General features: G+C 47.5%; 1 protein-coding gene across 1 annotated transcript; it reads left to right on the plus strand.

Annotated features, from left to right (window-relative positions):
* Positions 1 to 27,828: 27,828 nt before the first annotated feature.
* Positions 27,829 to 49,664, plus strand: LOC135388948 (adipokinetic hormone/corazonin-related peptide receptor variant I-like). The gene is made up of 3 exons (XM_064618833.1): positions 27,829 to 28,725; positions 33,788 to 33,995; positions 47,939 to 49,664. Exons 1-3 carry the CDS (start codon positions 28,177 to 28,179, stop codon positions 48,583 to 48,585), a joined length of 1,404 nt encoding a protein of 467 aa, XP_064474903.1. The 5' UTR covers positions 27,829 to 28,176; the 3' UTR covers positions 48,586 to 49,664.
* Positions 49,665 to 72,089: the final 22,425 nt, after the last annotated feature.

Raw genomic sequence — 72,089 nt, forward strand, 5'->3', positions numbered from 1 at the left:
TAAGCGACCTGCATGCAGGCTTTATTCCTGTTTTTACGGACGGCTCATCCACTGAAACCAGCTCCGCATGCGCCTATGTTATTCCCTACGAAGACGTAACTGGTATCACCCGTCTCTCGCATCCGACGTCGCTAACCTGTGCTGAGCTGCATGCTTTGCTCTCTGCAGATTGGTAAGATTCTGGAGTGTTCGGTACGACAATGGGTCTTCTATCATATCTCAGATATCATAGACTCAGAGGCTGCTCACCAATGCTTCGCAACAATAGGCATTCGCGGTCTTATAGTGTTCATTGTTGCTGCCGTGCTTGAATCATACAAGGAACTGTTGGACCTGGGCCACTGCATACAATTACAGCGGGTACCTGGTAGTGTAGGCATAGTCGGCAATGAAGAGGCTGACCAGGCTGCCTGCGGGGTCATCAGATACCTTCAGCCCAGTCTATCATCTTGGCCAAAGGTGACCGTCGGGACATTGTGCATGCCATCTCTGCAGACAAGACGAGATTACAGCGGCTGCATGTCATGACACTCTACTCTCTGCTCCACGCAGTGGATCCGTCTCTCCCTGTCGCTTCCTCATCGCCTTCCGCGACACTACGCATCTCTATTTCGCTGCATGCGGCTTAATGTTCCATTTACCCAAGTTATGAGGCAGCGCCTTGGCCGTGCGCCGTCGGACCTTTGTGCATCATGCAATCTGCGCGCTGACCTGCACCATCTCGTTATGGACTGCCCTGTTTACGAGCGGGAATGCGAGATCTTGCAGCACGCAATGCATGCAATCGGCCACCGCCCCTTTACCATAGGCAAGGTGCTGGGTCCCTGGCCCAGTAGCGTTCATATGCACCAATGTCTCTGTCACCTTTGGGATTCCTTGTTATCAACAGGCCTCTCCACCGTGCTTTGATCACCTGAATCCTCATCTCCATCATCATCTCTCACTATCTATAAGTGGCACTTGGGCAGCGTACAGCCTGCTGGCCGGCATTAGCCCCATCTCATCATCGTGTCTGTATGTGCATGTGAGAGTGTGCGTACTCTTAAATCCCGGTAAAACAAAAACTATGTAATTCAGCTGGAAGTGCGGTGCACTTACGCACGATTACTAACTTGGGGATGTTTTACTTCAACGTTACACTTCTGTGAGATTCCTTGTCCGACACATCTTTAAACTTTCCTGCCCGCGTTTCTCCTATTGTTAGTAATTGTCTGTGTGTCCTCGGGCCGATTCCTAGGATTACTGGAGACTTTATAGAAATAAATCCAATGTTTGACCACCTCTACCTTGCACTTGTTCGGCCTAGAGCAGAATATGCGTGTACAGTATGGAACTATACCTCGTTGGCTAGGTCTAATGATATAGGGAGCATTCAAAAGACGTTCGCGAGGATCTTTTACGACAGATATGGCGGGAAGACGGCTATACAATTCCTATGTCGGGTACACTGAATCATTTGTGCATGCCTATACTTTAGTCATACAAAAATGTCGCTCGCGGATATTCTGTTGACGTCCAAATTAGCGAACGGTAGGACTTGCTGTAGGTAGGACCACCTTTTTGAATTTCCCGCCACTCGTTAGCTTGTAACGACCGTAACGACGATGAAGCGATTAAGCCCCCGATAAGTTTACGCTGTGCCTCGCGCTCTAGCAGAGCACGGTTTTTCCTGGGTTTTCCTCAGACGCTTTCAGACATATGTCGGCACAGTTCCCTTAGAAGTCGGCCCAGGACGCACATTGCCCCAGGGCGTCAGTCGTGACGTTGCCCACCTACGTGAGGCCGACAACGGCAAGCCCTTTCACCACCCACCACCACCACCACCAGAGCACAGTTTGTATAGCCATCTGTAGGACGGGACAAGCTCAATACTTGCCCACATCACATTTCAAAAATTGTCCTGCCCTCGCCCTAAGAACGAAGATCAGGCTCTCACTACTTTGTCCCCCTCCCCGGCGAACTTTATAGAATGCGGATATGAAGGGAGACCGCAACAGAAACAGCAGTTGCAGTTACTGTTTTATTGATCCCCAGTGAACCCCATGACGCCTACTTGTCGCATGCAGATGATGTACAACGATATTGTGTGTCCAGAGCCTGAAATATTTACTCACGTTAAGCATTTAAAAAAAAGGGGGAGGCACAGTATTTTGTGCTAACCCCATGTTGGTAATTTTAAATCCTATGGTCTATTGTAAATACGTCTGTCTCATGTTTGCTTCACTTATTTACATGAGATACCACCATCTCCAACTTCTTTCTGTCCGGGACAGATGTAGCTGTTATTGGAACGACAGTCAACAGAGTGTTGAGTGAGGTACATAACTGGTTCCTTGCTAATTCTCTGGAAATAAATTGTACTAAAACAAATGCTGTTCTGTTTCGACCTAAACAGGTAGTTTGCGCTGAGCTAGGTGCCTTGCGCCTAAATAATGAGGAGATTGCTATCACGACAGAGGTAAAAACACTAGGAATGTTTTCAATGAACACATGCTATGGGATAGTCATACTGATTATTTACGAACAAAACTAAGTAAGGTTTTGGGTTTGTTGAGGAAATGTTATTTTTTTGCCAGCTCCACAAAAGCTGGCACTTTATAATAGCCTTTGAGTCACACTTGAGGTATTCTCACTTAATCTGGAGTATACTTTGTGGGAAACCTTCCGGTTAACCCACCACCTGGACCACGCACGTTCATCCGACCCGCTCAAGGAACGCAGACACAAGTTCGAGCAATTAACAAAGGGTTTATTTCGTACCTTCAAACTACGCAAGCCAAGGCTTTCCCCCGAGGAGAAGAGCGACCGTCTCCGGTCCGCCAACACAGCTTAAATATTAGAGAGTTTTAGTGTATCGTACGCTATCGCCTTTGCGTACGCAGGGGATAGCGTAGTGGTTCTGCGCAGTGCGCGAAGCTCTCTTTATATTTTGCGCGTGCGCATAACCACCAACGCTATTCCTTACGTACGCAAAGGCGATAGCGTACGATCCACTAAAACTCACTAATAAGTTCTTCGGGTATCCGCCCCCTAATCTACCGGCAAGCGACACGCGCCAACAATCTATCGCGACACCTGTCGACCACAGCACAAAACAAGTCCCACAACTTGCACAACTTGCATCAAAAATTCTAATAGAAACCAACAAGTATTGTAAAAAATGCTTCTCTCTCAAAAAATTCTCATACTTCCGTATTGTTCAAGAAATTAAATGTTATCAAGTACACTTGCTATTGCTGTTGTACAAATACGAAATCAATGGGAACGGGACAAGGCTGAGTAAAGGCGCAAGACTGCAGGCCAACCCTTCGCTCCGATCAACACGCCATACTGAACACTGGTTTGCCCCCACACCTTGATCGAATTAAGGGCTTCGGGTGCTGCAATATACACTTCCAAGCGCACTCAATAAGTTCAAACTCATCACAGAACAGTTACACCTACTACCCAAAAAAGACGTTACGTGATATGGTAAAGTAAACCATCTATGTATGTATGGCCATATGTCGATGTGGATATGCGCGTGTATGCATATATGTATGTGCGTGCACTCTTAAAAATGAACTTCACCGCATAGCACGCTCATAGCCAACCATAATCTCGAATGATATCGTTATCTGCCCTGATTTGTTGAAACCGGGAGGCGTACGCCTTTTCTGCGACAATTATGAAAGTGTCACAAAAAAGGCGTACGCCTCCCGTTTTCAGCAAATCAGACCAGATAACGATATCATTCGAGATTATGGTTGGCTATGAGCGTGCTATGCGGAGAAGTTCATTTTTAAGAGTGTGTGTTTATATATACATAATGTGCGTGTGTCTAATAATATATATAAACAGTTGTTTCTGGTAGTTACAGTTAAGTTAGTTTACTTGTGCATTTTTCTGGTGCATCAATTACAGTTTGCTGATCTCTCTATGTCATGTAAGTTGCATGCTGCTGATGCTGCCAACAGTTGTGGAGAGAATGAGGCTTGTCAAGCTGTTCTGCGCAACGTTTACCCCACCCTCCTCACGTCTAGCGCAATGTAAATACATGTACTTAAAACGGGAACTCGAATTGGAATAAATGAATTGAAATGACACGTACGTTTCCTTGCGTTATTGTTTTACTACAGATTTTTTCTTCGCTCTGTATAAGTGCACTGACCTTTAGGCTACTGATATAGCTGTTGTCGCGCACCAGATCAAATAAAATAACCAAAATGATCAAAATGAGCGGCTTCCTGACCATATCACAGAAGGTCCTCTTTTGCCAGGACAGCGTAAAATGCCACAGGACAGTGTCTTTCATATCATTTGGTTGAAGGGATGGCATTGACCATCTGACCTCTATGTGCAGTTTCTGAAGACTTGTGGTATATTAAGAGGAGACGTGGAATTGATTTAGTGGCATTGATCTCGTTCGTTGATTTGATGCACTGCTACGTGTTGAAAATCGCATCACATCAACTTATTTATGCTATATGCATACCGCATGCTCAAGAGTATACCATATACACATTTAACAAAATGACAAATAAAGTCAAACTGGTGCAGAATCTCGATAGTGAAAACGTCTGAGCGTGGACACACACACACACACACAAACGACACAACAGAGTCGGCAAAACAGTTTGTGTTGTGTCGTTTTTTCGTGTGCTGAGGATCAGGCCTTTTCAGCAGGGAATTGAAGACAGTCGATGATGATGATGATGGATAGGAGAAGAAAAATGCAGATTTAAGACAAAAGCTAGAGTTTGTTTGTTTTGTTTGTTTTATGGCACAAGGGCAACTATAAAGACTAGAGTTGGAGAACCGCCGACTGGAAAACCAAATCCGTACCCAACTTCACGTTTCTCAAAATTATTCGAGCATACATAGATAGATGTAGAAGGAAAGAAAAAACGTATACGGGCGCGCGTAATTCGCTCTGGATCTGAACGCTATTTTGCATTGTCCATGCCAGTAGCACCGCATTCACTGAGCTCTAATGCGTGAGGCAATCCATTGTCAATGTCATGGCAGATCTTCCCAGTTGCGACGGTAAGACGTATAAAAGTCCGAATGCGATTATGCTGGCTGCCGTGTTCCAGTACACAGCGTAATATTCTGATTTGCACAGGGCTCACAGATGGGTGTGCGTTGTTACGTGGGATGTAGCACGCTATTGTGGAGGAGCCTGATTGAATAACAGCAATCTCGTACATGCAATCGGTGTTGTGAAACGCTATGGCAACATAATTCGGAATGTTATCAGATTTAGAGTTCCAGGAAAGAGTGCGCTTATATCACAGGTGTATTTACATTTGGGGGGAGTAAAAAAAGGTGTGCTTGTGCCCATACGACTGATTGAATCCAAATGCGAAGCATAGTAGTGGCGTAAAGCGATTGAGAAGCGAATAGTCCTCTAAAAGCGTACGATCGACAACAACTCTATTATGATGATTATGATTCGATACAACCCAAGCGTCCCGAATTAGGCACCGATACTAGAGCCGATGTGATTACAAATTTGTTACTTGTCAATGTGAATGATAATTAAAAAAATATTGTTTCAGTTGCTGCAGAGTTACTACGCACAACGATCAAGGCTCAGCGATGAACGCGGACATAGTGGCCAGATTCGTGAATAACACAATTTCGCGCAGGTTGCGAAAAAAGATTTACTTCGCATGCCACTTGTGTGTTTATGCAGCTCAGCAGTATCAGACAAATAATAATTTGGAACACAACCCAAGCGAGAATCGCGACACTGTCGGCAGCCATACGCTGACGAAGGGCGGTCTTCAGCGAGCATGCCTGCCAGATTAATGAACGCGAATCTCAAATGGCCGATCATTTGTGGGATTTTACAGGATAATATTTGTTGTTGTTGTTGTACTTGTGGGTAACGGCAAATTTCTTCACTGGTCGTCTTCAACGGTATTATTCGATTGAGAAGGGTTTTATGAATCAATAACATGTCACCAAAGTGTACATGTTTTTCTGCAGATATGACGTTTAATTAGCCATGTAGCGACGTGAAATTTTCGGTACGTTTCACAGGGATCATAGTGCCGATAGCGATATTTTGGGACTAGTCCAGTGGAACACGCCCTCGGAGTCATGCAGGCTCGTGGAATGTTTGTCTCTCGCTTATGAAACTGAAGAATGTTTCACAGCGTCAGCTGTATATAGTGGAGACTTTGCCGCGATCGCGTCGTCGTCTTCGGCATTGGATGTCCACACAAAAACCATGACAAGGGGAAGTGACTATCGCAGGAGCGGCGTGAACGAAAACGACGAAGACAGCGTGGAAAGAAGCGAGTATGCTAGCCCGCCATAACGCCAGTTATCTTATCGGTACAGTTCCAATGGAGACTTTCCCGAGATCAAGTCGGCGTCGTCGGCATTCGCATGTCCGCGCAAAATTCTTATCGCATGTGCGCTCAGCGCTGGCAGTAAGGAGGATAATCCCTCCAGTTTACAACCGCTATCGATGAAAAGTGAGATAGCGGAGTGAGCTGGCAATGACTTCAACTTCTATCACGGAAAGGCGAATATCGACAGAACTTCGCCGGATGAATTTCATGGACTGCAAAAGCACCGGCTACGCACCATCACTACGCAGTGCGAGGAACCACGTGACAAGCCCCCCTCGTTGACACTCGCAGCCCTAAATGTATGCTCCGTACCGCTCCACGCAGAAGACGTTGCACACGACTATGTGCTGCGTAAGACATCACTTCTGTGTCTTTCCGAGACGTGGATGAAGACGGAGAGACCGATACAAGTCGACGGCTTCAAGTGCTGCTGCGGGGCTCGTCGCAGTGGCAGGGGCAACCGAGCGACGGAGTTCCCATTTACCTGCGTGCCGAAGTACTGGCCACCAAGTTACCCTTCCTGGAGACGACGTCGGAGAAATTTGTGCCGTGCAGCTACTCACAGGGCTCGTGGTGGTTGTGTGCTACTTCTCGCCTCGCGCCGCGCCGGAACGCGTCCACGCCTTTATCGTGCATGTACTCGCGCCTCTCCGCACGCACAAGCTTCTCGTCGTCGGATACTTCAACGTGGACGTTTCACTGGCCAAGAACACCACTTTCCTAAGTAAAATATCTGAACAACAGGACCTTCCGCTGTGCACCGACATCCGCCAACCCACAACTATGGCTCATGCGTAGACCTGATGTTCCAGAACCGCCCCCTCGTTCAGGACATCACTCACCTCGCCAGCCATTTCAGCGACCACAAATCAATACTCATCATGCTTAAATAAATTTGTCTACACACTTTCATCCGACCTCATTTCACCACACGCACAGCTGACGCTGAATTTCGCGTTAAGAGTCGTAACCGTCCTGTATTTTTTGCTTATTCATATTATTATTATTATTATTATTATTGTTAATTATTATTATTATTATTATTATTATTATTATTATTATTATTATTATTATTAACATGTTGCATCTGCGACATACTGCACCTGTGTCAGGGAGTGAAAGCTCATGTTCTTGGGAACCCTGAGGCTTGTGTTGTGTTCGTCTGTTTTTGAATTTCAGCCTTGGAACAGTTATTTTCATCATATTCACAGGAACATTCTATGAAAGGTTGCCGCTAAGTTACGCTAATCGAAGGAAGAAGCAGTTGAAACGCATGGCAGTAAGTGTCGGCATCTGCCGAAGTATAATTTCGACCACATGTGGTTCTTCAAACCTCGCCAGGGGTCTCCCACACAAGATGCTCGGAGCCCCCTTTTTCTGCGCCTTTGCGGAATAGCAAGCCGGCGTCTCGTTTGGCTGACCGTTCCCCCCTCGTTTTGCTTTGTTTTAATAAATATATCCCCCCCCCAAATAATATTAGCCGTTTTGCGTTGCTTAGGCCCAGTTTTACTACGCTGGCTAATTTTGAAGAGAGATCAACGGTAGCTGAATTCTTTAAATTCTGTGTTAGCGCCGCGAAACAACTGTGGCTATAAGTGGCGTACAGACGTGGACAAATGGAGAGAGGACAGTAGCAAGGAGTGGGGGACACCGGGTGGGGGTAGCTGGAAATAGTTAACAATCGATTCTTTTTTAGCAGCGTGAGTTAACCGAGTAGTGAAGATCGATGATAGATGAGGATTTTGAATGGATTAATTAAATTTTTGAATGGCTAAACCAATTTCAGTACAAAATGGTTCTAATGCAAAATGATCTGCATGTTTTGATTATATATCCAGTGAAGATGACTCAATATATTGGGGGTTCTGGTTCATTTGCGTGCACCAGCTGGAACCTGAAGTGAAAGGTACGTGCATAAGTTTCTCTTTCTTATGAATTGCATGCCCTTTATTTTTCACAAATCTCACAATTTAATGTCTCTCTACAATTAGAATGCGAACTCATTTAGATCACTTTCTAGGGGTTTTGAAAGTTGGTGAATGCATATTCACATTATACCTTTCAAGAAAAAGCCTAATACTGAAGCACTAGAAAATTTAAATAGTAAAAGCAGTTCAAACTTGTCTGGTTTATCCAAAATGCATTCTCTCACTTACATTCGTATTGGAGAGAGCCATAACAATAAGTTTCTGTCTCGTTTTCTAAATTTCCCCATTCATCACCATCAGTGTATTTGTTGTTTTTGTCTTTTTCCTGAATCTGTAGATTATATAACTAAAACTACTAAAATATTCTCCTTATTTAATAATTTTATTGAATAAAAGTTGCAACACCCTTTATGAACTGCCATTTGTATGATTTGCATGACTCCTGAATCAAAGCTGTTTGTCACACATATTTGCGCTTTCATGGCAACATCAGCTTCAATAAAACTAACGTGCGCTTCCAGTGTCACATATTGAATTTCGTTTCCCGACACTGTGGTAATGGGCATGCTCCATACTTGATGCATAGTTTTCTTTGTTTTTTTTTGTTTGTTTGTGTGTTTTTTTACGTTATGCAGTACACAAGGCAAAAATTACGTTGGTGGCTGCTTATTGTTGCTCATTATGAAGTTCTCATCAAATGATGTGTCATGGTCTTAAGGATAACAAAATAACGACGATATTCTAATTACTCAACTGTTCTTTTCAATTAAAGTTACAAAAATAACTACCCATGTAAATACCTTGGAAGTTCACTATACCACCAAGTTGAGTAACGAGATTCTTGCTGCCACCTCCTGCTGTAGGGCTGCATCGCAAGTGCAGGACACACCTGTCAAAGCATTCTTGATAAAGGAAATGAAGCGGTTGCCAACCTCCAGACAAAGAGGAAAAAAAAGATAGGATAAAAAAACTACAGCAACGAAGGCGTCGCATGAAGCTCGAGACTGCATAGCTCGAAAATGTGATTGATGACCAGACATTGAAAACCATCATTCTTCAAGAGAATGCTGTTGTGTCCAGCCTGGCAGGGGAAAAGAGAAACCTGCTAATGAGGCGTGCTCGAAAAGGGACGAGGAGCGCACCATCTAAAAATAATAATAATAAAAAGTTCAGAACTCGGTGCATTTGCACTGACGCTGCATTTCTATTCAAGCCGGGCGTATGACTATGTGAGAAAGACATTCGACACCTGCTTGCCCAACCCGGGGGCGCTCAGAAAATAGTACGTATCGATTGCTGGAACTCCTGGATTTTCTTGAGAGAGGCCAAAGAAGCACTAAAAATGAAAGTACGTGACACTGTAGCAAACAGCACACAAACATTATGCAGCATGACGGTATAGATGAGATGGCAATCCGCGATCACACAGGATGGGATGCAGAAAGCATGCACGGTTATGTGGACTTTGGTACAGGTGCCGCAACAGACAGCTCTGTAGCGAATGAAGTCTTTGTCATTATTCTTGTTTCTATCAACAGCAGATGGAAGCTTCCACTGGGGTACATTTTAGTTGATGCGGGGTTTCCGGGGAGCAACGAGCAAATCTTGTCCGCCAAGATCTTCCCACGGCCCAGAAAGCAGGGGCTGGAGTGGTCTCACTCACTGGTGATGGAGCTGCAGCCAACGTTGCTACACCTAGAAGCCTAGGATGCAGTCTCAACCATGAAACTAGACTCAAAACAAGCTTTTCGCATCCAGATTCTGGGCAACCGGTTGTGGCGTTTTTAGATGCCTGCCATTTCAACAATGATGGGGGCATAGTGCGCCGGAGTCACATTCAGGAACTCCATACCCTTAAACAAAAGGAAGGCATCCACGCTGCAAATAAGCTACGACAAGCTCACATTAATTGGAGGAAACAGCCAATGAAAGTCCGCCTGGCAGCTCAGCTCCTCAGTACATCCGTTGCTGACGCACTCAAGGAATGCCGTGAGCTCTCACCACCTGGCTTTGCAGAAACCGAGAACACGGTAGAATTCATCCGCATAATCAACAACTGCTTCGACATATTGAATTCACGGTACATAAGACAGCCACCATGGAAAAAGCCGCTTTGTCCGGCAAACATTAATGAAACCAGAAAGTTTATCCAAGAAGCATCTAAGTATATCTGAACACTTCGAACTGATAGAGATGGATCACGTCTGCTGGAGTCTAATTGCAAGACAGGCTTCCTTGGATTTCTTGTTTGCCTTAACAGCATTGATCTCCTCTGCAAGAATTTGGTGGAAAATACATCAAAACTAAAGTGTCTTCCAGCATACAAGGCTAGCGAAGACCCTCTGGAACTCTTTTTCTTTTTTCGCGCAATTTGTGGTTACGCAAGATGTAACAACAGCCCAACTGTTTCTCAGTTTGCGTCAGCATTCAAGAAACTGATAGTTCAAAATGAGATTGGAAGCAGAACTTCTGGCAACCGTCTTCCTGTTTTACAACGTAACAATTCTCAATGTGTCGAGCTGAACCATGCATCGCTATGAGGATGCCATTAATTGGTCGGTCTACACAACGAAGCCGACAATCTGCAGATGATGGCTAAGTCCCATTAGCAGTCAATCACAGCTACCTCCCGCAACCTAGTGCCCTGTCAGACTTTGCACATAGGGTTGTCACGTACATAGCCGGCTATGTAGTACGGTATCTGCAATCTTGGTACCTGAAGTGCGAAATCTGTGTTTCTGCCGTTACAGTGCCTGCAGCTTGTGTCTGTGAACACTCTCTTATTCGTCAGAAGAGTGTCGGTTGATTATCGTACCCATCCGAGGGCGTAATTGAAGTGTGCATGCAAAGTGGAAGGATGTTCCGGTCCCCTGTAGAACGATCCGGACTCAAATCAAGGATGGTGATTGAGAGGATGCTTGAGCATGTTATTCATGGCAACACATTTGACTCACTTCGAGATAATTACGTGATTGAGCAGGCACCTCTTGAGAGCCATTATTACCATCGAATGAAAAGCATAGCGTACAAGTATTTAGACATACGCCTGCGCCATGGATCGAGGGAAGCAACAGCCAGCCTGCATAAAGAACACATACGTCAAATGTTCACAAAACTGACATTGTTCAAAGGCTGGTTTCAGGCACAACGGGGCCTGTACATTATTTCATAGCTACATTGTAAGCTCTGGTTCGGCGTGTTGCGTGGACCTTCCCACCTGGCCATCCCTATTGATTCTCCTCTTGACCAAGCCAGCATCCGACCACCCCATAGCAGGCAGGCGGCACCGGGACCACCGTTCCTCCAGGGACACGCACAGTGAGCTCTACCACCGGCCTCCCCGTGCTTAACGACGGTCCTCCTCTACAACTCCCAGGCGACAACCCTTCGAGCTCACCGCTCACGTACCCGTTGCGGTACTGTCGCATTCGCGCCCACGCCACTTCAGCCCTTCACAGGAACCCGCCCGGCTTACACCGCCCTTGCCCACGCCATCATGCAGCTGCTCTACCCACTGACATAACCACAAGCCATATGCCCAGCCGTCCCTTGTCCATGTGTCGTCCTTATTCTCCTCTTCGTGGTATCAACGCGAACCTCAATCCCATGCACCGCTCCGCGTCGGAGTGGGGGAGTGATGTGGCGGCACGTGAACGACGACGATGTGACCCTGTTGCCACGCGCTACCTCATCAGTTCTACCGGCACCGTCCTAGCGTGAGGCCACGAACACCTGCCCGCTCAGACATTCCATCACCGCCCGTCAGGACTCATGTAGAGGAACACCATCTCCTCAACACTCTCAACTATTCTTGGTAATGTGTTCAATGAAGCAATAAACTAGTGACCAGAGGTGCTCGCAGTCACAAAGTGTAATAGTACTTAGCATAGTTCCCAGAGCTGCGTTCACTCGGTTGTCTCTCTGGAGACTCTGCTAAGTGGCTGCACGCACCTCTGGACATGAAAGTGAAACACAACGGTGTTATGTTTCATATATGTCGCGGGAGTTGAGAGACAGTATTTCTTCGTCTCCGACAGTCACGTGTCCAAGGCTGTGAAGCAAAAGATATGATGCAAAATTAACGTGCCGAAATGGTGGAGCAACATTTTCGAGCGCTAAGCGTGGGCTGGTGTGTGATGACCGAGTGTCCACCTGCCAGAAGGCTACGGATGTACGGTTGAGCACACGACTAGAGAGAAGCGACTGTTGTTACTTCAGAGAAGGTAAAAGCTTTAATCATTGTCTCCAATAATGCTGTCATGACGAAGTGTTCGCATGATGGGTCAGCCAAAATTGTGCCAAATTCAATTATTAACTGCCTGCAATTATCTAGGCATAACTTTAAATATTTATCTCTGAACGACAACATTCAACAAATAAAATAACACAACGCAGGCTAGCTGAACAACTGACCCAGAAAGCAGGACACACACAGGTTCTTTGCATCTCAAGATCTCAAGGGGGTCGCCATGTTGTTTGGGTCACGTGGGCGGACCACGTGGTGGACAGGAGTATCCTTGTGAATTCTGCGCGCCGGAGGCTACGCGAGCTCCCCATAGAAAAGCATACGAAGGTCCGCTCCGCGTGTTCCTTTCCTCCATGCTTTTATCCGGGGCCACCGCCATCTTTGTAGATGGAGACGAACTTCAATAAAATATCTATTAAAAAAAAAGATTATTCGTACAGAACCTCATGTATGTCTTAAGACAAGCGCTGTACAGTAAACGAAATACCGTGAACTCTAGTTTGTTTTCACGTTAAGGGCCCTTAAGGCTGTGTGCGCTCAAATGGAAAGCTGAGCTCTCGTAAATCCTGCGACGTTCATCCTAGGCGTGCCTAGCCAAATGCAAAGCAAGCTTAGGAAGCAGAGCTTTTAAGACCAGTTGGTTAATAGCCCTAAAGGTCAAGGAAGGGTAAACTTCTTCTTTACCGTGCCATCCTCTTATCTAGAGTGTCGGCCGCACTGTAGCTTTATTTTCAGTCCCCTGAGAGGCCTGGCGTAAAATATGCCCTCAGTGCTCGTGCACGAAGTTTGTCTGTTTGTTTGTTTGTAAGAAAGAAAAAGAAAGGGAGAGGAGAAATTAAAAACAAAGGAGAGAACTCGTCTTCCGACGAAATGTGGGGATTAATGATACGTTTATTTATCGAGACGTGCCTGCTAGGGCTCTTTGAGGACTAGATAGAGCTTTACTAGGAAGGGCGAAAAGCTTTGTGTTTCGTTTTCAGTTAGTGCAGCTTGAATTTCATCGATTCGGAATTCGAAAGACTAATTGTCCGAGAGATACCGTCATTATCGATCGCTCTCCACTACGCGACGCACCGTGATTGGCGTAATTAAGAAGAAAAACAGAATAAGGAACCTGACCTAATTGTTTTCTTTACAAACGCCCTCGTCACAATTGCGTCACTTTTATGATAGTTTGCGATAAAATTCCCTTTGCTCTAATATCACTCCTTCGTGAACGCCCGAGTGCGTCCTCCTTTCACAGGACTCTGAAACACCTCGTACTTGCGCAACCAATTAATATTTGTTATGCACAAGTCACACCCACACTCCCAGAAAAAAGGCAGTATGGGAAACTCCCTTCGGGGAGTTCGCGCTCGTCACACATATGACTCCCTTTTGGGTGTTTAGGCTGCTCCCCTTCTAAGGGGAGTACTCCCTCTGGTTCCTCTATGTTTATATTCATCTATGTATATTCATTTGCTTTGGCAAAATAAATAAATGTCAAATGTCAAGGGCGTTTTCCTGACTCCCTTGCAAAGCGTGTTCCCCGACTCCCCTTCCGTAGGGAGTCCCTTGGACTCCCTATTCCTTAGGGTGTTCTCCTGACACACTTCCTGCAGGTGTTCCCTTGACTGCCCCACACAAGCACATTGCAGAGAACACTAAGCGGTCTGTTTTCCACTCTCTCATTAAGTGATGGCACTTCATTGGTATTTTTTGTTTTGTTTTTTGTGCAGATACTGATCTCCGTTGCACCACGATACAAAAAAATAATAAAAAAATACCGCACTTGCCCCAAAACACGAACAGCTGCACTGCCTCTCCGTCTTTCTATTGCACAATAATCTAAGTAGTCCCACAAAAGTGCCTAAGCGGAACATTTTTAGGAAAATGTCTTCCCGGGAGCAGCACCCCGAAGGGTACTGCCCCGTCGGTAGTTTTTTAGCCCGCGCAATCCAAGACACGGTCCAGTCGGGGCGAGGACCGTGTTATCAATGAGCCCTTCTCCCCCTTGCCTCCCTCTCGGCGTACGCCGATTTGAAGGGAGACCTGAACATATACCTCAGAAGCCCACATTGGGATTGCAGTACTATACGACCCACAATTTTACAACCCGCTCCTGGAGTACAAAGGAGCGAAGCACTTTCATAACGGTGACAGATATACGCCTCATCAACTCGCAGTGCATCTGCAGAAACTGGAAGGCACTTAGCGCTACAGAACGGATATGCTTTAGGTAAGACATTGCGTTTCTAACATGACCTGCCGCTTCCCATGTCATAAATAATATATATTATTATATTATTATTATATTATATAATAATCATATTTTCCCTCAAACGAAACGACCGATACGAGTGTCAATTACGATTATAACAAGAAAGACTACATTGTAGAGGCGGCACCTTTATGAGCATAAGAAAACAAGATGTAGGCTCCACCATCATGCTTGGAAAGTTGCAGTAGCTGTTCCTCACTACGTAATCTTGGGCCCTTTCCAAAGATATCTGCCACCAACGCCTTTTATAGTCAGGACTTGTGAAAAGTAAATGTCCTCTGCAAGCATGCAACTAGTTTGGCCATATCAGACATATGCTTGTATGTGCTCTTCTTCTTCTTTTTTTTATATTATTTGTAAGGCGTGTCTCGATAATCTTAACAAATAAATAAAAATACGAACTGCACTGTTGCATAGCCTGGAAGGACCTCCTCAAACATTGGGGAGTGGGGTTAACACCCCTTCATGAAGGGAGTCTACGCAACACACCGCATTACGGAAGGGTGTCGCTGCAACGCCCTCTCTCTGTTCGCGAGGGCGTCCGAGCATCATTTGACTCCGTTTCGACTCCCTTTTTTCTAAGAGTGCATCACCTCCGATATACATTAAACACTCTAACAAGCCCGTACATGATGTGATGTGAATAAAGAAAAAAAAAGGGGATGTGAGTTTCGACGAAGTCAAACTGGCTACCCCAGTACACTTAATACAGAAAGTACGCCCGTACATGAAACAATTATACTCCAATTGCATTCCCTAGCACAAGACACGCGGACAAAGTTGTTTGGACCTGATGGGCGTCTGCCATGAGGCAACTCCATATTCCAAGCATTCTAGTGTTGCCCCTCTACCAGTGTATCCTCCGAAATGAGTGCACAGCAGACTACCGAGCTAGTTACGATCTACGCGTAGCCTGCTCGCCCTAAGTGCACAGCTTGGAGGCGTAGCAATTAACTAACGAGCAATGCCGTTGAGGCGTTGTTCAGAGGCTCAGCGCTGAACGCTCTTGTGCCATAACTGCCTCCGCTTCATTCATTTCCCAAGGGTTTCTGTAATGCTAATGGGAAGCTAACGATTAACAGGAATGCTGTGTGTGTGTGCAGGTCTGCGCGTTCATGTCTGTGTTTGCAAGTGTTATTTTAACGATTACTTGACTACAAATTTTGACTTTCTGGAAAATATGTTTCGAGTGAAGGCTGCAATCTGCTGATTTGCATACATTCGAAAATATTATTCTGAAGAGCTCGCGAAGTAGTTCAATAATTAAGGCATCGCACTGCATCTGTTCTTGCAAACCTAAATGTACTATATATTGGGCGATTCGCTGCGAGATCGACCTATAGGGGGCAACACCGTCACCTTTCTACTGTGGATAACACGCCGGCCGATGTTCGGAGTTGATGGTTCTTTTCCGTAATTCTAGTGTATATTCACCGGAAGATGACTTGTACCGCGATGGTACGATACCGTTCGGTTCCCCAATGCTCCACCTATACTGCACTGAACGCGAAAAATAAACGCGTAAAAGGAGACGAAGCGAGGAAGCTACCCACACTACGGTAGTTCATAGTTTTTCCGTAACGCGCACACACCGTTCGATCTCGGGGCGAATATCTTTCCGCAGACTAATAATAATAACTACTTGTTCATTCATGCATTCCACGACAGCAGAGAAGTCTTCGACACAAGTACGCCGTGAATGGAGCAATTCCATTTCAAAGAGATGAAAGACACTTTTTTAGCCACACGCACATTTGGTATAGCTATGGCACATAGCGCATTTGGACAGATGGCGCCACGGAAGCCGTGGGCGCGGACAAGTTTATGACTCCTGTTCCTAGTGTATAGCACGCTGGCAGCTCGGAGTATACGTAGTAAAGCATACTTGCCCTTGGTGAATAGGAGTTCCTTCGCAAGTGGCGGTCCCACCCTTCCCTCCTTGTGCGCGACGGGGACATTTCCATATGTTGATACTTTGGTGACTGTAAATATAAGTAAATTGCGTATGGTAGTTGTAGATAATGTATAGATAGCTGGGTTTTATGCGCGCATCTCTCTTGAGCGTGTGTCTATGTGTTTATATAGAGAAGCTGTGGAGACTGTGTTACCCGTGTACAGTGTAGTATATAACTGTTGAGTTCCTTAGTTGCTTGTTGCTTGATAAGTTCCTCGTGTCTTCAATAAATTTGTCCTACAACAAGCATAGCACCGGGCGTGTCTGCAAGCTGGGAGGGGGGGGGGGGCATGTTTATTCAAAGAAGAAAGGTTAGTGAGGCGTACGCCGACTTGCTATTCCTTAAAAAAATAAGAGAAATAAAACGAACAAGAAAAGAAAAGCGAAAAACAAAAAAGGGGCCTTGAAGGCTGGTCGAGATGCTGGAGGCTTGAAGAAAGCGCAAGAGGGTAGTCGTAACCGCCCCCCTGGTTGTACAGGAAAGGGTAAGGACGTCGTAAGCGGCGTTGGAGGACGAGTCATTGAGAAAGATACCGGTTGCAGGATAATACGTAGTGCTTCATGACGGCTTCCACGCGACAAGTTCTGCAGTTGGGGGAATCGTCTGGCGCATTTTATACAGGACTGAGGGTGTGTGTGCAACATTCATTCGAAGACGATGGAGGAGTGACTTTTCAGCTCTATCGCAACGACAGGCAATAACAAAGTTCTGCAAGGGGTCAATGAGACGTAAGAAATGGTCATATGAGGTAGAGTCCTATCGAATCTGCCGGGTACGGACACAGCGCCAACGGCGAATATGCAGGCACCAGGCAGAGGCCGTTAAGGCTGCGGTCCCACTCCTCGCCTGAAAACGGGCGTTTCCGTAACAAGATTCCGCCGCTGGTGTTTGGTGTAAAAAAATATATGTGTAAGTGAGCATACGCGCCTATGACCGGCCAATCGGTTTGCGCGTTCTTTCCCACATAAACAGAGTACTGCAGTGGCCATGTCAGTTTTTGATGTGAATATGTCTTATAAATTTCCAACCACACGGAATGGGTTCTTGTAGCTTTGGGACTTTCCCATGAAACGGTTCATCTTGTTGGACCAACTCCCTATAACCTTGATGGAGATCGAGCTCTCCGGAAGGTAGTTCCTCGCGCATTGTCCAGCTGAGTTCAATGGCTTTCCAAACAGTTGTCATGTTTGAGAAAATGAAAGAGAAAGATAAAGACAGAGGGGGGGGGGGGGGGGAGAGATATATTTATTAGACGAACAGGAAAAAAAAACGAGGGAAAGGTCAGCCAAACGGGACGTCGGCTTGCTATTCCGGAAAGTAAGAAATAACAAATAAATAAAAAGAAAAGAAAAGAATGAAAGCAAGAAAGAAAGAAATAAGAAGGAATAGTAAATAAATAAATAAATAAATAAAGGTTAAGAAGTGAGAAATAAATAAAAACAAAAAAGAAATTAGGAAATAAATGATAAACTAACAAAGGATGAAAGAAGGATGAGGTAGATTAGAGACAAAGATGGCAAAAAAAAAAAAGCAGATGACTAACAAATGGTGAAAGAATGATTAGATGGATTACAGAAGATGACTTTAACAGGAAATCATGAGGTTAATGCGTTGAGGGTGAGAGTGGGGCACTGAAGAATGAGATTGCACGTGGAGTTCACACCGACAAGACAGACACCGAGGGTAAGATGTGGGACAGGGGCGCTTACACAGTGTCCTAGCTTATTGCGCCTCTTCTCTTTTTTATTTTATTTTCTTTCTTTTTTTATTATAGACACAACATGTTACATCAGTTGTTTAGGGGTGGCCAAAAAGCGGCAATACTGCAGCTTGACGAGGGCACGCCCCTTTAATAACGTGCAGCAGCATCACAACAATTGTATAACTGGCTGTAATAAAGCAAATCGCAAAACAAATCGCTAGCACTGCTCAATGTGAATTCACAATAACAGACATAACAAAAACTGAAAAAATGTAACGAAAGTAATCAGAAATTGAGGTTACAGAGATGACTCTGATGCAAGGCATAGTAACAAAACATTAGTCGCAAGAGACATTGCAAGTTGTCAGAATTCAAACATGGCTCTCAGAGTTGTAAATTATGTATTCGCAAAATCGATACCGTTCTTGGTGTACTTAATAAGAACTGTTGCAATATTATACTGTATTAATTGTGTACCGAAATTAGTTCGCAATCGGAGTACATTCCAGTAGGCTGCCTGGTGTGTCCTTTGGGTGAATTGTGACTGCAGGTTGAAGAGCGACAGTATTACTAAGTTGTTATTTTTTACGGCCGATATATAGAGCTTGAAAAGGAGGTATTCATAGTATTGATGTACTTTCATGATACGAAGTTGTGTAAATAATTCCACAGTGTGATAGCCAGGTGGCACACCAGCAATTTCCAGCTGGCACCTGGAGTGCGCAAGGGGAAGGACAGTTTGCTGCTCAGTGCCGTGGACTTGCCGAGCAAGAGCGTCAGCGCGATCATTGCCTGAAATTCCGACATGGCTGGGAATCCTTTGGAACACCACGCCGTGTCCCAGGGAAGTCATCCCCATATCATTGTCATCATGTATTTCTCTCTCTCTCTCTCTCCTAGGGATACAAGTTCAGAGGGCAGGGCAATGATCGTGGTGTAGGTGTCACTGATGACTGCAGCAGAGTAAGAGGCCAGCGCCTCCAGAGTCACTTTACTGTTGGTGAGGATCGTCCAGGCCCTGGGCGCCAACGAGGAGACATGTCTCAAAGCGGTCAGTAGTGCGAATGCCTCGGCCTCAGCAGATGACATAAGAGGGAGCTTGAAGCCGTGCTCAGCTTCATCCTCTGGGATACAGAAGGCAGCAGACGACCCAACTACAGAAACTGACGCATCGGTGTATACTTGGGTTCGATTCCGGTGGTGATTGTAGATGTGGTGCAAGGTCAGTTGGCAAGCCACAGCTGTTGGCACAACCTTCTTTTTCTTAAGGCCTGGAATTGACGTTTGTATACAGTGGGATAGTGAAGCGTCCACATGGGTGGCGCATAGGAGGGCTGGGCCGAGGTTGATGTTGAGGGGATGTTGCTTCGTAAATGGCAAATAGCTTGACCGAATGCAGATGCGGGATAACGTTGCGCAATGTCACAGAGGTAATGGGCTGGATGGCGGGCAAGATAGCGTGTTCACGCGGGTAAGGCGACGCTATCGCGAAGAATAAGCACCGATGGTTCGCGTGCCTCCGCCAAGACAGAGAAGGTTTCCGTTGTCTTTGGCACTTCCAAACAGAGACGGAGGCTTCTGGCTTGGATATTGAGCAACTCCCGCTCGTGAGTGTTGAAGATGCCATAAAGGACAGGCAGGCTATAGCGCATAACGCCAAGCAACAGGGAGCAGTGGACACGATGGAGGTCTGCACAGGGCGGGCCCCATGCGGATCCACAGAGGTGCTGGAGCACATTACAGTAGATGCGGGCGCTAGCAGAGAGGGAGTTGATCTGCCCCGACCATGGCAGTCCCCTATCAATGATTATGCCGATGATATTGAATGAAGTATGTCGGACAAGTCCTTTTTTGTGGCTGTGGGAACAAGAGATAGGAAATCGTGAAAAAAAAATTGTTTAGAAACTGATAAAATTACATGAGGCAAATTCTGGGATACTGCCTCAGTGTCAAGTATTCTAGTCTTTCGCGTTGCAGGAACTCGAAAACTTTCCGTAAGACGTTCCTTCCATCTGCAACGCCCTTGACTCTTGCCTTTGTGAAGGGATAATAGGCTAGTGGGGTAGCCCAAGTCCGAATGGTTATTTTGGGTGTACGGATTTTGTAGGGAACTTGTTTAGACACGGCCCCTCGATCGCTCTCTAGAGAAGCAACCGAGGGGCCGTGGTTTAGAGAAAGCCGAGCTGCTGCTGGACACCAATCGACTAGATAAGCTATGGTGGCGCCGCGTAGTAGCGGCTTATTCGACGTGATAGAGAAGGGAGAAAGTGGGACCGTAGCTTTAAGCGTAGAGGGTGGTAGTAGAGAGAGATCCGCTAGATGTTACGCGTCTCGCCATTGCGTCTGCGCGGGTGTTACCAAGAAGGCCTACGTGTCTCGATATGCACTGAACCGTCACAGAATGGCCAGTGGCCGCGAGTTGGATGAGAGCTTGAAATATGTGCGCGTGGAGAGCGCATATGGTGCTTGGGCGAAGAGAGAGCAGCAATCCAGAGAAGACTCACCCTCACCAGCTTAGAAAGTGCACGTGGGGTACGAAAATGCCGCACATTTTAGGGGTATTTAGGCTCATTTTTAGGGGTATTTTAGGGGTGTGTTCCTAAAAAAAAAAAGCCCCATCATAAATTTGTTCACGTATTGTGCAAACAGGATAGAATAGAATAGAAATAGAAAGAACAAAATGGAAACGTAGGTCGCACTGGTGCGACCACCTGTTCCAGGACGCTTGTGCAAACAGATGTGATGTGATGTGATGTGCAAACAGAGTTGAAATATAGTAGCATCATTCTAGGTAATAAAATTCTTGCTTATTTTACCGCTTCGGCCCCAGCCATTTTTTTAAAAAACACGTACAGCTTTGCTGTTAACAGCAATATGGTAAAGGTGAGACAGCGGGCAAACAGGGAATGCAAGATATTTATGATCGAATAAAGTACATTCGTAATGGATGAGACTCTCGGATGCAGTTTTTTTAATGAAAGTATGTTTACACACATTCACAGCGCCACTCGTTAACCTGGTTAAAAATTAAGGGAGGAATTCACGAAAACGCTACATGGTGCGTCCCTACATCGTGATGACACATGAAGGCACTATGGTGTGCCTTCATGGTTTTGATGTTTTATGAACAAACACGAAATAATTTTGGGAGCCCTTTTTGTGGTCTTTTCTTCTTCTTGGAAGGCATCTTCAAGTGGATACGAAGTTAATTTTAGAATTCCGGATGCCTCCCGGGCACCACCTTTAAGGAAGCTCTTCAGAAAGGGGCCTTGTTCCTGTCTATGCAACGTGTTAACATTAGGGGTAACTGAACCGTGCATACTAATCAATGCATTTACCACCTACTCTTTGATGTAGTAGATCATAAAAAAGGTTCTAAAAGGCCTCAAAAAACCACTTCTCCTCACTGCAATAAGCATGTTCGTTGAAATACGACAAACCGCCAACCGTTTAGATAAGCTCCGTTCTTATTAAAGGCAGTACCTCTTTCATACCAAAGGGTTATTTATTATACCCTTGTCAATCTCATCTCTATGGCAGGCCGTTAATTTTTGTGTTATTTGTCCGATGTGGACCTTTCCACTCATATTATTGCCGTAGAGAATCATTCAATTGACAAGACTTCTTTCATAAAGCCGTACATCGCCACGTTCTTCTTCTGTTTTCGTTTGGACTCCACTCTTTTGAAAAGTTCTATAACCGAGCAATTCCATTCACCGGAAAATATTGAGGCAGAGCTTCAAGGGCACAAACATCAACACGCTCATATTCGATTCCCTTAGCGAATCTCGAAACCCGATACAAATGATATTTTCAACCATTAATAGTTACTCGTTATGCGCATATTTTCCCGAAAGATTCCGAAAGATTACTCCGAGCATTACCATTACTAACCATTTCTAAATTGGTACTACTCGTCCGGGATTGTTGCCTTTGTGCCATTAAACACATAATCAATCAATGAATCAATCGTCCGGGATTGATGATGTGTTCGTCATGCTTCAGAATGTGATCATTATTCGGCGGCGTAGCCAAAGGGATCTCCGAGCTTTATTATAGCGGCGTAACAAAACGAATGCACCGCCTGCAGCATACTACAACAGAGGAATCCGATCAGCAGGACCCACAAAGAAACGTACACACTGATGACATCTGCCTCCGAAGAGCAGAAACGAAAAAAGAGGAAATTTGCGAGAAAGCGAGAATAGCACTGAAGGGATTCGCCTTATGTGTTTTTGCAATCCAATACAATCCAAGGGCTAGAAGTACCACTGGAAAAGTCCAGGGGCGTCGAGAGTCGTTCATGACAGGGGGTGGGGGACCCTATGCTGACCTAACCCAACCTATCCTAAAGGAGAGAACTACAGTACATCTGGTTCTGTGCTGAGCGGTACGGCAACTCTTCAAAAATGGTAGCACTATTGATGCGCTTATTAGAAGTGACTCGTTCCCAATGTCTAACTTTAAATGATTACCCTGAGACGAAGAAGAAATTCGTATCACAGCGAGTTTGAGTTTGATTATAGAAAAAAAAACGGAAGATATTGAATTTGTCACTGACGAATTCTGCTACTCCCACAAGGAGAAAGAAAAGGAGAAAAGGAGAAAGAAAAGAAAAGAAAAGAAAAGGTGAAAAGCTAAAAATAGAAACACATCACCCCTCCCAATCACCGAACTGTACGTGCATATGCGTAGCTACATCCCCTACAAGTGAGCTGAAGTGCAAGGAACAAAACTGCAACGGGGAACTCGACGACACATGCCTAGCCATGCGGTCCTAAAATACAGATTCCATCTCACTGCTCACTATGAATTTGACAAGCGCTGACAATGCCGCATCTCTCTTCCCGGGTTCCCATACACCCAGCACCTTGACTATATCGAAGGTTCTAATGTCCAAGCGGTCTAGAGCAATGTAGCCCTTTGGGATGCATATCTTGTGCAGTGCATAACGATGTGTTCCGTGTTTTCCACAGATGCACACACTGGACAGTTTGCTGAACTAGCCCTGCCGACTTTATGGAGAAACTGTTGACCGTACGGAACGTTAAGGCGAAACCGATGCAAGAGTGTTTGTATAGGTCGCGGTATGCTGGACGGAACACGGAATTTCAGATCCGGGTCAATCTGATGAAGCAAGGATGACCGCCTGTCGACTTGTAACCATTGCCTTCTGCAAATGTCTTCTGTCAGCAATTTTAACATGTGCTTCACATCTGACGTGGAATATATCACCGTGTGTTCCGTTGACGATAGGTGCGCTATGTCCGCCATCTCATCTGCAGCTTCATTACCGCGTATGCCAACATGTCCAGGAATCCACTGAAGCAGTATGTCGTGGCCAGTGTCTACTGCTTTCTTGTATGCGATGAGAATGTCCCGTACTATTGGCGCCATACAGCCACTTCCCAAGAATGATGTTATGGCTTGGAGGCCGGCCTTTGAGTCGCAATATATGACCCATTGCGCAGGCTCCTGGCGTGCGGCCACATACTGCATTGCAAGCTGCATGGCTACCAATTCCGCAGCTGTCGACGATGTTCTGTGGGAAAGCCTTGCCATTCCTTCTCTACTATGCTGTGGTACAACAAACGCTGATGAAGACCCAGACGTTGACGTCGACCCGTCTGTGAAAATTGCGGTCCTAGCAAGATGGCTCTCCATCAGAGACAGACAGTACTGTTTCAACACTGGGGATGGTAGTGAAGCTTTTTGGTGATATACGCCAGGAACAGTCAGCGCGATACGAGGAAGTTGCAGTGTCCACGGAGGATCGACCGCCGTTAATGTCAACTGTGCTTTTGGTAAAGCACTGCGATATGGAGCTATCACGTTGATGAATTGCGAATTTCGACGTGCCACCTTCCTTGCAAGGGGGTGTTTGTGATGCCGCGTGCATAGACGAACGTAGTGCCGCACTGTTTCCTGCGTCCTTAGTACATCTAATGGAAGTTCTCTGGCTTCTACTGTAGTTAGGACATTTGACGTTGCACAAGGTACACCGAGGCAGACTTTTAAGCTTTTCGATAGTACGCTTTGGAGTGTCCTCTCTGACGTGTCGCTTATTCCATGCAGTACGGGCAAATGGTAGGCCATCATCTGCCGAATAAGTGCCTTATGTACGGCGAGAAGAGACGCTGTCGACATTCCCCAGCGGGAGCCGCTGATGCGCCGTAGGATGTTGATGCGTGCGTCAGTTCTTTCCCTGAGGTGTTTAATGTGCGCAGCCCACGAGAGCTGCGAGTCGATTATTACTCCCAAAAACCGGTGATGAGACACTCTCCTTACTGGCTGGTCGTCAAGCTTCAATTGAAAAGTCTTCATTTTCTTTCGACTGAATGGAAGAAATACAGTTTTCTCGACTGATATGTCCGTGTCGTATCACAGCAGCACAAAGTGAAATATTTGTTGTAACACAAATTAAACAGTTAATTAATAAATTTTAGGTAACTGGCGTAGATGTTCGCCCGGCCGTAACTCAACTGCAAAAACGATATCTGCTGATCTTATCACATTTTATAGAAAATCTTTAAAGGATAAAAAAAAAAACAATCCTGTATATGCATTGAATATGCATGTCCTATTCCCACTATACCTGAACGTACCCGCATGTTCATATTTTTATGACAAAGCAGACGTCTGCTTAGTTTATTAAGTATGATATTTCTGCGGGGGCGCGAACAACACGATGGTTAACGCGTAAGGATCCTGACGAATTTCCCGCTTGGCCACCAACCTGAAGAGGACACGTGGGGCATAAGGCTTATCCCTGCAACGCACAGCAGGCCCAGGCTTCTCTTCGTATACCCTAAGCGCTGATTGGGGTTACACGTTCCCCACCCAGTCATCAAGAGCACCGCTATAGGCACTGATTGGATGCGATGCTTTTTGCGTAGTCGAAGACATTATCGCGGTATTCCATTTGCCCGGAAGCAATTAACGTGGTCAGCGACAGATCGATGCCGATGTCGGTGAGGTGCTGCTACATATTGATCGACGGTGATGGATGCAAGGGCCAGGGTTGGATACCGCAGACGGAAACGAGAAACGCTAAATACCCGAATTCCGAAGGAAACGAAAGTAGAGACGGAAACACAAATATTTTCGTTACCTTTACCGGAAACCGAAACGGAAACGAAATTCAAGCCTGGAAACGTTAACGGAAACGTAATTCACGTAACGTAATTCGCCTACCTTTCCTCTTATTATGCATGTAATAATATATTTAATTCATTCATACCTAGAACAGGCGTGGAGCGGAACAACCTTCCATCGTCATTGTTTCGTATGAATGCTGATATGTTCCATCGAATTATAACTAACCACCATTCCCCCTCTGTAGTGCTTTGCCTTCTGCGTGTCAATAAATAAATAAACAAACAAATGAATAAATATGGAAAGATTAGTAATATTCTCTCATTCACGTTTCATATCAGTCATCAGATTGATTTAATGGCGAAATGCATGTAGACGATGCGAATGATTCATGCAGAGAGGTTCCAGCGGGGGGCTCACAAGCTTCTCGGGATACTAAAGTAATCCGATCCAATCCAATCTGGACGAAACCGCAACGACGTCAGCACGGAACTAACTACTTGCCGTGCTCGTGTTTGTACCGAAGTTGTGCCTAGTGGATGCCTGAGGCAGTGCCGAGTATGAGTGGTCGGATAGTTCCACATACGTCTTCTGTGTTTTCCTACCTCAAGTAGGACACAGTAAACAGGGTTCGTTACCGGAAACGGAGACCTTAAATACGCAAATACTGTAGGAAATGGGAACCGAAACGGAAACGGAAATCCTCTGAGGAAACGAAAACCGCTACCGCAAATCGTCTGGAAACGGTAACGCACACGGTAACGGAAACAAAAAAAAAAACGAATTTCATAGGTACCGAAAACAGATACGGAAACATTATTACTATCGGTAACCAACCCTGGCTGGCAACAAAGTAGATGTCCCCCTTATGTTGAAGATCCGTGTCCGTCCCTGTATATGGAACCTAGACTTTGAAACGAGGCACGACACCTGCACTTTAAGAAAAAAAGGAGTACTTTTACTCCTTTTGGGGACTAAATGCATTGCCACAAAAAACAGTCCCTTTTGGGAGTAAATGCATGGGAGTAAATGAATGGCACAGAGTGGAGTCTGCATTTAACGCGCTGTTGTAAGAGTCCCAGGTACATAATTCGTGTGCATGCAAGAAAATATGTTGAAGCAAACCGTCAACCGTGATATAAAACCGTGAGTTATATAAAATCTTGCGCCATACATAGGGCGCAGTTAGCGAAGAAAGATGCGATAAGTGTTCCTTACCTTGCGTGGCTGGAAAATTGCTGTGTTGGCTGAGGTATACTGCCTTATGCCATCAGACTGACCAAGGGCACATATTTACGTGGACTGTTGCATTCAGAAGACAATTCGCGAAGTTCAGTGGCAATTTGCAGTCCTGGGGAGTAAATGTCGGGACTAAATGCCGGGTTGGGGGAGTAAAATGGGGAGTAATTGCAGTCCAGGGGAGTATAAGCTGCAATTACTCCCCGTTTTACTCCGTTTTTTCTTAGAGTGTGCTAGCCAACTGAGTCTTATAGCCAACACAGAAATGGAGCAATATACGATCTGCAGATAATAGAATAGAATAATGATAATGCAAAAATCATACAATCAACAATTTCCTGTTTTTCTTTTTCTACCCAATCTAGACTAACCTAAAATTACAAAAACGGTAAATTAATTGAATGCAATATTAATTAATCGGAACTCAGTTAATTCTTTATCTCCACTTTTTATTTTACCAATCAATCAATAGTTTTTTTATTATCAATTATTAATATTACTTTCGTTAAATGTGGACAGCAAACTTCGTCATAGGTGATGCCCTGAGAGAGAGAAAGAGTGATGCCGCTCATAACGTCCATAACCATATAAGGTCATCAACCCGATGCACCCGATGCATTACCCTAGCGACCACTCATATGTACTTGGGAACAAGAAAAATTGGAGTGGCCTCAAATACGGAGAGAAGCAGCAAAGGCATTTTTAAAGTAAGCATGATGCATGACCGTATACCGACAACGCTATGTTTAAAAGCGAACATAATAAGGACTGGCCGCAACTCTGCGATATCCCCTCTAACCGAGACAGTCAGCATCAAAATCCGCTCATAGAGTGGTCCATCTATCAAACTCCGCAAGGAGATTCCTTCAGGATAACAAGTGCCCAAACATTCTTATTTTCGTTCATTCTCTTGTCGCTTCCCGCCAAAACTTCCCTTCCCCTGCACACCGATTCGTATATCTTCGCGGCACACACACCGAGGCGCATGCTCCGGTCGATGTCGGTGCAATAGGACCGTCCCTCGGACCCGTCAGACCCTGGAAGGCATCCCAAGCGGCCGCATCCAACTCGCTTGCCAGTCAAGCGCAAAACTTTCTGCCATGTCCTTCTGCCGCGTCTCTTATCCCATAACTTCCCATTGTCTTCTAACTTAACAGTGCAACTTTCGGCGAAATGTAAAAAAGTTTAAATGTGTTTTTGGCTTACTCCTAGCACCCAAGTTAGTTGTTTCCTACTGCACACGCATACTTTGTGGGTTGTTTGTGTCTCCTAGAATTTCAAAGTCCGACATCCGTGAGACGCCTGCAGGACTAGTCAAACGTTGTGCGTTTTACTGCCTAGTGTCGAATGTCATTATATTTTCTTATACCGTCATCTTGAGTCGATAACTACAATGGCGCTCGGCGTATGTGGATGATATCTGTCTTAATGTTCGAGATGCCATCGTCCTCTTCATCCACAGAAATGGACATTTTCAACGCAACATCAGTCAATGTTTTCAACGCTTCGCTTTACGATGATACCCTGCCAGAAGAACTCTCTTTCAACACAAATGGACTTGTACAAGTCGTTGGATACTCTGTCCTGTTTGTGGTTGCCGCCGCTGGTAATGTACCTGTGTTCGTGACACTGCTCCGGAATCGGAACCGGAAATCCAGAATCAAACTGGTGATCATGCACCTGACGATTGCTGACCTTATTGTGACATTCATCATGATACCCTTAGAAATCATTTGGAGGTTGACTGTGCAGTGGCTAGCCGGAAATGCGATGTGCAAACTGATGCAGGTGCTTCGAGCGTTTGGACCATATTTGTCTTCGATGGTGCTTGTGTGCATTAGCTTGGATAGGTACTTTGCCGTGGTGCACCCACTCAAAGTGAATGATGCTCATCGGAGAGGGAAACTAATGATCGGTGTGGCTTGGCATATCAGCCTAATTTGCAGCGTGCCACAGGTGAGTGATGGGTTTGTTAATTAGCGTAGCGTTAATTCATTCGTCTGTTAATTTATGTAGCGTGCGAGTGTGCATAGGGATACGTGATAGGTGAGGCAACAGCAGTGAGTCCTAACCATGTACTTTTCACACGAAGTAAACTATCAAAATAACCCGATTCCAAGATTCGCAGGTAAACGCGACAATAGAAGAGGAAAAAAGGAGAGTAAAGGGTAAAGAGGATAGTGAGTTTTGTTGCCTTATAAGCTATTGCTTGTTAAGTTGGAGAAGGAAGACAACAAAACCACATAACCTAAAGTAACGTTGATGTTTACTTTGCTTTACTCGGTTAGCTTTGTTCGGTAAAATTCCGTCTTGGACATGAAGACAAGAATCATCCAACTGGATAATGTTAGGAGACGCGCTTTCCCATTAGTCCTGCGTTGTCGGGCTACTATACGAACACTTTGGTACGTTAGGACTTCGGTTCATATTAAGTTTCAAACTACAACTATGAATACACATGTCTTATGCCCTAGTCAGACAGCAAACCTAAGTCCGTTAGCGGAACGGCCGTTACTTCACCTGTAGTACAATCATGATTTCGAGTGACATCGTTCTCCGCCCTGATTTGTTGAAAACAGGAGACGTACGCCTTTTTTGTGCCAATTATGAACTGCATAATTGTAATAAAAAAGGTGTATGCCTCCCATTTTCAACAAATCAGGGCAGAGAACGATGTCATTCCAAATGATGATTGAACTACAGGTGAAGTAACGGCCTTTCCGCTAAAGGACTTAGGTTTGCCGTCTGACTAGGGTATTAAAGGAGCGGTAGAATGACATTTAGGATCGCTCCGCACGATGGTAAACCGATAAACTGTGTGCATAGCCAGCAAGCACAATATTTTTGTTGAACATTGCGTTATTACTACACGGATCAATATAGAAAATCGGCCTGAAAAATAAGGTTGCACAAAAAATAATTCAACACGAGGGAAGTGGCGTGACCATGGACATCTGGCTCAATCCGCTGCCGTGTCGTAGCTGGAACGTGAGCTCTCGTCGCCCACGGTATCCACCGTGCCCCGAAGTGACGTCTCGACCTCACTCATTCTCGTAGGGGCTCTCTGAATGAGTTGAGGAGATTCTGGAGCGCGTGCACATCTAAAATCTCTCTTGTGCGCGCTACGAATCGGTACAATTATTGTACTTGTGCGAGAGCGCGTGGTGTTTGCCGTACAGCCCGTTTCTACAAAAACCTACGTAAGTATCTATTGGGAGTGCTTGCGCTGCGCTCCCCCTTTAGGGTTCCAGAGGAATAACATGAGGACAGCAACGAGCAGTAGGGTTAATAATTCCCAGTTCGCGGCCTTACGTCGCGAGACAACTATGGTTATGAGCGACGCCGCAGTGGTCGGTCTCTGGTTTAATTTTGCCCTTCTAAGGGTGCGCCGAGGCCTAATCGCACCACTGGGCACACCGTATTTTACGTCCTTCGCGGAAGACGGCGGGCGCAAGCTACGTTCAGCCTTGGGAAGTAACTTCGTTAAAAGTAACTAGTTTCAGCAACGAGTTACTGAAAAGGTAACTAGTAAAAGTAACTCATTACTCTTCATAATCATCTATAGCTTCATCTACAGGGTGTCCCAGAAAACGTGTCATTGAATTATAATAAAAAAACTACGCCACCTAGAATCATGCGGTCAACAGCATTTGTTCTTATTAGCTTTTGCCGCCTCCTAATGTGAATGTCATGTACTCCAAGTTTAATTATGTAAATATTTGCGAACTGAACTCGGAAATTTGCCAAGTAAAGGTCACTTTTTTACCCCACCAATATGAAGAGCGTGCCGAATTCACTCAAATTCATGATAATTCACAGTGATATTCACGAGCTATCCCATCGAAAAAAATAGCCGAATATCATGTTTTTCGGAGCACCGGACCATAGCGCGCGATGACTTTTTGAGCGCAATCGCTCTCAGTGCGACGAAAGGAGGTTCCGAAGCCAGCCCACAGAGTGATAGTAGAAAAAGAAACAGTTCCTAAAATTGGGAGAGGGAAAGCATTATCCCAGCGAAAGTCGGACGTGATAAGCCGTTCCTGTTTTATCTCTTTCTGCGATGTCGGGGAGGGCTGGGTTTCCAACCTCCTTTCGTCGGACTGACAAAGATTGCGCTGGAAAATTCATCGTGCGCTATTCTGTGCGACCTCCGTAGAGCATGATGTTCGGCTATTTTTTCCGATGGGATAGCTCCTGAATACCCCTGTCAATTATCATTAATTTGACTAAATTAGACACGCTCTTCACATTGGTGGGGTAAAAAAGTAACCTTTACTAGGCAAATTTCCGACTTAAGCTCGTAAAAATTTACATAATTAAACTTACGTTACACGATATTCACATGAGGAGGTGGCAAAAACCCAGTAAGAACAAATGCCATTGACCGCATGACTCTAGGTGGTGTAGTTTTTTTATTATAATTAAATGACACGTTTTCTGGGACACCCTGTATAGCTAGTTGCCTTCTTCAGTAGCTAGTTACAATAACTATAGTTACTTTCAGTTCTTAGTTTTCTTGCACGACCCGTTGCCGCATGTTATTCGTGGCTCACACAGCTGACCATAGCTATGAAAGAATTGAGAATTGAATCAACTCAGAAACAAGCGCGTGGCGTGGTGGCCCTCGGCTCGAAGGTACCCGTGGTGACGCCTCACTATACCTCATTATGTTAGGACATGACCGCAGTATCCTCGCGCAGAAGTACAACGCCTGTACTTGAGCCTCGTAAAGGTTTCAAATTGAAAGTAATTTTATAATTTCTACAATATAAAATGATAGCATTCCTGTGATGACAAGAAAACTTCCAGTGTCCTAGTTGAGCGGCTGTTCAGCATTGATAGGAATGCTTTGGAATAAAGCGACACAAGTTGAAGCAGCAGCTGTTGCTCCAGTACAACCTCCACAAGTGACCCGCACCTAGTCGACATTGCTCTAACAAAGAATTTAGAATAAAAGTTTTTGAACGCGTGTCCTTGTTTTTGCCATTTTGGGAAGTAACTGTAGAGCCACTTAGCTACTTGTAGCCGTCACTTACCTAGCTACTACACTCTTAAAAATGAACTTCACCGCATAGCACTCTCCTAGCCAACCATGATCTCGAATAATATCAATATCTGTCCTGATTCGTTGAATACGGGAGGCGTACGCCTTTTTTGTGACACTTCAGCTCTTCATAATTGTCACAAAAAAGGCGTACGCCTCCCGTTTTCAACGAATCAGAGCAGATAACGATATCATTTGAGATCATGGTTAGGAGCGTGCTATGCGGTGAAGTTCATTTTTAAGAGTGTAGTCGTGCTGAGCAACTGCACTTGTAACTCAGTTACTTTGGATGAAGAAAGAAGGAAGTCACTGAAAAGGTTAGCCAGCTGCAGGAGTCGAACCCACATCTTCTGGATTGCCGGAACATTGAATTCAGAACATCAATTTCCATCGAGAGTTACTTTGTTCGCGTAGCAACTGGGACTTCAACTCAGTTTCTTTTTCAATAACTTTTCCCAAGACTACGTGTACCCTGCCTCCGGATTGCTGGGGTCCTGTATCTCGCAAATTGCTGGCTTACCCTCGCAACGCTTGCAGAATGAGCTACAGTGACACGAAGAGAACGTACACTCTTCTTGCCATCCCCTGTAACAATAACAATTCCCAGTAACAATACACTTAATTCAATGTTAGCACAGAGGGAATCAACCTACAAACAATGCTTTCATTGGGAATGCGTTCAGATTCTTTAATACTCGTATTCGGAAAAGCACCGGCTGTCGACATCAACTGTGCAAGACACAGAAAGCGAGAAGAAATATCGCCCGAATGCATACAAAATTCAATTTCATGGATGACGACCTCGGTAAACACTGCGTTGTCAATTCCTTCTTGATAGGTCCGACAGAAATCTCATCTTTTGCGGATTCACCAAATACTGCAATGTGAGGCAATTGAACGTGGGCAAATAGTCGATTGCACCAAGCATGAAGGAGAATAAAGATGTCATGTTGACAGAGACCAGGACAGTTACGAGTGAAATATTGGCCCTGGACGGTGGCGGTAGTGGTGTAATATGAGGCAACTGAAAACTGAAAATGTGCGAGTATTACATGGCACGAAACCGTCTGCAGACCGGCTTGCCGTTTTTGCTGTCACATGCGTGGGCGTCTCATCACGACTGTTGGCGACATGAGATTGCTTTGACAGGTCGTCCCACGCGAGGAACGTTAGATACGGTGTGCCATGTGCAGAGCTTTCTGCGCACGTTAATGAACGCTGAGATAGGCAAATTAATCTACGGACCGACCACTGTGTCGTCGCTCATAATCAAAGTTGCATCGCGACGTGAAGCCACGAATTATCATGAGATGACGTTGCACGGAAGGCTGAAACTAGATGAACTACATGAATTACGATAGGAGGAGGTGTTTCGCCGCAACAATTGCGCTATCATGAAACTAGATGAAGATGAAGTGCTAAGTGGTGTGCAAGTTCTGAAGTCTATGCGTAAGTGCTGAAGATAAGTGGTAAAACTAGGATTGATGATCGTTATTCATAAGAAGTTCGATGTTAAGTGTCAGTCGGGCTTTCACGCAAGACCGCGCGCAGAGAGAAAAAGCGCTATATCACTCTTCTGGTTCACGATATTACGTTCTGTTTCACGCACGCGCTAGGTATTTCTCATGAAATAATGGCCAATAGGGCGATCTTAGCTAAAATAAATGAAATCATATCAAATGTACCTTTAAACATAAAGTAGAAGACTACCAAATAGCCAAAACAAGCTAGATTTTTTACTTTCTCACAGGAATATTAAAATGATCTAATAGAACTATTAGTATTGGTTTCGGTGGAGAAGGGGAAGGCAGTGTAGCGAAATAAAGGACTCTCACTGATAAGATGCATGCCAGCAAAACTCGTGCGCCTCGAATATAGGTTGGATTTTGATAGAGCAATATAGCAACACGGAAAAACATCCATTAAATTTCGAATCCTTTGTAAACGAATGCTTCATCTTTTTTTCTCTTTCAGGCGATTATCTTCCACGTGATGGAACATCCCTCCCACCCGGGATTTCATCAGTGCGTCACTTTTTCCTCCTTCCCGACAGTGTGGCACGAGAAGGCGTACAACTTTTTTTGCCTCATGGCACTCTATGGGGCTCCCCTCACTCTCATCGTGTACTGCTACGCACGGATATTATGGGAGATTTACAATCAGTCCCGGTACACTTCTCAAGGTAAGAAAGCTTTCCACTGAAGTCCAGAGGAGAGGTCGACTGAAGGAGACGATGGGAACTAGAAACATTAGTGAGTTTTAGTATATCGTACGTGAGGGATAGCGTTGGTTGTTCTGCGCACGCGCAGTAGATAAAGAGAGCTTCGCGCATTGCGCAGAGCCATCACGCTATCCCTTACGTATGCAAAGGTGATAGCGCACGACGCACTAAAACTCGCTATTGTCTGTTGACGTGAATATAAGTATTAATAATGTGAATATCAGTGTGCAAATAAGTGTAATCGAAATTTTCGAAATATATTCAGCAAAACCTCGTGAAAAAGGTGGACACATAGCTCTGCTCTGATGACAAGTGAGTCCAGCCGCGTCTACGAACTCACCTGAACGTCGATATGGGGTATCGATGAGCTCGATGATATCATGCCACATACTAGCGCACTCACCAGATAACATCACACCTGCTTGGATTACAAGTGTGGTGTTGTCCGGTGAGTGCACTAATATGCGGCATGATATCGACTCACCGATACTTCATGAACTCACGCCTTATCAGATGATTGTGATCGTGAGTTGCGAGGCTCGAAATGCCGAGCTATGCACTATGCCCCGATTTGTTAAAAACGGGAGGCGTACGCCTTTTTTGTGACACGTCAGAATTGTCACAAAAATGGCGTACGCCTCCCGTTTTCAACAAATCAGGGCAGATAACGATATCATTCGAGATGATGGTTGGCTTGGAGTGTGCTATGCGGTGAAGTTCATTTTTACGAGTGTGGGTGGACATGCCATGAAACAACGGTGAAATACTCTGGTTGTGTATGCAGCACATTTACGTATAATAACGTTGAATCTACGTGAAGTTGAACTGACATGCAGTTTCCAAATAACAAAGGCTAGGTTTAGTCCCCTAGAACACCTCGTGACATTTCGCAAGTGGGAGTGGAAAATATTATATTCAAACTCGCTGAAGAAGCGTTGGGGTTTCGTAAGCAGGCTATTTTGTATAAGTGCGATTTGCGCACACTGCAAACATTAGCTGGTTGTTGCCATTACAGTCCTAAAATTATGATGGTGGTGGTGGTGCTGGTGGTGATGGTGAAAGGAAAAAACAACTTTATTTTCGACCTTGGGCTCGCCACTGTCGTCATCACATAGCACGCTTCTAGCCAACCATCATCCCGTGTGACATGTTCTTTCCCCTGATCTGCTGAAAACGGGGGGAGGGGGCACGCCATTTTGGTGACATAATGCAGTTCATAATTGCCACAAAAATGGCTTACGCCCTAAATCAAGAAAGAGAACGTTGCCACATAGGATGATGATTGGGTTGCAGCGTGCTATGCGCTGAAGCTCTGTTATTAGAGTGTAGAAAATAAAGGTGTGTTAGAAAGGTGTGTCCATGGACCTCAAAACAGGGTACTGGCAAATTGAAGTCGACGAACGGGACCGTGAGAAGACTGCCTTCGTCACTCCGGATGGACTTTTCGAATTCAAGGTTATGCCTTTCGGCCTTTGCACAGCATCAGCGACGTTCCAGCGAGTTATGGATACAGTTCTCGCCGGGTTGAAGTGGCAACCCTGCCTGGTGTACCTCGACGATGTTGTCGTCTTCGCAAGAACGGCTACGAGGAACTCAGATTTCTCGGCCATCTCGTGAGCAGCGACGGTGTACGTCCCGACCCCGAGAAGACGGCGGCCATCACAAATTACCCTGTTCCTTCTACCGTGAAAGACGTTCGAAGCTTTCTTGGCCTTTGCGCCTACTACCGATGGAACTTTTCAAGAACTGCGTCGCCCCTGAATGCCCTCACGAAGGAGGGATCCACGTTTATCTGGAGTGAAGCCCAGCAACAGGCGTTTGTAGAATTGAAGACGCGTCTACAGACCGCACCCGTGCTTGCCCACTTCGATCCAAACGCCGGAACAGAAATACACACCGACGCAAGCAACGATGGTCTAGGAGCGGTGCTCGTTCAACTTCACGACGGCGTTGAACGTGTCATCGCTTACGCAAGCAGAACGCTAACCAAGGTAAAGAAGAACTATTCGACGACCGAAAAAGAGTGCCGTGCACTCATATGGGTCATCACAAAGTTGCGTCCCTATCTATACGTACGGCCGTTCAAGGTGGTAACGGACCACCATTCTCTGTGCTGGCTGGCTGGTTCAAGGGATCCCTCGGGACGCCTAGCGAGATTGCGCCTCCGATTACAGGAGTATGACGTAACCATCACTTACAAGTCAGGAAGAAAACACAACGACGTCGACTGCCTGTCCCGAGCACCACTCCAGCGACAGGACAACAGTCTCGACGACGACGACGACGCTTTCCTCGATCTAATGAGCACGACTGCCATGTCTATCAAGCAATACAACGACCCCGAATTGAAGACACTCGGCGACTATCTGCAGGGCCGCGCCGACAATGTTCCTCCCATCTTCAGAAGATCACTCCCAAGTTTTTCCCAACGTAATGGTGTCCTCTACAAAGAAAACCACGCACCACAAAGCGCTACGTGACTTCTCGTTGTGCCCGGGGGCCTGCGCATCGAGATTCTTGAATACTTCCACGATGAACTGTTATCAGGTCATTTGGAATACAGCCGGACACTGGCCCGTATAAGGGAAAAGTACTACTGGCCAAAACTGGCCAAGACCGTCCACCACTACGTAAGGACGTGCCGGGAATGCCAACGACGAGAAACGCCGCCGGTACGACCTTCTGGGTACCTTCAGCCAATCGCACCACCGTCGGCGCCGTTCGAGCGGATTGGGATGGATCTACTCGGGCCCTTCCCACGTTGGTCTTCTGGAAATCGTTGGATAATCGTCGCCACCGACTACCTGACACGCTATGCCGAGACTTAGGCACTTCCACAGTGCACAGCGACAGAAGCATCGAAGTTCTTCATCGAGAATATCGTACTACGGCACGGAGCTCCGACGGCCTTAATCACCGATAGGGGAGCGGCATTTACAAGCAGGCTAACACAAGAAATCCTTCGACTCAGCCACACCGCTCACCGGAGGACAACGGCGTACCATTCGAAGACGAACGGGCTCACCGAACGCCTAAACAAAACCCTTGCTCATGCGGCCAAACCTATATGCGGTGAAACTCATTTTTAAGAGTGTATGTGAATTTGATCACTAAACGGTGCTCTCTGCGCCATATAGTGATGCAGATATTTGACGGGCTGCGGCTGTCGAACAGTTACCACAGTTGCAGGTCGGGGACCCAATAACGTGCACTGAAATCTCGTTCCCACGGCGCACACTGCCCATGTCACCAAATCCGCCTCACCATACACTCTTAAAAATGAGGTCGTGGTGGTGCCTCCGAAAGAACTCGGCGTTGTCGGCCTCAAAGAGGTGGGCAACGTCACGACTAACGCTTCACCACGTAGCACGCTCTTAGCCAACCATCAACCCGAGCGACATCGTTCGTTCCCCTGATTTGCTGAAAACGGGGGGCGTACGCCATTTTTGTGGCATTATGCAGTTCATAATTGCACAAACATGGCGTACGCCCCCCGTTTTCATCAAATCAATGGAGACAACGTTGTCATTCGGGATGACGGTTGGCTAGGAGCCTGCTATGCGGTGAAGCTCTGTTTTTAGGGTGTAGGGATGAACGAGTCTGAGCCAAACTGAGACCAATTGCAACTGTGAACACAGTTTTGATGGCGGTTAGAGAGTGAGCACCTTTCTCCAGATGCTTTTCTACGACTTCAAGAGCAGCCTACGGAGAAACCATGCGTGGAAGAAGCTCCGCGAACCTTGCGTTTGCAGGAGCAGGTTATCATGGAGCTGATGAAACTGTTGTTTCATGGCAGGCGTACTCTAAAAACAGAGCTTCACCGAATAGCATGCTCGTAGTCAACCAAAATTTTGAGCTGCAGAAAAAAAGAAAGGACAAGACCTCTTCTTTCATATTTTTTTAACACTGAACAGAAACGAAACTTCTACTCTTGTACAACTTCATTTTTTTTTAAAGTTAACAAATGTACCGGCGAACATAGAAGAAGTCATAGGGTAATATAAATTATAAATACAGACTGGGGTGGTAGAGGATTTCGTATATGTGTACGAGTGGAACAACAGATGTCTTTTTTTTTCTATATTGAAATTAATAGTATTACTAGTAGTACACACAAAAACAATGCGTACCTCGTAAATATTTTTGTTTACGATCCTACCTCTACTATACCAACACCCAGGATCGCTCGCGTCATAGAGATGATGACAGTGTTGCCGGGTCAGATTTTTTTTTCGCGTTCGCTACCTAGCTAAATCTACCTTGCACACACTTCCGCTTCGCAAGTAAACGCTATCTGGCCCTCGCCAGAGGCGGATCCAGGATTTTTCTAAGGAGGGCGTCCAGTCATGGACAGCATGCTAGATACGTGATCGAGGGTCAATTAAACACTATGTGAAGACAGAAACTGACGAGGGGGTCAGTATATCTGCGCCCCCCCTCTAGATCAGCCCCTTGGCCCCTTACAACTTTGGGGTAGCGGTGTGCGACCTCTGTTTGCACAATCAACTGCCAGGCGCAGAACCTGATATAGTTGGACTGTATATCCTCTCCCTGGGAAGAACCAGTATGAAAGGAGTACGGAATGCTTATTCGATTAAACCATAATATCCCACAACTGACTTGAGCGCATAGGGGGAGAAGACTCTACTCCGCATTATTTTTCCTCACCCGCCGTGTAGCGACTCGAAACCCCACACAGGTAAGACACCTGAGATACGGCATCTCCCAGTATATTGGACTGCGTCGTCGCAGCTAAATCTCGTATACCCTGCATCGCCAACACTAGCAACAGCAGCGGTCTTCCTCTAGCGTCTTGTTAAAAGATATTTTTCTCGAGGGACGTCGCTTGTTAGTACTGCGCAGAGATTGCTCACGGTCATGGGGCTCTGTTATCTGAGCTTCCACATGAAGTGTCGTAAACGAGGCGGAAATTGAAGTAGGTAAGCCGGATAAGGTCTATCTGGATCTTGTTCCCACATGCGACCTCAAGGATAGTAGTGCGTAGAAGGATGACTTATAAGAACCAAAGTCGAGCTTTGAAGCTTAGCGTGACACTGCTTAGGCCGGACAGCTACACTGCTCCGTTTTATAATCCTTCTAATCCTGCCTAGTCATACGTCTTGTTAACGTCATCGGTCAAGGGTAATTTAGTTTAGGAAAGGATAGAGTTAGTAAGCTGGTAGAAACAGTTGCAACAACAACAACAGATATATTCTGACGATGAAGTGGGGAGGTTTTCAACTCTAGGAGTGGAACGCTACCCCATAGCTAGCGGCTCTGATATGAGTGGTGAAAATGATGAGTGATGACGATGATGAGCGATGACGATGAGAGATGACGGGAATGATCGGAGCGGCGATGGCGATCGTGATCGTGATGGTGGGAATGTCTGAGAGGGCTGTTGGGGTCACAATGAGCTCAATGGAGTCACAATGGACTCGGCCGTGGCGTCCCAAGGGCAGTTGTAACAGTGTACAGTTGTAACAGTTGAAACAGTGTAGTAACAGTTGGAGTTGTTGTATTCAAAATGTAACTAGCAACAGTTAAGTTACCACTTTAAAGTAACTTACTTTAAAGTTATCTTTTAGGATAACTGTAAAGTAAGTAAGGAATAGCACGCCGAGTCGACGGAACTCTGAAAAATGGTAAACGGAGCTGTGCGTTATGCAATCGCAGTCACACGTATACACATGTACCTCTGTTTGTTCTCGCAACTTTCAGTTTTCCTGTATGTGGTAGACATGGGTGCCGTCTCGGGTGCCACCACCCCAAGCATTTTGCACTGCCCCCCCCCCCCACCCACCTCGAAAAAATTCCGTCGACGCTTCTGGTGGTAGACTACAGTTTTTGCGTCCATTATACGTACTGACAGTTCTTGCACGACGGAAGTGCTGGTTGTTTTTGTCAACAAACCTCCCAAAGACACTGTTGGACAAATGTATACAGGGTAGATTGCGTAACACAATATGTGCGGAGATGTGATCTTCACAGCATTACATCTCCGGTGGCCATCCGGATGAACTATTATCCCCATCAGTTACGACGTACCCGCGTGTGCGTGATACCTGATTTGCCTGTGTTATGTGTGTGTGCGAGTGTGTATGCCTCATCTTTTTCATCGTCATCCCACTCATGTACTAACCCACATGCACTGAGGTATGTTACCGCAACTGTTGCGGTGAATCACCTTATCCCATGGTCATTCATGTATGTAGTTGTTGTTCCCTCTAGCAAGAATAGGGTGGGCGTTAGTCAAGACCGGCTACGAACAAATTACTGTTACATGCAGCTGCATACTCCTAACCGAGATTTATTGTCGACAATAAACCTCGTCTGGAAGAATGCAGCTGTCCGTGTCAGTTATTCGTTCGTACGCATTCCGTTCTAGCCTCTTGGGCTCCTATCTCGAATATCGTTATCTGCCCCGATTTGTTGAAAACAGGACGCGTACGCCTTTTTTTGACAATTATGAACAGCGTAAATGTCACAAAAGGCGCACGCCTCCCGTTTTCAACAAATCAGAGCAGATAACGATATGATTGGAGATGATGGTTGGCTAGGAGCGTGCCATGTCATGAAGTTCATTTCTAAGAGTGTATGCGGTGAAGTTCATTTTTAAGAATGCACTTTCTTTCCGCCCAGCAAAAGCGACCATATGCTGTGGCAAACTTATTTCACATCGCGAATTGCAGCGCGTTGACCGTAACAGCACGTGCGTATTTGTTTAGATGGTCTTGATCCATTGTCGTCAAGGAAGACGCAAGAGCATGGTCGAATAAAGAGAAAGAGCGAACGTCTACAAACGGGATCCGTCATTAACATAGCAGACGAACTTAACGGACGCAATATGGCGTCCTCACACGGCGCCCCCTGGAGTAGAACTTGCAGACAGTTGCAGTACTCTGAAGCTGTTCAGTGACTCTACACTCTTAAAAATGAACTTCACCGCATAGCACGCTCCTAGCCAACCATCATCTCGAATGATATCGTTATCTACCCGGATTTGTTGAAAACGGGAGGCGTACGCCCTTTTTGTGACAATTATGAACCGCATAAGTGTCACAGAAAAGGCGTACGCCTACCGCTTTGAACAAATCAGGGCACATAGCGATATCATTCGAGATAATGGTTGGCTAAAAGCGTGCTATGCGGTGAAGTTCATTTTTAAGAGTGTAGGACGCACATCCGTCAGTATGTGTCCAGGACTGCCACGTATCAATCGTGGGAGTACCGCTTTGATTCTTCATAGTGTACATCGTGTAATTATTTTACCTCTTCATACTTTCAGGCGTAAGGTGTACGGGGTGATCCACCAACCATCATAGAAATTCGTAGGAAATAACGTAGGCAACGGAGAGCCATGCGGTCAAGAGATTTTTTTTTTTTCCGCCAGGAACATTTGCCATCTCTTGAACATTTCCAACATTTCGCCAACATTTCTTGAACTGAACTCCCAAACTTTCCAAGTTAACCTAACGTTTTCTTTGCGGAAATGGGTTCGTCATAGTCATCTTACTCAATATAGCAAGTACAGCACTTGTAACGCAACGACGATTGCTGAAATAAATTCGCCGAAAATCCGCGGAAATGATTTCTTGGCTCCGCCTGTTTCTTTCTTTTTTTTTTTTTTTTTTGTCGGCTCTAGTTTGAGCGCCAGAGTGCAACGAAAGGAGGTACACATTGACACGCCATACGAGGGGGAAAGGGTTAGAATCCCAATCCACAGAACAAACACGCGCGGTGAGTGCGGGAATCAGAGCTGTCTTATCAAAAACGAGGTCACCCGGTGTTTTGACGGGCAGGGAAGGAAATCAATTTTTGACGCTCAAACTACAGGCATTTTAAGAAAAGCCTGCCGAATCAACGCAACGCTGAAAAATTGTTTCAGTAGATCTGGCTCACATGGTTCTTGGAAACATGCCAGTCAGATCACAGCCTCAACATAATAATACTTTTTTTATTATACTTTATTCTGGTGATAATGGGCGGGAATATGTCATCACTAAAGCGACATTCCACCTCATGAGTACATATATCAACAGTGAGATTTGGAGCAACAAGTTTATTATAAGTCATTCGAAGTTTATTATACGTCGTAAACAGGGATATTCTTATTATTATTACGATTAACCCAATTGCCTCACATGAGACCGTCATTAAGGTGTGGGTGAACGATTTTCTCTCGGAAATAGGGGAGATGGGGTGCACTTAAGAAAGTGCCAGAAATATGCGTTTCCAATACAAAAGCTGTCCATAATGCTTCCTCGGCGCCACCATTGCGCAACGCTATCCCGCATCTGCATTCGGTCAAGCTATTTGCCGTTTACGAAGCAACATCCCCTCAACTTCCGCCCGGACCTCCTTTGCGCCACCCATGTGGACACTTCACTACCCCACTGTACAAACGTCAATTCCGGGCCTTAGGAAAAAGAAGGTTGTGCCAACAGTTGTGGCCTGCCAACTGACCTTGTACCACATCTACAGTCACCACCGGCATCGAACCCAAATATACACCGATGCCTCAGTCTCACTAGTTGGGTCGTCTGCTGCCTTCTGCATCCCAGAGGATGGAGCTGAGCACGGCTTCAAGCTCCCTCTTATGTCATCTGCTGAGGCCGAGGCATTCGCACTACTGGCCGCTTTGAGACATGTCTCCTCGTGTGCGCCCAGGGCCTGGTCGGTCCTCACCGACAGTAAAGTGGCTCTGGAGGCGCTGGCCTCTTACTCTGCCGCAGTCATCAGTGACACCTACACCACGATCATCGCCCTGCACTCTGAACTTGTATCACTGGGACACGAAGTGGTGTTCCAATGGATTCCGAGCCATGTCGGAATTTCAGGCAATGATCGTGCTGACGCTCTTGCTCGGCAAGCCCACGACGCTGAGCAACCAACTGTCTTTCCCCTTGCGCACTCTATGTGCCAGCTGAAAATCCGCCGCTTCACTGCCAACCGCACACAGCTCTTTCAGCAAGAAGCTATACGAACCAATGCCTTCCTTAAATCCATTGACCCTTTAATGACATATGCTGCGCCTGGCCGCATCCCGCGCATCGAGGAATCGCTGCTTCATCGGCTGCGGCTGAATGTGGCCCGAACTCCTCTCCTCCTATTTAAGATGAATCAGCACCCATCACCTCTTTGCCCAACGTGCAACGTAGAAGCCGATGTGCCACACATTCTCATTGCCTGCCAGTGGTACGAAGACCACCGATCGAGTCTCCGGCGCCGCCTTGCTCATCTAGGCTACCGAGAGCTTTCCCTCGCGGTGCTACTTGGCCCTACCCAGCACGCTGAAGTCACGTCTGCGCTGACACGATTCCTTTGGGAATCTAAACTCCTGGGCATTCTCTGATGCGCAACGATTAGTGAAGGAGCTGTTTCTTCTGTATTTTTTGATAATTTTCTGTATCCCAGCTGTTTTCTTCTGTTTGCTTGAAAGCATTAGGGAATAGCAAGCCCACACCGTGGCTAACCTTTCCCTTTCCTTTTTTCTTACTTTGCATTAAACATATCCCCCCCCCCCCCCCCTCGGCACCGGTTTCTTTCGTCAAAAATAGACTCGCGCGCAAATACCCTTCTTAGAGGAAACATGCATTTGCATACACTCTATAGTCCTTGTCCATTGCATTCCCACATCATCATCATCCATTCATCTATGTTCTCCCGCAAATCCATGCAACGATGCCGTCTGCACATTGGGGACAGGCCACTTGTAAATGTCCAGCACCACAAATTCCTCGGCGTAACTCTAACCACTAGCCTCTCTTGGAAACGTCACATCGATGGCATGGAGAAGAAAGCTCAGCGCTGGACCGCTGTCATCCGTCACTTCGCTGGAATGAGGTGGGGACGCGATGAGAAGGACCTCCTGATGCTGCATAACGCCTTGATTCGTGCCACAGTCGCCTACAGTCTGCCTGTGCTTCACGATCTCCCCAGCACCTTAGCACAGAGGATCCGCGCTATGCTGGCACGGAGCCTACGGGTGTGCCTCGGTGTCCCCCGCGGGGCCGAGACAAGGCTAGTGGTTGCGGAAGCCCGCGACATCCCTTTTGAAGTTCTCCGAAACACAGAAACTGTGCGCCAGTATCTCCGCCTGATTGCACACCATCGCCACCACCCGCTCATCCGGAAACTTCGGGCAAGGCACAGCACGCCGATCCACGGATGTATAATGTCAATCAAATCCCGCGTTCCGAAATTCGTGATCAGCCCCGCCGCTGAAAGCACGGCCCCGTGGACACTTCCGTCGCCAAGCGTCACCGCCTCTGTCCCAGGGATCACGGACAACAAAAGGAGCTACCCCGACCTCGTACTACAGCAACTGACTGTGGATTTCATCGGCACCGCATATGATGGGTTCTGCACGGTCTTCACGGATGGCTCTTCAACGAAAACTTCGTCATCCTCATCTTTTGTGGTACCCTCGATACCGCTCACCCGGGGTTGCCGGTTGTCCCATCGCACCTCTTCGACCTCAGCCGAGCTGTACGGAATCCTGCTGTTCTTACAATATGCGACCACCTGCGATCCACGGCGATGGGCAGTCTGTACTGACTCCAAGTCAGCTCTTCGATGCCTGAAAACCTCAGGTCTCCGCGGCTCACTGGCCACACTTGTGATAAACATCCTACGCCTACTGAAGTCCATAACTGCCCACGGCCACACCATCGCTTTTCAATGGATTCCGGGTCATTGCGGAATCTCTGGCAATCACGTTGCCGACGCTGCCGCAGCGGCCGCTCACCACCAGGACAAGTGTGTCCCGATTGTTCTCCCAAGGGGAGACAGACGGTCCCTTCTTCGTGACTGGGCTGCCTCCTCATCTGTCGAACAATGGCGTCGGGATGTCCCGGCCAGTACCATACTGGGAATTGTAGACCCAACATTCTCGTGTCGCTTACCGACATCTCTACCGCGCGTCATTAAGTCCCTCCTACATCGCATACGGCTGAATGTTGCCTTTTCGCCGTACTACCGTTACCAGATAGGGTGTGCCAGCAGTCCCTTGTGCCCGGAGTGTGGTGTGCCAGCGACCGCGGACCATGTGATCATCGCATGTGCCACCTATAGGAGGGAGCGTCACTTCTTGGCAAACGACATTGCGCGGGTTGACAGCCGACCCCTTGACCTCAGACTCATTTTGGGACCATGGGACACACGAACGCAGATGTCCGTCTTACGACCCTTCATCAAATTCCTGCAAACCACCGGCCTGATCGACTCTCTCTAAAACCCTGTCAGCGTCGTCAGCATCATCCTCATCACCATCCTCTCATTTTCCCCCAATAGCAATGGGGTAGCATTCTGCTCAATGAGCGGAAGTCATCCCCATATCATCGTCATCATGTATTTCTCTCTCTCTCTCTCATCTATGTTGTTGTTGTTGTTGTTGTCCACTGCATGCTAATAAGAGCCAATTTGAGGACAACTCTCACATTGCCACTGGAGAAGTCAAAGAACCACTTCGTGAATGCAGAACGAAAATAAACGACCACCTCCTGTTGCGGAGGTCGACCCGCTTTTCGTCACGATCTATCATTATGAAGATGGTAAGCGAGCGGGTTGAGTACCAAATATACATACCCATCCATTTGCGAAGTATGTTAATGAAACAGAGTTGGGGAACGGACGAATGAGGGAAGGCCCTGTCAGCATGCGTAAGTCCTAAACAGCGTACGCATCTCTGTGGCTATCCAGGGCACTTGAGTGATCGCACTCCAGAGAATCGCCACAAAGTTTGGCGACCGCATGTCAGGTCATTATTCGGTTAGTCAGCGACGCAGTCCATCAGCATAATCCCATCATCAGACAAGCCGCACACCGTCCAACGTCCCTTCGCAGCAAACTGTGGAAACATGGAAGAAAGTCATTGCCGTAGTGCTTATTTCGAAGTCAGACAGCAAGGGAATCATACTGTTCCCTTTCAATTAGACTTGATGGACCACTTTAGTTTGTTAGAGGGCGGAATATTGTTACCACTTTCTGCAGACAAAGGAAGTTCGCCAGCACGATAAGTGGAACAGCCTGCTGCCAATCTTAATGTATTAATGATAATTCGGGGATTTACGTTACATGACAGTTAGGATTGCGGGGGCTGCCGCAGTGTAGGGTCTGTGGACTACTTTCGTCTACGTGAATGATTATTGTTATTGTCAACTTTTTTGCGTGCGCTGGAATATCAACAGACGGCAGCCCGTATCTAGCTTTCCTCGCGGACGACCACGTATTAAAGTAGCACAGAAGTCATTTTTAACACCCTGTTTTCTTCCTATAAAACTGTTAAGTAGGCCAGTAAGATGCACCAGGCGAAGTAATTCACACCAAAGAGTCATAATTATCGCAAAAATTGAATTTAAAATACGCCGCAAAAACGACCGTACGCAACGGTGGTGAAGAGCAGTACCACCATGTGATCTGCCTGGAACCTCGCGCTGACGGTGTAAGGAGAACGCTCGCTGATATAAAGAAATGTTCTCCGCTACTCCGCTGTCGTCTGCTATTCGGCTGTTCGGGGTTCTGAAAAAGCCTTTCTCCTGGCTCGGTAATGATTCGACCGCTCCTTCTATCCCCAATTATCCGGAAGAACTGGCAAAACTGGTTTACGGCGGCAAAGGGACAAGGCGCTGACCCCCACTGACTGGCGAACCAGAACGCGTTCTCCTTATAACGTCATCGGTGACGTGGAATCATACCTTCTCATCCTCGTTATACCTGCAGCTGGAGTGACGAGTTAAGGGTGAACACGCGGAGTCATGTTTATGTGAGTTTTTTTTTCTGGGAAACAAATTGCACACATCAAAACCTTTCGCGCTATTCGGTAAAATGACACACACTTTCATCAGACGTCTTAATCTGATTTTTTTTTTTTTTTTTTGTGGCCCTCCGTACTACTTTAAAGCAACTTGCCCTCGGCAGGTTTGGAACACACAACCTTGACGTCAGTAAGTGGATATGGCACCAAGTCATCCAACGAGGACATCAACATGATCAAGATCGACATGCCGGTTGTGATCGACTTCCTGTTTAGACATGCTTTTGTGTACATGCAGGTCTGCTTTATATTGCTGCATTGGTTATCGCGTCGACACGCACACATCTATGTGTGTTCACTGCTGCTACACAAGATCGCCTACAGTTTGAATAATGAACTTCACTGCATAGCACGCTCCTAGCCAACCATCATATCTCGAATGACATCGCTATCTGCGCTGAAAACGGGAGGCGTACGCCTTTTCTGTGACACTTATGCTGTTCATAATTGTCACAAAAAGGCGTACGCCTCCCGTTTTCAACAAATCAGGACAGATAATGATATCATCCGAGATGATGGTTGGCTAGGAGCGTGCTATGCGGTGAAGTTCATTTCTAAGAGTGTACTATCACCATGTCCTCACCGACCTCATGGTGTGTAGGAGACCGGGAAACACAAAATAGAGACTGAGTAGAGTTATTTGCATAATTCATGGGAAATCTGCACACTCTAAAAACAGAACTTCACCGCATAGGACGCTTCGCGCCAACCATTGCCGCGAATGATACCGTTGTCGCTTCTGATTCGAGGACAGAGAGCGGGGGGGGGGGGGGGGGCGTACGCCTTATTGTGTCAATTTGGATATATGATAATTGACACAGAAAGGCGTACGCCCTCCTCTCTCTTCGAATCAGAAGTGATAATCCTATCGTTCGTGGCCATGGTTGGCACAGATCGTGCTATGCGGTGAAGTTCTGTTTTTAGAGTGTATATGACTATGTGGGACAGCATTCATGGCAGGAACTACCAATATCGTGTCCATTCCATTCCGTCCAATGGCTTTCATTCCACTTGAGTTTGCTCGTATTTTCTTATTTATCGCTTTGAATACAATGTTCTCACACGTTCTGCCTCATCCTCTTTCCAGCCTGTTCACCAGAAGATGCCACTCCCACTCTCCAACAATACCGAGGTCGCTTCCGCCTCCGTCGCTCAGATGTCCGCCACATGGAACGTGCCAGGAACAAGACCCTCCGTCTTACCGTCGTCATAGTGCTCGCCTTCGTCTTTTGCTGGACGCCATACGTCATCATGGTCCTCTGGTACCAGTTCGACCCGGACAGCGCCGGTCACGTGGACACCTATCTCCAATCATCGCTCTTCATGTTCGCCGTTTCAAACTCGTGTGTGAATCCGTTGGTGTACGGCAGTTACATGACCGGTTTCAGCAATCTCTGGTCCAAGTACTGCTGCCGTGAGAACGTCGTACCTTGTAACCTGTCGAGGCAGACGTCGAAACAGACACTGACGTCGACCGTGCCGCGAACGCCGCTGATTGAGAAAGTGCTCGCGAGAGACTACGCCATGTATTGTTCGGACTCGTCGCCGTGCCACGTGGACGTCTTAGTTAACGTGAACGGAACGTACGCCGTGTTGGGACAGCATAAGCAAGAGACAGACAATCGTGCGCATAGGAGGTCGACGACAAGTTTGCTGTCGGCTCAGTTCAAAAGAAAGTGGCACAAGTCGTCCATGATGAACTGCTCCGTGGTGAGAAGTAATTACAGTATGTAAACAACTTCTGCTGTTATTGTTAGAAACTGTGGACATTTACGGGCCATCCGTTAACAAACACGCACGCTAGACCTCGTTAACTTCGGTACGGTACACAGCGTCCTTACGTGTTTTACCAGCGGTATTTTTGCATGTTATGCGTACACTGTTATTCTACAGATGAAAGAACAATCTCTGTTCAAAAAAAAAAAAAAAAGAAAGAAAAATGGCGGTTCCCGTCCTGAGGCTTTAGCGTCAAACCACATTTGTTGGAAAAGTTCTTGGACCTTTTTTATATACTCGTATATATAGATGCACCAATCAAGAGATTATTCACACAGAGTACTATATTACTTATCACTATTACGCACAAAAGAAGAACGATCTCTGTTCAAAATATCGGCGGTTCTCACCCTAAAGCTCTTCCCTTAACCATTCCTCAACGGTTCGCTTGCCCTTCTACCCTTCTATTTTACGCTTTTAATGTTGGCTGCGTCGTATAAATCTATACTTGAGTTTCAGTATAGAATATATTTTGTTTTTCCTCCTAGGCCTCACATGAAAGGTTTACTATCCCAATACGTCGTCTTCGACCACCAAATGTGAACGTGCACGGTTCTGCAGGAAACTTAGTTTCATCAATTTGTACGTATATTTCATAACGTTGTCTCCTTGACGTACCTTCTTGCTGTTTTTTGAGGCAGTTCGGGCTACGCTTACTAAGAAGCAGAGCATCAATACATGAACGACATTTTGGTGCGGCTTTCACACGTGTTTAGGTGGCGACAACACGGGAAGAAGACAGAGAAGAGAATAATATATTAGAGGGATTTTCAGGTGATTGTGCTGCGTCTTTCTACCTGCCTTCGTTAAAGTTTCCTTGTCGCTTGTCATGTTTCAGTTCATAATCCCAGCCCTTGCATCACACTACTGTTGTCGCAACCAAAATTGTTCTACCCGCTCTGCTCTAAAACACGTGCATTCCTTTTGCTCATGATCTTACATAAGACATTAAGACATCGAAACTGTTTGAACGATTGATGGACCATCTACTCTTGATGTTATTTTATAAGCTATTTACGTACTGTCGTTGCTGTTGTTTCAAGTTGGACATTCAGAATGTTGTGTTATGTCTATGTAACAAAGAAAAAGAAGCTGTGAAGTTCAATAAAGCGAGATGTTTCAACTGCTTCTCTTTTGTTGGTGTACCGGATTGCCAAGCGTGCTTTATAGAGGGTGTCTTTTTTCATCCATTAAAAAAAAAAGGGACTAGGAGAGCAGCGCAGGTGCCGTTTTTGCAGTTAACTTATACGGCCAAGCTGAGATTCTGTCAGAGAGAGTACATAGCTAGTTGATGGTTAATTACATCAGATTCGTTCGTTATTTTAAGCAATACACTTTTCTTTAGAAATAGTGAGACGCCTTCATTGCCATCTTTTGCTATGCAAATGTCTCTACTTCGGGGAGTGCCCTGTCCATTGCTAGTCCACGCTACGTCCACGCTACGTCCAAGGCCACGTGTCAGCGTGGAGTGATTTTGGTGTGATGGAACTCACTGGGGTAGGCCCTGATCTACCGGCCAGGTAATCCGCTACGCGTTCTAGATAAGCTGCCGGAGCCGAAGGTCGAGTCATTTTCCTGTGCCTCACGATGCGCGTGGATTCTATGGTTTCTGTTTCTTTTTAAACATACGAATGTTTTAAATAGCAGCTGGCTTCAATTATCAAACCTCACATTTTCCAGAAAAAATGTAATTAAAATTAATTGTTGTAGGTAATTAGTTATCCAGTACCAGCAGCAATCCCGTTATTTCGATATCTCTGAGTTCGAACTTTCGGATAACTCGAACTACGGCTCGGGTCCCGTCAAAATCACGTGCACTTCAACAGGGCAAAACGCCGGAAAATTCGAACATATGGGCATGCGCAACGTTTTACTCGAATGGCCCAGCTGTGTCCGAAAACCGACTACGCATCGGACCTGGCGCATTCCTGGTAGCGAGTGAGCATCGTAGCGCCGCTCATTGCACAAGCACGAGCGCCGCTACGATGCTACGGTGCTCACGCGCCCCTGAAGGGCAAGGTCGCGCGCAGGCCGGCGAGCAGCAGCTGTGTCAGGGACACGTTACTGTTAAGTTTGTGGGGCCGGTCATAGCGGCTGTTTAAGGGACCAGCCACACAAAGAGGCGGGACGAGAATGAACGTTTATTCGAGGCGAGTATGCGGGAGCGAAGGGTGATGATGAGTGCTAGAGGCGCTACAGGTGCTCCCCCTCCACCCCACAGGAGACAGGATGTCGGCGTTGAATGGCAAACGCCAGGGTGTCCGTTTAGCCGTACGCTTCGGACCCGGGCAGGGCGGTGGGACCGAAGCGGGAGGAGGGTGGACGTAGAGAAGCAGGGATACAGGCTTCCGCCTGGAGAGGGAGGGTCGAGGAAAGCCGGCCTTAGGCGGTTGATAGATACAGTTTGATGGACGCCGTCAACGTCGATGACGAACGTTTTATGGGGCCTGGAGCAGGGGCGGATTTAAGGAGGAAGCGTGGGGGAGCGATCGCCCCCCCCCCCCCATACGGCTGTGTTCCCTATGTAAAAACCCTATCTCCTGGATGATGCTGCACCGCAAAGCACGAAATTTCCTTAAGACCGCCCCCCCCCCCCCTCCCATGACAGACCCTTCAATCCGCCCCTGACCGGGAGATCACTCAGTAAGGTCCTGCGTAAGGAGCTTGGAGGGACTTGCGAAGGCCTGGCACCTGTAGGAGGACGTGAGTGGACACTGCTAGGTTGGGAGGGACGTGAGGCGTGGTTTATGGAACATTCAGGGTAAGTGTAGGGCAGAGGGTCCGGAATACATTTCGGAGAAGGTTGAGATAATCGTGGGTGTCAGACGCGGAGGTATGGTGTGCCGGGAGCCTAAGAGTGGTGCCAAACACCTGCTCAGCAGCGGAACATCCAAGATCCGGCTTCAGGCAGGAGCAGAGGCAAAGGAGGATGAGGGGAAGAGCGCGAACCCAGTGGTTGGGGTTTGAAAGGGCTCTGAAGCAGGTCTCGACTTGCCGATGGAGTCTCTCCATCAAACCGTTGCCACAAGGGTGGTAGGCAGTTGTCCCGACGCGATGGGTGCCCAGAAGACGCCAAAGCTCGACGAACAGAGCAGACTCAAATTGAGCACCGCAGTCCGTGACAACTGAATCAGGGATGCAGTGAAAGATGTGGATCGGTGATGATGATCCGATGATGATTCGGTGTTGGACGCGGTCAACGAAGACGCAGCCGATGATCGATGAAGACAGCAGTTCATTTACAGCATCTACATGCCGTCTCGTAGAGACCAGACTTCAGGTTGAAATCCAGAATAATTTACACAAAGCAAACTTCAGCTTTTAAACGGTTCTCGTCGGACTGACGTCACGTGCTGCCCACGATGTGACGTCATATTTTCTAACCAATCCATACATAATTAATGAGGACAAACTCCCTTTCTCAAGTTTTCGTCCAATTACAGTGTCAGAAACTGACGTGTAACGAGCCATCCAATCAGGGGTTACAGAGCTTCCGCAAATCAAATGCAAACACAAAATTCCACAGGCTGAGAGCGAAAGTGTAATACTTCCCAGGAAAAGCGAGCAGGATTAACAAATACAAAGGCGGCCATCTAGCGACGGCGGCTTTCTCTCGTTGGGAAGTGGGTCGCTCGTTTCCTACTTCGGGAGACCAGTACCTAATCTGCCTCCTCCGTAGGCATTCAGTAAAAGTGACTTGCCTTATTGAAGCACATATATCAACAGTCTTGCGGTTGTCCTCATTGTCAGAGCTCTTCTGGGAATCCGGCCTCGCATGGTGTCAAGTGACTTATTACTGTAACAGGTGGTGGCCATTTCGTGGGAACCGCAATTACGCAACATGTTCAGAATGCCTTATGGAAACAAACTAATAAATGCATAACAAGACACATGAATGTTTCGAGCATCAAATAAATTAAAATCAAATACATCGCAACGTGACAGATGCCATAGGGGGAGATGCCATAGCGGGAAAACCATGCGGTCAGTTGTGCTACGGCGACTGTCTCGGCTCGGATGTCCGGTAAGGGAGCAGCCTCCCGCCATCCGGTAAACCGATCCACGACTGTGAGTAGATACGTGCACCCGGATGACAACGGCAAGGGTCCAACCAAATCGATGTGAATGGTGTGGAAGCTGCGCTAGGGGATAAGTCGTGGTTGTGGGAAGGACGGGAAGGGTTAGAACTTAGGTGAGCGGGCGCCGCACCGGATGAGAGATTGGCAATGGAGGGTTGGGCTGCTTCCAGAACCTTGTTAGCGACGTCGGCCAGAGCTTCAAATGAGGTGTTCAGAAGGGCTGCGAGCACCATATGGGCTTGCGATGGCAAACAGCTGAGGAAGAGCTCCTTCAGGAGGACCTTTGTCGTCATCCTTCGCTCCCGCGCTACAAAGTTGACTTGTTACTAATAAGGCCATTACCTATAAAGACGATACTTGTGTCTTTTTTTTTTTTTTTTGGAATAGCAAGCCGACACCCTGTCTGGCTGACCTTTCCCTCGTTCCTCTTCTTTCTTATCATTAAACATATCCCCCCACCCCACCCCCAGAAGCAAAGAACAAACACCCGCAATGGTGTGCGCAAATAAACGAAACATTGCTGTTTTCTCGTCATCGGCAAAGCAAATATGCCTCGCTGTTTTAAGGGGATCAAGACTCTTCCTGTAGACAACGCAATCCAACAGAACGGCGTGGACGACAGCCGATATTTTCTCAAATTGGGTTGGCGAAATTCACGTTCGCGAGGTTCACTATCAATAAACACCTTGGAATGAATGAGCTTGTTATATTTCCGGCACCGCGTACTGGTCCGGCAGTAGTCCGGGAATGTGCGACAAGGCCCAGCCAGCCACGACGCGTCCCCTATGCACCTAGTATGTGCTGCCAACGCATCAAGTCCTCATTCAGAGCGTCTCCCTTTAGTTTGAACTCCGTTTTATTTGAACACATTTTCGGTCTCTTTGGAGTTCGAATTAATGGAATTCTAGTATAATTGCTTACCATCTTCGACGGAATGTCCGGTTTTATATATGAACAAGCTAAACAACGGCATCTGTGCTGCTCTCATAGCTTTTTTCAGAAAAACAAATGTAACGCTTAAGAAAATATGCTTATGAGATCTTCTACAAAAACATGTGTACAGCCATGTCTCGATTATACTCGATATTATTGGAATTCGTCGTTTTTCGTCCGGATAAAGAATTACTGGATAAACGAACCAAGCAAGCTCCCGGGGAAACAAGAATTTCGAGAGACCCCTTTATATCTCCAGAAAAGGAAACAAGTAAAAGATATCTACTTCAAAAATTCACACGAACTGAGCTGCTTGAATTTAGTATACGCACGCGCATGACCGAATTTTGGTTAGAACTACACTCTTAAAAATGAACTTAACCGCATAGCACGCTCCTAGCCAACAATCACCTCGAATGATATAGTTATCTGCCCCGATTTGTTAAAAACGGGAGGCGTACGCCTTTTTTGTGACACTTATGCTGTTCATAATTGTCACAAAAATGGGGTACGCCTCCGGAGCTTATTTTGTGCGGAGCCTATTTTGCGGGGCCTATTTGCGGAGCCTCGGAGCCTATTTTGTGCAGGGCACAAAATAGGCTCCCACAGACAGGCTCCCATAGACAATTATGAACAGCATAAGTGTCACAAAAAAGGCGTACGCCTCCCGTTTTCAACAAATCGGGGCAGATAACGATATCATTCCAGATGGTGGTTGGATAGGAGCGTGCTATGCAGTGAAGTTCATTTTTAAGAGTGTACGGTTATTCGTGACATTGAAAATTACGTATAATACGCTGGTCAGCTAAATAAGTGAATCATGGTTCTTCTGGCAAATATTTAGCGATTCGCTGAATTCTCGCTTCATATCACACTCCGGCACGCCAGGGATTCGGCACGCCCGGGGTTCGATTCCCGGGGCCGGCTGTGCTGTCTGGGGCTTTTCCTCGGTTTTCCTCAGACGTTTTCAGACATATGTCGGCACAGCTCCCTTAGAAGTCGGCCCAGGACGCACATTCCCCCAGGGCGTAAGTCGTGACGTTGCCCACCTCTGTGAGGCCGACAACGGCGAGCCCTTTCAGCACCACCACTGGCACGCCGCTTTAGAGGACAATGGAAGAAGACGACGAGTTTTAGTACCAGTTAAGTAGACGAGACGTTTAGTATGTCTAGCTCATCATACATTGAGTAGTTCGTGCGCGCCCCTAACAGTGTGGTTTGCTAGCCGGCCTTCAAGCTATCTCATCGTTCTTGGAAAAAGGCCGTACGGCTTCAACAGTACGAGACCTCCTGTTAGGGTATCGCAAGTGCACAGACATCGGTCACGACGTCATTCTTCAGTGGATACCTGGCCATATTGGCATAAGTGGTAACGAGAAGGCGGACGAAATGGCGAACATCGCACACCTGTCATCGACAGAATATCTTGTCACGTTTTCAAAGCAGGACATCAAATCTTTCTTAAAATCTATGACTGATGACATCCGCAGGACAAAATGGCACCAAACCGACAGTGGTCCGTCACTGCTGCGCACGCTGGACCCGGAGCTGAATTTTACGATACCTTCAAAAACGCCCAGACACATAGAAACTCTCCTGCATCGTCTACGCCTGAATGTGCCCTATGGTCGCCAGTTTCTTCATAAAGTGGGCAAGGTGGACTCGCCCAACTGTCTACTGTGCGGGACAGTGGAAAACACTGAACATATCATCATGCATTGTCCAAAACATGCTGCACAAAGAGGCATCTTGAGGCTGACCCTTGGCCATCTCGACAGCAGGGACTTCAGCATAGAGAAAGTCTTAGGCGTATGGGACGCTAACCACAGGGACGCGGCCTTCAATGCTCTTGTCAATTTCATTGTGAAATGTGAACTAGAAACTCTATACTAGACGGAGCGTGGACATTACGGCGGATGTGAACGGCGCGCTCGGTCCTGCGTTGTCGCGGTCGAGACGCTCACCCCGGTGAGCTTTTGCGGTGCGCTCGCACATTCTGTGGTGCAATCGTACCGTTTCCTTTCTTTTTTCTTTTCTGCTTTGGGGTGTACCGTCTTTCTTTTTTTTGGGGTAGCAGAATTCGCTTGCGCGAATTCAACCTCCCCTTGTTATTTTACCAACCACCACCACCACCACCAGTGTGGTTTGCTGCATCATTTTTTGTTATTGCTAAACATCGCGGTACCGTTACCAATCGTTACCACGCTCGGCCCATAAAACAGTCGTCGGGGCAGCATCGCTTGCGGTGTTGTTTCCGGGAAGATTTTTTCTAAAGACCACGCTCTTTTTCTAAATGTTCAGCCAACCTGTGCTGCACCGTTTCAAGTTCCTGTAAGACCTCAGGTTAAAATCCCGTGAGTTGTTTTTGACAGTGCAGGGGTCTCAGCTGTCAACTGGCCTCGAGTATTCAGCCGCTGTAGTGCAGTGCTACGAGAACTTTTCGGGCACCGATCGAGAACCGATCACTTTTCGGGCACGGCTGTTAGCAGCATGGTATTACAGTCGCTTGTGGTTTTTAGTGGCTGTTTCATCCCCGCCAGCGGTAATACAGGCAGCTATCACAAGACACGCGTTCCGCTTTCTGTGGGGCGGATCCGTTGAATGGGTCTGTAGGTCTCAACTCCACGGAAGCCGTGATCTGGGTGGCTTGGGAGTACCGGCTGTGCCAGAAAAGTGCTTCGCGCTTCAATCGCGTATTCTCTTTGAGGCGCTCCGTGCGACAGAGCACCCGGCCTGCGCATTAGTGCAGTACTTCCTAGGACACGCTACCACGCGGTTCCTCGAAAGTCCCGAGCTTCGCCCCAGGGCGGGAGTACTCCCTGCTTATATTTGTACTTGTGTTGCTGTCGTGTGGCGCTTGCGTGTCGAATGCCCAGATGAAGACATTTCCTTGTGGAGCGTCCGTGATTTCTACGCCGCCTACAGGGAAATGCGACCGGGTCCCGCAAGGCCAGCAGTGCCAACGAAATTCGCCTGGCGGCGTATCACTGCTGGCTGGCTTGATGCACGGCGCGCTAGTCTCCAGTGGAAGCTGGCCCATGGTGTCCTCCCATTGCGTGAACGTTCGCACCGTTTTCGGATATGTTGCACGGACGGTTGTCCGTCTTGTGGCATGTCTGAGACAGCAGAACATTGTTTTTTGCGATGCCATATTCCACTTTTACTGTGGAGTAGGGCGGCGCAAATATTTGGACTCCCAGCAGTTGACTGGGCCACCGTAAGGTACCTGGAGCCGTTGCCGGTCGCACGCGCAGAGCGGAAGCAACTAGCATTGCTGATTTCGGAAATTAACTTCCAAATTTGGATTCGCCGGTGCCGGCTGTCCTTTGGTGGCCCAGATGTTGGGAGCATGGCTATTTTTCAGGCAGTGAGAGCCGGGCTGCGTGCACATATCATCTGTGAGCAGTCATTATTTGGGTCTGTGGAGTGCTGTCGCCGCTGGCTTACAGCGACTTGGCTCTTTGATCATGATCAAGGTGAGTGGCATATCAAGTTCTAGTAAGCCCACTAGGACTGTACTGCTCCCCCGTAGCGACTCTTCCGGAGCTTCAGGATTGTTCGCAGGGTATGGCACGTACAAAAAGCAATCTCCCTTTGGAGCGTTGTTATCTGGTATGTAAGATAAAGTTTGTGTAAAAGAGGTTACCTCCATAGGTAGTTATCTTGCTTGATGACAATACACACGTATATAGGTAGCTCCATATGACAATACAGGTATATACGGCGTACGTATTCGTATATACGTATCGTTACGGCGGTGCTCAAGCTCACTTCCGGGGCGGTGAAACTATAGTGCTTCAGTTCCGTTTCGGGCTCGTGCAAAAAATTCCGGTTCAGCTCTGGTATTTGGTTCGGTTCGGTCCCGGTTCGACAGCCTGCTGTCCACCGCACATAGCAGCAGATGCTACGTGATGATCACACGGAACTATAAAGATATACGATACAGAAACTAAACAACAAAAACAAGCGCCATGCTACGATGCGAGGCCGAGGGTATTCCAATTTTGATAATATTGAGGTCCAGTTTTTTTAGGATTTCTTAAAAGTATTTTGACAACGAAACTGCGAATTTTGAACAGCAAGAAACAGGGAGGGGGGGGGGTATATGTTTATTCACACAAAGGAGATGTCAGCCAGGCAAGTGCCGGCTTGCTACTCCTTAAAAAAAGAAAGAGAAAGAGGAAAAAACAGGTGCGGGAGAAGCCGCGATGGGAACGATGTGCTGCGGGCGGTGAGGCTTGCCGCCTGTGCTTCAGAGGGCGGTCATCATTTCTGTGGCCTTGAGGTACTCGAAGAGTGCCTTGGTAACATCCCGTTGCCCAGGGCGCGGGACAGGCCCGAGGAGTGTAGCGAGCGAGAGGGGGTGGTGGCCCAAGGCTTGGAGGCGTCGGGCGAGGGCGGCACGGGACGCCGAGAACGTCGGGCACGTTAGCAGGAGGTGGGCTACGTCAGCGATGGCGCCGCAGGCATCGCAGTTTGCGTTGCCGCGTCTGCCCACCTTGTGCAGGAGTGACGGAGTGTAGGCGACGTTAAGGCGGAGGCGATGAAGGAGGGTTTCCTCGGCCCTGGTAAGGTGTTGGGAGGGGTAAAGTTGCATCGCGGGGTCGATGGCTCGGAGAAATGTGTTGCATCGAATAGAGTCTGCAATGAAGTGGCGGGTTTCAGAGGCAGACCATCGACGGATTTTAAGGTGGCAAGCTGATGCCGTGAGCGGTAGGTTTGCGATGGGGCTGTCACAGCTATGTGCGCGCCTTGCAGCAGCGTCGGCACGGGTATTCCCAGGGAGGCCTATGTGGCTGGGAACCCACTGGAGCCAGACGGTATGACCGGAGGCGAGAACGGAGTTGTATGACGAGATAGTCATTGCGTGGAGGTCGTTGATCGTCTGGGATCCGTGTGAGCTGATGACCTCCAACGCTGCCTTACTATCTGTAAAGATGGACCAGTTTCCCTGTGGCGAGATGGAAATGTGCTCAAGCGCCGCGTACACGGCAAAGAGCTCAGCCTCCGTGGATGACGTCTCGTTTGCAAGTTTAAAGGTGCGCTCGATGTCCTCGTGGGGCACATAAAATGCTGCGCTCGCTCTGTCAGGTACGACCGACCCGTCCGTGTAAACTGCTAGCCGCTGGTCATGTAGCGTGGAGAGGTGCTCCAGGGCAAGCTGACGTGCGACAACTGAAGGAGTGTCATTCTTTCGCCCAAGGCCGGGGATAGTGGAGCACACGAAGGGCCGGTCGAGGGCCCACAGAGGAGGGGCAAAGGACACGGTAGAAGAGGGCTGGGGTATAACCACCCGCAGGCGGTCGACAGCGCCACCAAAGGCAGAGTCGGGGCAGTCACTTCCTATGAGTCGGAGATAGTGGAAGGGGTGCTGCGTTAGGATCCGCGTGTAGACTCGGAGGGTCTCCCTGTCACGCAGGATGTTTGCAGGTGGTTCACGTGCCTCCGCGAGGACTGAGTATGTTTCGGTCGTCTTAGGCAAGCCCAGACACACTCGAAGGCTGCGGGCCTGGATATTTAGGAGCTCATGCTCGCCAGTCCTACTCAGGCCGTGCAACACCGGGAGGCTGTAGCGCAGCAGGCCTAACACGAGGAAGTGGTGTACTCGGCGCAGGTCGTCACAAGACGGACCCCACGACAGTCCAGAGACCCGTCGCAGGACGTTCGCAAAGTTGGACGTCTTGGCCGAGAGTGCCTTGATGTGGTGGGACCATGACAGGCGTTTGTCAATGATTACGCCGAGATATTTGCAGTGCGGCACGAATTGGAGAGGGGTTCCAGAGACATGAAGAGGGTAGCGGGCGAATGACCGCCCGGTAAACGCCATACCGACTGTCTTGCTCGGGGAGACACGTAGTCCCCTATCGGCAAGGTATAACACGATGGTGTTGAGGGCGTCTTGTAGGCGATGTTGAATGGCGTCACGTCGCATGGCAGAGGTCCATATGCAAATGTCGTCAGCGTAAATTGTAATGTTGGTACGCTCAGACAAGTGCATCGGGAGTGAAGCCATGATGAGGTTGAATAGGAGCGGACTTAACACACTGCCTTGCGGTACCCCGCGATGGACAGGGAACGGGGCTGTGTCACCTTGCGTGGTGCGCACAAATAGAGACCGATCTGACAGGAAGTCGCGGATCCACGCCGTCATGCGGGCCCCGACACCCGACTCTTGCAGCGTTGCGATAAATGCGCTGTGGAGGACGCTGTCATAGGCTTTCATGACGTCCAGGAAAACAGCGGCTGTGAGTTGGCCTTCAGACTGTGCTTGTTGAACGCTAGACACAACATCAACCACGCTGTCGATGGACGATCTTCCCTGCCGAAAGCCCGCCATGGCTTCGGGGAAGTACCTCGTGGTTTCAAAGTACCAGCTCAACCGTGCGTGAATCATGCGCTCCATGGTCTTCGCCACACAGCTAGTGAGGGCTATCGGCCGAAAGGAGTCTATGTCGTGAGGTGATTTTCCGGGTTTCAGGATGGGGACAACAACCGCCACCTTCCACTCCTGGGGCACAGCGCCGGCGCACCAAGACTCGTTGAGTATCTGCAAAAGCAGCTGTCGTCCACGCAGCTGGAGGTTGTGGAGAGCCTTGTAGGTGACGAGATCTGCCCCGGGGGATGTGTGCATTGGTGAGCGACGCAAAGCCGATTCCAGTTCCATTAGCGAGAACAGTTGATCCAGAGAGGGCTCAGTTGGTGGTTCCGGGACAACCGGGATGTCATGGGCTGACGCTGAGCCGTCGGGGGGTTGGGACGTAAGTCTGCCGCAGTACTCCTCTGCCAGCTGTAATTCGGAGCGTCCTGTGGCCACGGAGAGTGATCGGAACGGGTCTCTCTGGGTAACAGGTTCGGCTAGTCCTCTGAGTACCATCCATAGTCGGGGCAGAGGTGTTCGCGGAGATAGGGAGGAAGCAAAGTTCCTCCAGTGATTTCTGGCCAATTTACAGATGTGTCTATGAACGGCTTTTTGTATCCGTCGCGCTTCCAGCATATGGGCCAAGAGATGCGTGCGACGGGCCCGCCTCTCTGCTCTCCGCCGGATCGCACGTAATCTGGCGTACTCCGCGTCGACCGCTAAGAACTTGGTGGGAAGGTGAAAGACTCTCGTGGCACAGTGTGTGGCGCCGACCACCAAGCGGCAGAAGTCGCCGTGGCTGGCGTTCCCAAGTACGGGGTCTGGGAAGGTGGAATCAACGGCAGCCCTGTAGCGTTGCCAGTCGGTCCTCTTGACTGCGCGCTTGAGCTGTGTCCCAGGTGCTCCGCGAATGTTGATTAATACCGGGGCATGATCACTGCCAAGCATATCAGCGCCAACAGTCCAGGTGAAGTGCCGCGCAACCGAAGCAAACACAACCGTCAGGTCCAGGCACGACGATCGGTGTGGTGACTGTACAAAGGTCGGGTGGAGGTTCCTCTCTTCGAACAGCGCAGCAAGCCGCTGTCCTCGCGGGTCGGACCGCACGCTGCCCCAGATGGTATGATGGGCGTTAAAGTCTCCACATAAGACATATGGCGTAGGAACACTGTCCAGGATGTTCTCCAGGTCGCTCACATCATATGGGACAGCGGGTGGTATGTAGAGGGAGACAACTGTGAGGTCCCGGGAGCCCACTCGAATCGAGCAGCAGACGTATTCCCCTGCGCCCGTTGCCACAATGTTCCTCTGCACAGCTGGTATGTCCGAGCGGATGAAGATGGCTGCCCGACTTTTTGTTCCGCTTGGTTGTGAGACATATGTGATATAATTCGACAGACGGAAATCCGCTCGGAGCCCGCATTCCGAGATGCACATGAGGGGGAACTTGTGCCGCCACGCAAACTGGCGAAAGTCTGATATTTTTGATTGGAGGCCTCTTGAATTCCACTGGAAGATTGTTGTCGTCTGATACTGCACTATTGTTGGCACCGCCATTTCGCCGTCCAGGGAGCGATGCCGTCACACAGCCGGGGCTTAGCGCCCAACCGGCTCGGTTGGCAGTAAGGGGGCGATTGCGTTTTCAAGTTGAAGGATCGATTGGACTTCAGTGAGCGCCTTACACTCGGGGCACGCAGAGACTATGGCCTTTAGTGCCACGAAAAGCAGCCTGATTATCACTGATTGCATGTCAGCTGGGGTGCAAGACGATGAAGCGGGAGTTGCGCGGCGGGCTACCTGGGAGTGGGTCGCTTCCGTGCAGCTCTTGGGTGCAGAGTTCGGTGGTGCTTGCGCACTGTCGTGGGGGGGTAGTGGTGGGAAGTGACTGTCCCCCCAGGCAAGTTGCTTCTCGGCGGCAGGCGTAGAGGCTGGTGGCCGCGACACAGATCTTCGGCGTCTTCGTCTGCGGTTCCTTCGGTGATCCTTCTTTAGGACTTGTTCCTTGGCCGCTCTATAGCTGCTGCTAGAACGCGAGCGCTCTCTGGCGATGCGTCTTTGCAGCTTGAATTTGGGACATTCGCTTGATGTCGCTGGGTGTTTCCCATGACAGTTGACACACAGGGGGTCATTCTGCGGGCAGACAGCACAGTCATGGGACGCTCCGCAGGTTGCGCAAACCTTTCTCCGGCTGCAGCACGCAGCTACGTGGCCGTGCCTCAAACAATTGCGGCATTGTGGGGCGCGCGGTAAGTAGTCCTTGACTCGCATTGTCAGGAGATGGAAGCTGATGTCCTTCGGTCTGTGTGACCCGAGAAAAGTGAGTCTCACAGCTCCTGCGTCTTTCCGTATTCGCCTTGCCGCAAGAACCGGAGGCTCAGACCTGATAGCCTCCTTTATCTGATCGTCAGAGAGCGAGGCATCGATATCCGTGATAACACCGTAGCACGAGTTGAGGGGACGCGGTTCGTAGGCGCGGACAGGAACACTACAGATCCTGTCGAGCCTCAAGAGGGGCGCTTTTGCCGGTAGGGAAATGACTTCCACAGCAAGGATGTTCTTTGCATAGTTGGGTCGTATTTCCTTAATCCTTCCTGGCAGCTCAGAGGCAAGAAATTCGGAGAGCTTGAGATGATTCAGGTTTGCGAGTTTGGACGCCGGGTCCAGTGGCGCGAACAACACTGTGGTTCCCTCAAGTTTGGGAGGCCGTCCATGGCTGGGGTGGGCAGTCTTTCGTGCCCTTTTGGCAACATCTTGGAAGGGGCGTTCATCATCGTCAGCGTCAGAGGAGATAAGCGCGGGACTATCGCTCATCCGCTTCCGAAGGAGGATCGTACTGCCGCTAAGGGACGAATCAGTGTCGCCGGCACTGACCTCCTCCGTTGACGACCCATGATCTTCGTTCACGACCACTTCCATGAGCACGCAGCCCCTTCTGCGTCGCGCAGCAGGGCAAGACCTGCTTATGTCCACCCTCGGAGGGGGAAATTCAGCAGTAGTAGAGGCAGAAACAGGGATTCTGGTAAGAATGACTACGGAGCAGAAAAATCCTACGTCTGCACAGTTTCGTCGTCGCAGAGTACGTGCATAATAGAAAAAGGGGATGGATTATTCGTGGCTTATAAATTTTAACGACGTACTCCACAACAACGTGAAGTGTAACGAGATACTGTAAAGTCCATTCTCTACTTCCAGTCGTCTTTCACACGATGCAAAAAGATAGAGGACACACAAAAGAGAAGAGCAAAAAAAAAAACCTTTTTATTATTAATGACGAAGGGTTCAGTTTACCCGAGGCCAAAAATAAGCTTTGTCCGAAATAATCCTTCTTATTATTAATGTCGGATGGTTCAACTTACCCGAGACCAAAAAAAAAAAAAAAAGAAAAAGAAAGAAAACAAGCTTTGTGCGAAACAAGCTTTCCCTCGGGTACGCTCCAGTCGTGAATGGATTTCATGTTAGCGCTTCATGGAGCTTTTAGCCAGTGGTGGTGACCTAATTTTCTTACTTTGATTAGGGTGCCCGACAACTGCCCTGTGTGGTCGCGGTGGTGATCGCTGTGATCTACACAGCTATAGTCGTGTTCCACGTCAGTCCGGTACTTTTAAGCCTTACGCTTCGTCTCTTCCTGTGGTTTCTTCCTATAGCTATCCGCAACACGGTGCGTCGCGGCAAGTAGTGCGCCGACCCCGCAACTATATACAGGGGCCCCGAAGACGCAACCTGATGTCGCTGCAGCATAATTCCTCCGGCAGAGTAATTCCCTGCGGCCGGACTACATTGCATACCGTTCACTCTATAGGAAAAAAAGGTAGAATTTTTCTACCCAATGTGGTAAAACGACAGTACCTCTACCATTTCGTGCCAATCCACACGCGCTTTCTCCTCCGAGGGCATAAGCGGTGGCGTCCCTTTCTCTTGCTCCTCTCTCCCACTTTTGTTCTAAGATAAAAATATTGTAGACTTTCCTACCCAAGTTGGGAGAACGACAGTGTCTACTCTGTAGTTTGTTTCTAGTCTGCAGTTATACCCAAAAGGTAAAACTGGTTTGAGTAGAAATGTGGTTGAAGTGCAGCTCTACCGAGATGAGTAGAAATTTATACATTTTTTTTTATTGTAGTGTTCTTTTGAACGCGGATTTTGACAGTTGCCTTTTTTTTTCTTTTTTTTTTTTGCGGCTGTTCGAAAGGTAATGAAAAGATCGGGCGCGGGTTATGACCGGAGAGCTCTGTAGAAGTAGTACAGCTCTTGGGACAAAAGTTGACGGAGCACCGGGGTATCGCATTTTTTTCATTGGAACGACACCCTCGAAGCAGACAGGGAGCGGACACACATGCTGAGAGGTGGATAGAACGGTCAGTCACCTGTTTCTCATTCGATTTCTGCCTGATATCTACTATCATGGGCTCCGATGAAGAAATACGCCAGTGCCGTGTTCCGTGAACTTTTGTCCTAAGCTGTACGTATACAAGCCGCTTGTCGAAGTGCATCATGAATATAACCCTGGTTAGATATTACACTAACTGCATGGAATCGTGGGCCGCGAAGCAAAAATCAGAAATGCGGGAGAGCAGCGAGACATTCATTCGGCACTATCTCTTGCGTACAGACTTAAAAATGAACTTCACCACATAGCAGGCTCCTAGCCAACCATCATCCCGAATGACAACGTTCTCGCCCACGATTTGTTGAAAACGAGAGGCGAAGCCTATTTTGTGCCATTATGTACGGCACAAAATAGGCTCCGCCTCTCGTTTTCAACAAATCAGGAGCGAGAACGTTGTCATTCGGGATGATGGTTGGCTAGGAGCCTGCTATGTGGTGAAGTTCATTTTTAAGAGTGTAGTGCCTTACAGATGTCATCAGCCATTCGCTCACTTTGCGAGTCACACGTAAATTAATTTTGCGTTTCATTTCATTTTCAACATTTCACGACACAGGCAAAGTCTGCGAGCCTCGGCGAATCTGGCTTTAAATTCGAAAGTTCGTCGAACCTCGCGGACCAGCGGGTTTCGGCTGCGAACCTCAGGTTCGCGGGAACTTCGCGACATCACTAGTAATAAAACTGGGTTCGCTCGCACTTCATTTTCTACCGGTATACAATATTGCACAGGGGGAGCGGGCCCAACCGCCTCAATTTCCACTGCAATGCGCTCGTGCAATCTGCAAGACAGTCTTGGAATGAGAAGCCAGGACGCATGCCTAACTAGTATAATCGCGTTATGCGTACGTCGATAAAAGGATATTAAGCTACACTATTGACAGGGCGTTCACTTTAAGGACCGTTCTGTATCCAGTTTTATCTTTTCTCTCTTTCAAGGCACTGACGTCATTGCGAGTGAGCGTTGCTAAATTTGGTAAAACAGAGATGTCCTTTGGACGTGAATGTCTTTCTTTCGCGAATGTGAGTTAGAACGGAATCCTTTTTGGGCGGATGTGTTTGCGAGACAGCTTTACCTAACGTCCTCCTTATCTCTTTTCGGAACGAACCATTACGTTTGAAGGTAATCCTCGAAGTGCCTCAAAATAGTAACGTTAACGTAGGAATCGAGTAAGTTCAGCGTGGAAAACATTAGGACATCCTGGGCTCAACTGTCGTTATATCCCATCATCGCCCGCGTCCACCACTGAATACGCACTTTGAGAGTATCATCGACGATGCGACAAATTCAGCTTGAGAAGTGTCGGAGTGCGTTAGAACTGGTGAAGGCGTCTAGTTTTATTGACGGGCTTTTGTGAAGGGTCTCTGCCTCATCGGTTGTTTGACAACGATAGCTGTATGAGGTATGGCTGTTTGTCAATGTGACGACGTGGTTTCTTGCATTTCATTTGGCCTGCCATTTGCCGTTTTATTTGCCGTGCCGCAGGTGTGCCCATATGTGTCATGTCCGTATGTGGTGTGGTGTGTTCTAGGTATGCATTCTGTATGAGAAGCACTAGAAGTAAGACGAATATCTAATGCTAAAGCATTGTCATCACATTAAGTACATTAATCGGCTTCAAATTACTGTTTAGCCGCTGTGTCATCTCTTCATATCTTTCTTTCGTTTATCGAATGCGTCACAAACGAGGAATAAATCATATTCCGCCGTTTAGCGCTTGCATTCCTTGGGTTCCCGAAATAGTGCTTGAGCGTTATTGGGTCGCCGTATCGATTTCACGAGAGCGATTCGGAAACAGGTTCCCTTTTACGCTTAGGGAAACGTTGTTCCATAAGACGTATCAGCGTCCGATTCAGCGGGCTGCGCTCTAATTGCCTCGCAACGATACGGATCGATCATATCCCGATTCGTAACGACACGGATATCGGATCCGTATCGATTGGATCGATCGGATACGATTCTCTAAAGCTCCCTAGTAGTTGCCCCCCGATTCTGACATCGTATCGCTGTCAGTCAATCAAATATCAGCATTGTGACGCCATCCAGTCTAAAGCAATCAGGCTTATCGTGTTTTCAGAGACGTCATCGCGAAACTTCTACGTTCATCTAATACTCGCTACTCTTCTCTAAGACACCCTAATTAAAAGAAGAAAAAAAAAAAGGAAAACGTTTCTCCGGAAGATTCTTTCTTGCCTTCTGGTCATTTTGGAAGATCCTTCCTACAACTTTCGACGTCTCATAGTTGCAGTTTCTATTGAGTTGGCCTTTTCCTCTCACCTTTCAACACGACGATGGATCCCAGATATTACAATACAGTCAAACTCCTTTACAACGAAACTCAGGGGACAGCAAAAAAAAAAAAAATTGCAGTAAAGGTATTTTCGTTAAAAAGGATGTCCATTATTGGACCTATAGGGCTCCAGCGGGACCGCAAAAAAATTTGCTGTAGTGGTATTTTCGTTAAAAAGGTGTTCGCTATAAAGGAGTGTGACTGTATTGTTATGTGTGGAATGTGTGTTATGTGCGGAGTACGACAGCGGGATGATGGGAATCGGGATGAGTCGATTGATGATGAATAGAAGAAAAAAATGGGGAGGTGGAGGAGAAATGTAGCAAAACGTACATTTTGTGGGAAAGTAGAAAAGAATAATATTACGTCTCGCTGTCGAGTGAAAAACAGTATTGCAACACGTAACGGTATGTCGCAGATACATTTCTGAACTGCGTCGAGTGAAAGTGGAAGGGAAAATTTCAGAGTAGAAAACGTCGCGGAGTGTGACGAACAAGGATAAGAAGAAGAGATGATTACGAAAAAGCAATAAGAGCTACAAGGCATCAAGTAGAATGACGAAATAAAGACGCATATTTAGGGCCTAACACGACGGCTGCGTGAAAGCAATGCGTTGACATTTACAGCTTGTGCAATGCTTTCTCTCATTCTGCTGCATAACAACTACATTTCCATGTATTTCCGTTCTTTCTTAAAGGGACTATCGCATCCGTCCCGGTCGACTCCGAAACTGTAGTGCTTTTTTACTCCGCGTTCATCACTGATAATAACGCCGAAAACCCGACGCGAATTGGCAGCGTTGTTCCTGTATAGTTTGATATAAAACTTGGCAAGAGCAGACGACGCATTCCTGGATTCCCTCTCTGGAAACGTCACACGGACGAGGCCAATCACTGCGCGCCCTTTGACATGGAGAATACCAATCACGGAGCGGCCGGAGGGACCCTGGCAGTCTTGGCAACCGACCGACAGGCGGGCGGGCGAGGCGGAATGCTAGGGGACGGCGTCTTCTCTGTTACCGGCTCGCGGAATGTTGTTTCTGGTTAACGTTGAACGTGTTCGTACAGCCAGGAGCGTAACGCCGTGTTTCACGTAACATGGTTACGTCTGCACTCATACTGGTAAGCGAAAGTCAGCGTATTTACCGAGGACTTTTCACTCAGTATATTGCGATGCGAACGACAAGCAGACGATCTCGGAGACAGTCGCCTTCGCTGCGCTCCAATTCGTGCGCCTGGTTTACGTCATCATCGTCGTGGCTGCAGATGGAATGCGGATCTTTAAAACTCGTTTACTTAATATGTAAGCTGTTTTCGGAAGAGAAATTTGGCAAAGTTGACTCTGAAGTGGTGAAGAACATTACCCTTTCGGTATCGTACATACGTTCCCGGATGCGATAGTCCCTTTAAGGTCTCTAGCGAGGGGATCCATCTCCAGTGCCATCAGATCTCGTTCCGCTTTTATACGCTAATAAATGCACGGCGCACGGGCCGCTCGGCCAGTTGTTCCCGTGGATGATTCCCACACCACGCTGTTTCCTGGAACACGCTCCTACAAACTGGTGACCCGACGTTTCAATCGACGCTCCACAGACTGCATCATCAGTCCCAGCACCCCCTCCGCGGGCCAAGATGCTGGTGACCATTCGTCGATCGGTGCCGTCGGGTGTGAGACCAAGCTCCATCCCTTCTGGACCAAGGATCCCCGTGTCTGGTTCTCCCAAGTTAAGGCACGATTTGCATTTCGGCGTATTTCGTCGCAACTTATACGAAGTACCTCAACGTTGTTTCCGCGCTGCTCATTGAAATCGCGGACCAGGTTGATTATCTCTTGGCTTCACTACCGCCTGACAATGACAACCCCTACGATCGGCTAAAGGAAGCTATTCTTTCCCGCACTGAATGCACCGAACAGTGCAGTCTCCGTCGGGTTCTGTCTGTGGAGGAACTGGCCGATCGGCAGGAAACCCAGTTACTCCACTACATGAAGCAGCTCCTTGCAGGCTCGGCTGGTACTTAGCCCTCCATCTTGCGAGAGCTCTTCCCCCAGCGGCTCCCACAGCAAGTCCGATTGGTACTGGCCGGATCTGACGAGGTCTCCCTCGATAACCTTTCCCAGTTGAGCGACCGCATCATCGACTACTCCGTCCACTCTGCGGCACCATAATCACAGACTGACACCATCGCAGATGTTTGCCCGTCTGACCCTACCCTCGTTGCTCTGCAAGCGCGAGCGAAGGAGCTACTCCCACGTATTCGCCCTAGAGCGTGCGTTAGTCGTGATGTTGCCCACCACTGTGAGGCCGCCAACGGCAAGATCTTCCACCACCAGCACCACCACGTAGCTTCATTTTCCCGTCTGCGAATGCCACCTTATCGCTGCTTTCTGAGTTGGCCGACGCTTTGTCACGTGCTTTCTCTCATGCGCAGAGACGTACTGTACGTCATAGTGTATACAGAAAAACGCGATTCACGGAATGGGCGCAGCCATTGGTGCTGCCACCCCGTGGTAATCACAGGCACTGTGCACGCGTGGACTGCCGTTTGCAGAGTTCCTTCATTTTCCCGCGTGTGTTTTCGTTCATGTTCGTGTCCGTTCGTGTTCATACTGTGCCCGTTCATTTCCCCCCGCTCGGGAACCGGTGTAGAAAAGATAACGCATCGGCCAGCACTCCGCACGTGAACAACTGCGCATACTGTGCACGTTGAAGCAAGGAATCTTCTTTTTCCTTTGTCTTTCGAACGGTGATAGTAAGACGTTTCCCGGGTGACTAGTTATATGGAATGTTACGTTATCGTCAGTCATACTCATCAGCGACGGCGGCCACCGGTAATCTTCCCAATGGGAAAAGCGATTTTGGCAGTCCACCCTTATTGTGTCGCCGCTGGGAACGGGGCTAAGGAGCGCACGGGGTCTGGTGGTTTGAGAGTAACGCGACAAGGTTTTACGTGTATTGACAACTACCGGCCGATCCAATTATTATCCACCCCGTGCAAACGTCTCGAACATATTGGCGCTGCATATCTCCTTCAATTTCTGGAAAATGAAATGACCGTATCTATCATTCAGCATGGGTTTCGCAAGGGTTTCTCCACGGTCATGCGGCGAACGGAGGCAGTACACGACTCTGCACCCGCAATGAATGATCAAACACGAATAGATTCCGCAGGGCATTTCATAAGCTTTCCAATAAGAAGCTTATGCAGACGCTCAGGCTTATTTGCAACAATGACGTAGTAGTGGATTGACTCTCGGATTATATTTTGCAACCGGCTGCAATTTGTGCGCTAGGAGAGTTTCAATTCTGTACAGTCTGAAATTTCCTCGTAAAAAGGATAGGTGCCGTTTCCGCAATTCTTTCTCATTTTTCTTTATTCGATGATACGCCGACAAGTGTTTCATATATTACAGGATTGGTTCGTTTGAATATCATACTGCCCTCCCACAAGCATTACAGAAGACTGTGCACTGGTGTCATGAATGGCAAACGTCACTTATATCCCGACAATGCTGACGATAACACTTGAGAGGAAATATTTCAAATTATTATAGAAAATGCTTTAGATTTCTCCTCAAATGCCAAAGGTTTTGCTGGCTTTATTTGTAATATAATTTATATGTGAATCCCACCATAAGTCTGATGAGCGCCAAATACTTCTACCTCTTCAATACGTTTGAAAGGCACGCAATGAGGGACTTCATTATGACATTAATTAGGCCTGTTGGCCTGTATTGGGCCTGTATTGGACTATGCGTGTATTGTTTGGGACCGCTATTTCGTATCTCATTATGACACAGGAACGAAGATTCATTGAGGTATACATACTTATATATATATACAGGGTGTTCCATTTAAGATTGACCCCACCTTTAAAAAAATAATGAATCATCGCAGAAGAATGAAACCAAGTGCATAGTGTTACCAGTGACCTGGAGCATTTAGTAGTATTTTTTGTCGCGCAATTAACTGATTCGTTAATTAATTTGATTTTCTAACTTTTTAATTAGGAGGATCACACCGGAGATATCAACTGTGAAGTTGTGGGCGTTGACATGAGAAAGCGAATGCAGTGTGTTGCAACTCTCTAGCTCATACGAGTCTTTTTTTCCCGGGTCAGCAGAAAGGGCCCGGAGTTCCGAAACTACGCCGGAATCAGTTTCCGTCGCGCGAAAAGAGCGCTTGATTGCAGCGCTTTCTCACGGCCGCTTGACGAACAAGCATTGATGTCGTCCGCGCGCCTATGCTGTTATCTGTCGCGGGTGCGGGGACACCAGCGAGGTCACTGCGGCGCTTTATCTCTTGATTCTTTGTTTTTTAGGCGTGAAGCGACACAAAACACGGGAAGCGGAAGATATCTGCTCACGGCTTACCTTGAACCACGAGCGCGAGCTTATTAAATCGATAAGAAAGAAAGAAAAGCTGTGGGCTATGAAATTTATGAAGCCGCTTTTTAACACATTTTCATTTGCACCCACACTCTGCGTTGTAGCACTTCTTTTGTCTTGTCTTTTGTCTAGCACGTCTTTTGTCTTTTACACCTTTTCATTCGCACCCACTCTCTGCGTTGTAGCACTTCGTTGTGTCTCCTCGTTGGAAAAGACATAACTTGTGCTACAACGCAGAGAGTGGGTGCAAATGAAAAGGTGTAAAAGAGCGGCTTCATAAATTTCATAGCCCACAGCTTTTCTTTCTTTCTTATTGATTTAATAATCTCGCGCTCGTGGTTCAAGGTAAGCCGTGAGCAGATATCTTCCGCTTCCCGTGTTTTGTGTCGCTTCACGCCTAAAAAAGAGATCCCAAGCAGCACAATGTACTGAAAGTCGAGTGCAATAGGGGTGGACGGTATGCGTCTTATCAATGTTCTGTTGATTCACGAGTCTGTTCAAGGCCTTTCATCTACCCGTCCACCCCTATTGCACTCGACTTTCAGTACATTGTGCTGCCTGGGATAAAGCGCCGCAGTGACCTCGCTGGTGTCCCCGCACCCGTGACAGATAACAGCATAGGCGGGACGAACGACATCAATGCTTGTTCGTCTAGCGGCCGTGAGAAAGCGCTGCAATCAAGCGCCCTTTTCGCGCGACGGAAACTGATTCCGTCGTAGTTTCGGAACTCCGGGCCCTTTCTGCTGGCCTCGGAAAAAAAGACTCGTATGAGCTAGAGAGTTGCAACACACTGCATTCGCTTTCTCATGTCAACGTCCACAACTTCACAGTTGACATCTCCGGTGTGATCCTCCTAATTAAAACGTTAGAAAATTTAATTAAATAATTAATCAGTTAATTGCGTGACAAAAAATACTATTAAATGCTCCAGGTTACTGGTAACACTATGCACTCGGTTTCATTCTTCGGCGATGATTCATTATTTTTTAAAGCTGGGGTCAATCTTACATGGAACACCCTGTATACAACGCCTACGG

The sequence above is a fragment of the Ornithodoros turicata genome, chromosome 3 (assembly GCF_037126465.1).
Source record: "Ornithodoros turicata isolate Travis chromosome 3, ASM3712646v1, whole genome shotgun sequence".
Lineage (NCBI taxonomy): Eukaryota > Metazoa > Arthropoda > Arachnida > Ixodida > Argasidae > Ornithodoros > Ornithodoros turicata.

Excerpts from the sequence above, each read along its gene's own strand:
- LOC135388948 (XM_064618833.1), top strand. The coding sequence starts at position 28,177 with ATGTGGATGATATCTGTCTTAATGTTCGAGATGCCATCGTCCTCTTCA. Across the intron at positions 28,726-33,787 it reads TAATTTGCAGCGTGCCACAG|GCGATTATCTTCCACGTGAT; the intron begins GTGAGTGATGGG and ends TTTCTCTTTCAG. Across the intron at positions 33,996-47,938 it reads GTCCCGGTACACTTCTCAAG|CCTGTTCACCAGAAGATGCC; the intron begins GTAAGAAAGCTT and ends TCCTCTTTCCAG.